This window comes from Nicotiana tomentosiformis, chromosome 11, assembly GCF_000390325.3.
Source record: "Nicotiana tomentosiformis chromosome 11, ASM39032v3, whole genome shotgun sequence".
Classification (NCBI taxonomy): Eukaryota; Viridiplantae; Streptophyta; class Magnoliopsida; order Solanales; family Solanaceae; genus Nicotiana; species Nicotiana tomentosiformis.
In genome coordinates, this window is record NC_090822.1 from 104,577,544 (window position 1) to 104,649,632 (window position 72,089).

The following is a 72,089-nucleotide window of genomic DNA, read 5'->3' on the forward strand; positions in this document are numbered from 1 at the left end:
TGCACAAGCATACACGTAAACAAATCACCCATATCGGTTTAAGAAGATAAATCCTAATATTATTGACCATTTACATGTACTCCCGTGTACTTGCCTTCGGTGTGAGAGTTATTCTGTTGGCACATGAGTTATCCGTGCAGTCATGAGTCATTGCTGTTGTTGGCACGTGAGTGGTCCATGCAGATATTAGATATTATCACTCTCTTGGCACGTGAGTCATCCATGCGATTATGAATTGTAATGTGGGCACAAGATGCTAAGTGATTAGGGTTCATGAATTGGGACCCGTGATTTGTGATTATGAGGTTTGGTACCTCGTGGAAATCCTTGAATAAATCTGGTGTGAAAGCCGTGGTTCTTATTGAGTTGTTACTTATTTTTCTTTATTTGGTCTCACTGGACTTAGACTGTGTTCAGCTTACTCTACATTGTTGTTACCTAGGTGCCTCATTGCGAATTGTTTCTTTAGTTTCCTATTACAAGCATTGTTTTATTATTGTCAACATGCCTAGCTTTATATTGATATTGTCCCTTGTTAGTTCTACATTTATACTTGTTCAGGTTGTTTAGTCTAATAGGTGTCTTGACTGTCACTCGCCACTACTCCACCGAGGTTAGTCTTGATACTTACTGGGTATCGCTGTGGTGTACTCGTGCTACGCTTTCTAAATATTTTTGTGCAGATCCAGATATTTCAGAGTTGGTTGATCAATAGCTAGTTGTTCGGGTTTTGTTGTGGAGACTCAAGGTAAACCTGTTATCGCGTTCGCAGGCCTCGGAGTCACCTTCTGATATTGTACTTGTACTATTTATTTCTATTCCGAAACAGTTGTATTTAGGGATTTTTTAGCAAACTCAGTAGAGCTTATGACTTGTACTACCGGATTTGGGATTGTAAGTTTTGTATAGATATTTCTATTTCATATTTAACAGTTGTTGGTTGAATTTTGCTATTAATTCAGTAAGTGTTAGGCTTACCTAGTCTTAGAGACTAGGTGTCGTCACGACATCTTACGAAGGGAAATGGGGGTCGTGACACTTCTATACCTAGTAAACTTAACAGACTTGGGAAGCAAGTTACTTGGGAGAAAAGTTCTCTACTTGGAGTTGGACTAGGATTCTACAACCCTAGTAGACTTGTACACATTTTTTGCTTGTGTGCTACATATAGAGCACAAGTTTCACCCAAAAACTGACTTTTCAGAGAAACAAAACTTGCTCACACGAGTATTCCCTGTGAAGTTAACTAGGATCATAGCAAAAGATCGTTGTCTTGGATCCCTACCTTGTGAACGAATTGTGCAAAAGCTTTGAGAGGTTAGTGCTTCTAATCTCGGTTATTAATTCATTGTCTAGCTTACATGTATGTGATACCTGTTTATTATGCTTGCTTCCGCTGCACATATTCTAACAGTCGCTTGTTGAGCTGGGTGGGAAGGACAACTAATTGCCTTCTAAACTTTGTTCAATTTTTTTTAAAAATGGAGCGATACACAAGCTTAGGATATCTAGGTCAATGTTCTAGGAGGATAAAATGATGGATAAAGATATTACGTATAAGACTAATTAAAGTAAGACGGTTGAAATGGAGGAATAAGAATATTATGTAATAGGAAGATACCCACCAAAATAAAAAAAACAAGTTCTATAGAATAACCATAAGACCAACAATGTTGTATGGAAGTCAATGTTAAAGTGGATGTGTTCATTCAAAATTAGATAGGATAAAAAATAAGTATCACATCTCTCAGAAGATGCAAGTAGCAAGCATCATATAGATGAAAGAATGTCGTTGTATTATGTACACCACTAAATACACTAGTTCTTAGACAGATGTGACAACATAACTTTTGAATGTGTTAAAAGAGAAAGAGGTTGGCTTAAAATCACATGGAAATAAATTTATATCGAATGATTTACAATATCTTGATATCTAAGCAGATCTAGTAAAAGATAAAAACAATAAAAATTGAAAATTCGTGTAGGTAATACTAACTAAAACACCGGTGTTTACTAGAAGAATCTTATATTAGTGATATCACCACTAGATTATATTAGAGAACCCCCTAATGTTTATTATGGACATAAACAAAGCATTTATGGTTAGTTTGAGTTACAACATCACACTATTGCAGTTATAACTAACTATTCTTGCAAAACTGTATTAGCTCTTAAATTGTTGCATCTATCTCTTCCTCACCTACGGCCTTGGACTTGTCACTGATGTCTCTTACTCTCATTCTCAAAATGTCCCCTCTTTCATTACCAATTACACTTTTAACAACTTGTGCTACTTCTTCTCTGTGAACTTTCCCTTCGTCATCTCTAACAATCTCCACCGCCACACCAAGTTCAACCATCAACCTAGCATTTATTGTCTGATCAAGGTGCATGGGCATGGCTATAATCGGAACGCCAAAATCAATACTTTCCATTACAGAATTAAATCCACAATGACTTACAAATCCGCCAATACTCGAATGGCTGAGAATTCTTTGTTGTGGTGCCCATCCATCCACACAACCCTTCCCCTTTCTCCAATTCTTTCAAGAAAACCTTGTGGTAACGCTTCTTCAAGATTATTAACTACTAATTATCCTCCCTTTGGAAACCTTACAACCCATATAAAATTAACATTGCTATACTCCAATCCAAAAGCTATCTCTTCCAACTCTTCCTCACTCAAAAAATACTCATCACTTCCAAAGGAAACAAATACAGTTGAATGCTCATTTTTCTTTCCTAGCCAATCAATAAGTTCCACATCTTCGTCGTCTTCATTTATTTCTCGGTCTTGGACTAGAGAGCCAACTGGAATAACCTTCATGTAACAATTTATAGTCCGTAGGTAATCGATGTATTTAGCCTCTATTGCTTTCGAGCATATTCATCATTTTATCGATTTTTTATGCTCAATTTCGCTCAAATAAATCGTTGGAAATGGGAGTTCTACTTCTTGTTTTATGTACGAATGGAAAAAGTATGATATAAAAGTTGCAGTAGCAGTTAGGAGCTTGACTGCCGGTATGTTATGTGAATGTGCAACATCCTCAGCCCATAGCTGAAATGCATCATAGATTAACAAATCAGGTTTCAAAGATTGACATTTTGAGGGCTTTTTTGAGGGTAGAGTTGAGATGGGGTGGGAGACCATTAGTTGTATGGTAACTAGGAGGAAGCTCAGGCAATTCTAGTAAATGGAGTTCAACCAGCTGAATTGAAAGAGAGTATTTTTCAGGGATTATTTTCTTGATTAAATTGAGATTAATAGGTGTAGAACAAAGGAAGACATAAAATCCTCTATTTGCAAGTTTTTGGCCACGTTTAAGTAACCAGAAATGTGTCCATAACCTAACCATGGAAACATTAATACCCTCAAACTACTAATTTCTGAATCCATGAAATCTAGGAAAACACTCTGTGTCTACATTTTTTTTTTCCTTTTTTATGTGAGGGAAGAATGAGTAATTATAAGAGATGAGCTACGTGTGGGGTTTTAAATTGGCTTGGATTTTATAGATAAGGAAGATTGAGGACAAAATCTCAAGAGCGTATGATTGCTTGAAAATATAGCCGAAAACTAAGTTTTCTATATGTTGATGATTAATTGAGTTTTGTTGTTCTGGCATTATCGTGATGAAATGTAAATGTTGGCAAAAGTATCCTATGACTTTATCTTAACGAAATCCATAGATGATTTAGTAAATGAACCAAAGTCGAATCCAATTACGCTTAGATAACCAACAATTACGATAAACAAGTTATAGTTGTGCAAAAGACGCTACGAGTTTTCTTAATCTCTTTGATAATTAATAAAGCAAAAAAGGAATTAACCCAAATGCGCGCCAACCTAATCTCTTAAACTAAAAATAGCCGGTGGTATATATTATACGTATAATTCATGCATAATATATGTCTAACTGTGTATAATCTATATATACCGACTAGAAAAATAGCCGGTAGTATATATTATACGTATAATTCATGCATAATATATGTATAACTGTGTAGGAAAATGACACCCGAAAAATGACAACAATACTATAATAATATTATTTGTGAGCAGAAATACACGAATTGGCTTGAGTCGTGCTGGGAACTGTCCTAAGGAACTATTTCAGCAATGTGAAATGTTTCCCTAGGATTAAACAAGCTTACCTCTACTTAAGAGGATACAGGAATCAGCAAAATATTACATTACAAACCCAGCTATTTAAAAGAGGGGAACAAAAGAAAATAGACTAATAATTTTGAGAAGGAAAGACAACGAGGGGAAGCTAGTGAAGAATGAAAAAGCAAGGAAAGTTGCTGATAATTTTTGCCTAAGTTGAATGCCTATTTATAGGCTTTAAGAGAGGTTTGAAGCATGACATTGAATTTTTCATGCAATTGCCACTTATCATAGGCTTCTAGAATAGCTAAGACATTTGTCATTTAGGCTTTGAAATATAGCCACAATCCCCCATTATTTCAAAGACTTTTTGAAATAAACTTGCTGGATTTGTATGGTCTAAATGTAATGGGTTTGGTGTCTTTTGGACTATGAACCAAATTTAGATCGATAAAGCTTGACCCACAAAATCACTGGTGAAATATAATATTTCTATGAATCAATAATTCTTATTGTAAGTCAGAGATTTTATCAATCACATTTCGACCCTCACGATTTTGCTGTTCAACGCAGTTTTGCGCCACTAGACCATGCGTGTGCCTGGTTATTCATGTGAGCTCTAAAGACTAGGCCAAAATCTCATAGGAGCGGCCTCACTCCACTCTCATATAGGTGAATTCATCAAGTGTATACTGCTTTTAAATACACCATCCATAAGAAATATGAATTCATTAAGAGTTATAGCTCAACCCCTCAATTACTAGCAGTCAAGCACTCTCTTTTAATGCTTCAATGTCAATATTGACTTGTTATTACCCATATGAACCTACTTCATGGGATCTCCAATCACATAGGTTGGGTTACCATCTCTATTGACAACATGTCGGCCTTAACCCCATATCTTTTGAGATTTGAAGAATTAATTTTCTTCCCACAGGTTTAGTTAGAGGATCGGCCAAATTTACTTCTAACTTCACATAATCAATGAAAATTATTCCATCTCTCAGCAGCTACTTTATGACATCATGTCTCAATTTCATGTGTCTACTTTTACAATTATAATATTTATTCTTTGTTATAGCTATTGCCGCTTGGCAATCACAATGTATAAACACAGGAGGCAATACGTCATTTATTAAAGGGATATTAGCCAAGAAGTTTCTTAGACACTCAGCATCAGAACCAGCTAACTCCAGAGCTATAAACTCTGATTCCATAGTCGATTTAGCTATGATCATCTGTTTAGTTGATTTTCATGATATTGCACCACCACCAAGGGTGAATACATAGCCACCAATGGATTTGGTATCATTTGAATCAGAGATCCAGTTTGCATCACTGTACCCTTATAAAATAGAAGAAAATCTACTATATAGGATATCATAATTCATGGTTCCTCTCAAATATTTCATTAGTCTAACTAATGCAGACCAATGCTCTCTATTGGGATTATGAGTATATCTACCCAGTCTACACACAACATAGGCTATATACGGCCTTGTAAAATTCATTAAATACATCATACTCCCAATAATCTGAGCATATTTAGACTGAGCAACTGGGTCACCATTATTCTTTTTCAGCTGAGAATTAGCGTCAAAAGGAGTGCTTACAGGTGTGATATTAAAATATTCAAACTTCTTTAGAAGTCTCTCAACATAATATTCTTGTGATAATATTATGCTATCTTCACTCCTTATAACTTTAATTCCTAATATTGTATTTACTTCACCCAAATCTTTCATATCAAAATTCGCAGACAGAAATAATTTAGTACTTTGCACAATATTTAAACTTGTACTAAATATAAGCATGTCATCAACATATAAACATATTATCACATAATCATTGTCTATCACTTTAGTATAAACACATTTATCAACCTCAACTGGAAAAAAAATGTCTCTCAGTAAGACTTGTTCGAATTTCTCATACCACTGCTTAGGAGCTTGTTTAAGGTCATAAAGAGATTTAATTAATTTATAAACTTTATTTTCTTATCCAGGAATGACACAACCTTCAGGTTGAACCATATAAATTTCTTCTTCTAAATCACCATTTAAAAAAGCTGTATTGACATCTATTTGATGGATAAAAAGCTTATGGATTGAAGCTAAGACAATTAGAACACGAATAGAAGAAATTCTAGTCACTGGTGCAAATGTGTCAAAATAATCTATATTTTATTTTTTAGAAAATCCTTCTACTACTAATCGAGCTTTATATTTATCTAAAGATCCATCAGGATTAAATTTTATTTTGAAAATCCATTTACAACTAATAGGTTTTGCACCATGAGGTAAGTCAATTAAAATCCATGTATTATTTTTCAAAATAGAATCGATTTCAACTTTTGTTGCCTATTTCCAATAATTAGCTTCTGAAGAAGATATAGCTTCAAAATAATTTGATGGTTCATTATCAACAAAAAAAGTCTGAAAATCATTTACATAAGAAAAATATTCTTTCCTAGACCTTTTGCTCATTCTCAGCTCCTCGTTAGATGTAATCTCATTATTTGTTTCAACAGGTGTATGGAAAATTTTATCAGATAGTGGATAAATATATTCAAAGAACTCAGCATTCTTTGTTTCAATTATAGTATTGCAATCAAGCACATCACTTTTTAAAACAAGAAATTTATATGCAGCACTATGTTCAGCATATCCAATAAGCATACAATCAGCTGTTTTAGAACTTATTTTTCTCTTTTTGGGTTCAGGCAACAGAACTTTAGCAAGGCACCCCAACACTTTTAAATATTTCAAGTTAGGTTTATAACCCTTCCACAATTCATAAGGAGTTTTTCCAGTTCTTCTATATGGTATTCTATTTTTGTAAGTGACATGCAGATAAAATAGTTTCACTCCACAAATTATCAGGAGCATTAGAACCAACTAACATAGAATTCATCATCTCTTTCAATGTTCTATTTTTTCTTTCAGCTACTCCATTTGACTCAGGTGAATAAGGCGGAGTTACTTCATGAATTATTCCTTTTTTTTCCACAAAAATCATTCAAGGACAAATATTCTCCACTTCTGTCAGATCTATTTCTCTTGATTTTTCTACCAAATTATTTTTCAACCTCAATTTTATAAGAAATAAAAGCATTAAAAGCATCATCTTTATTTCTAAGCAAATACAACTTAGTATATCTAGAAAAATCATCAATAAAAGTCGCATAATATCTTTTACCACCTCTAGTCATAGTCTGCTTTAAATCGCTTAAATCGATGTGAATCAAGGATAACAATTCAGTTTCTCTATTTAACATATTTCACACTTGTTAATATTATTTGAGTCTAAACCAGATATTAATCCTAGTGACTTCGTTTTCTTTATATACACGACATTAACATGTCCTAGTCTAGCATGCCATAAAGAAACAGACTCAACCATATAAGCAGAAGAAGATGCATTTTCATTGCTAGTATCAGAAATATTAAGCATAAATAAACCATGGTTACAACATCTATTGCCTACAAAAAAATTATTTTTGGTCAATACGACCTCATCATTCTCGAAAGAAACCTTCGCTCCAACTTTTTCTAATAATCCCACATAAACCAAATTGGTTTGTATATTAGGAACACACAATACATCACTCAATGCTAGAGTTTTACCAAATGTGAGCTTGAGAAGAATTTTTCCTTTCCCAAGAACGTGAGTTGTCCTTGAGTCACCAAGATAAATTGTTTCTTCTCTTTCCTCAATTTGGGTGTAAGACAAAAATTCATTTTTGTTTGCACAAATGTGCCTAGTAGCACCATAGTCTATCAGTCAATCTCTCATATTGGCCACATTATTTATTTGGAACATGACCGCAACAATTATATTATCCGTTTTAGTCAAATTTAATTTTGACTTAGCGAGATTATCATTTATTCCAACTCTTCTCTTGCATTGAGGTGTATTTTTCTCGAAGGTTTTAATATTAGCATTAGATATGTAACCATATCTATTCACATACCTGTGTTTTGACATTAGTGTCTACCAAAGTTGTGGATGCAATAACATATTTACAACACCATGAATATCTGGCATCCATCTGGCAGGAAAGGTGGAACAGTAGCAGCGGATTTTGCTTAATTTATAGTTACTTGAATGCTCTTATTATCATTGATTGTTTGGACGAACTTAGACTATTCTAGTAACAATATTTTCAACGACCGTGTATATTGATATGTATATATGCTGAAGAAAGAGAATGAAAATAAAACATTTCATAACTTTCCGCTCTATTTTTTCATTTCCGCTCTTTTAAAGGGGCCTTTTGGCCATAAATTTTTCTTTTTTACTTTTTTGAAATCTTTTTTCTTTTTTTGGGAATCAACGTTTGGTCATGAAAATTTTATATTTCACTTATTGAATATTAAAATTTTTAACAAAATTTAAAAACTCCAAAAAATTATTTTTCAGAAGCACAAAAATTCAAAAAAAAATTCAAATTGTGTTCACCTCCAAACACAATTGACTCAAAATAATTCACTTTTTATTTTTGAAATTTCACAATTTTTATGTCCAAACGCCCACTTAATTTTGGTGGGTCGCTCCCCAGTTGTTTTTTCCCATTTCCCTTATCTCTCATTATCTCCCCTATCGCAGTTGGCGGATCTCCAATTCTCAGTTTCCTTGATTCACTCTTCGTCTGTCCCATTCAACCAATAGTCTTTCCTCTTTGCTTCTCATACTACATCCACATGGGCACAATAATGATACCTCAAAATTTCTCCTTCTCAGTTTTTGGTGAACCTGTGGGATGGCATCAATCATTCAATTTTTTTGGCAGTTTTCTCAATTGGGTATGTAACAAAATGTAATCTTTTCAAGTACAATCAGAAAATTGTTATAGTTCTTGGGTTGGTCTTCTTTTTTTTTCTGTTACAAATTGCACATTTTAGGAAATTGTGAATTTCTTGTGTTCCAGAGGTTCCCATTTTATGCATTTTTGCTTTGGCTAGGTCTGTACATTTGGTGAATCTATGGCATTTAGTTTATTTAGTTTTATATTTGATGGTTAAATTTTAAATTTCATGCAAGTATTGGGAAAAAAATCAAATCTTTAATAATGTGGTAATGCCACATTGTGGGCTTACTAGGATAATAGTAATGGCTTGAGAGGTTGCAAATTCTTGGCCTTTTATTTGATTTGATTTTAAGTTTCTTGTGAGAAAATCCATTTTGGAGTTTAAATTCTGATATTTGATTTACTTGTTTTTAGTGATATGGATTACCTTCCTGTTGACGTCATTGGGAATATCCTCTCCCAACTAGGGGCAGCGAGGGATGTGATTGTAGCGTCTGCAACGTGTAGAAAGTGGCGGGAAGCTTGTCGTAAACACCTCCATACGCTTTCGTTCAATTCTCACGATTGGCCACTCTATCGAGACCTAAGTACTATTAGGCTAGAGATACTGATTACTCAAACATTGTTTCAAACAACAGGCTTACAATGTTTATCCATATTGATGGATGATGTGGACGAGTTCTCAGCTTCCATTGTGGTTGCTTGGCTCATGTATACAAGAGAATCGTTGCGATGGTTGTTTTACAACGTTCGTACTTCTCCAAAGATCAATATTCTTGATATATGCGGGCGACAGAAGCTGGAAATGTTGGTGCTTGCTCATAATTCTGTATCAGGGGTTGAACCGAATTATCAGAGGTTCCTTTGTCTAAAATCCCTTTCATTAAGTTATGTCAGTATTTCGGCATTGGATCTGAATTTATTACTGACAGCTTGTCCAAAGATTGAAACTTTAGCACTTGTGAATCCAGAGATTGCAATGTCAGATGCACAGGTAACTGTTGAGCTGAACAGCAGTACGCTAAAGAGTATCTACGTTGAAGCAATAAGTTTGGACAAGTTTATATTGGAAACTGATAGCCTTGAGAATCTGCACTTAAAAGACTGTGCGCTTGAGCTTTTTGAGCTCATTGGAAAAGGAACTTTGAAGTATTTCAAGATTGATGATGTTAGTATTATACATCTTGATGTTGGTGATGCTGTTGATAATCTTGAAATTGTAAATGTTAGTAATTTCACGATAAATTGGTCCAAGTTTTATCAGATGATTTCGAAATCGTCCACATTGAGAAGCCTCCGGTTATGGGATGTTGTATTTGATGAAGAGGACGAGATTGTGGATGTGGAAACAATTGCACTTTGCTTCCCACAACTAAACCATCTTGCACTTAGTTACGATTTAAGAGATGACTTAAGGGAGGGAATTCTTCACTATGGTTTACAAGGGTTATCTCTATTAGAGAATGTCAATGTGTTGGAGCTGGGATCGGCGCTAATTAATGACGTCTTTACTCATTGGGTTGCTGGTTTACTGCAAAGATGCCCTAATCTCAGTAAATTAGTTATTCATGGAGTGATTTCAGAGACTAAAACACATGAAGAATGCCAAATGTTGGCCAGCTTTACCTCATCTATTGTTCAGCTGATGAGGAGATACATGCACGTAGATGTGCAGTTTGAATTTGAGTAGATCAGAAACATACGTGAATGTGGAATATTGGCCTCAATCAACAATAGCAAAGGCAGGTAGAAAAAGGTATTCAATTGAACTTGAAGCCTTTGCTTCCTCTTGTTCTCTCTATTTATATCGATCATCTTAATGAACTGGTTCAGATTGTGGAATTGTTTCCTAGTAACATTTCTTATATGATGTTGCGACTTCACTTCAATTGATTCTTTAAAAAAAAGGAAAAGGTAGTTGATAGACTAGTATCCTTGTTGATCCTTTCCACTAGATTAACCTTTTGAGAATTGTTTCTGTTACTTGCTATTGCTATAACACTGGTGATTCAAATTTAACAATTGACATGAGAGCATCCTCTAGGAATTCATTTCATTTTACATCAAAGTGAAAGATTAGTTTTCCTACATGACAAATCCATGTATGAAACCCTTAACAATTCGATGGAATGCGTTGTCTAGGAGATTAGATTTCAGTATTCACTCAATATGAAATATCATTTATTTTGAGTCTTGATTGCTATCAGGTACTACATGACAAATCCGTGCGCGAAAAGTTAAACCTCTGTTAATGAAAAAGTAAGAAATTGAAGAGGAGAATAGAAATTTGATGGACAATAGCTAATGTATATTCTATAAGGATAAAAGCGATATATCATACATGTGTACATGTTATAGAGTCATGGTCGAGCTCCTCTTAGCAACACCTCCTCCCTTCCCCCCCAAAAGAAGCACAACAACAACAATTACTACTATAACATTAGTGTCGGACTGTCGGTTATATGAATACTCACTATCAATGCCAAACTAGTCGGTGTTGGCTATATGGATCTTCACAATCAGTGTCGTTCTTTTTAGACTCTTCTCAACTGATATTCAATAATTTAGGTTCTCTAACCCTAGAAAATCTCTACATTTTCTAATACAAATCTCTTATATGATTAAAATACTTCTAATGAAGATTGGACCTGAAGTAAGCTTACCAACTTGACTAAGCAAACAGTAAAAAAAAACTGTATGATTGTTGTCGTTGGCCCTAATGGTGGATGTTATTTGATTAGGTGTGTTTGGGTAATTTTACTATTTTATTGTATTTTCTTCAATCTTGTGGATAATGGATATGCTTAAACAAAAACAGTTCCGTTTGGTTAACTGTTTGGTAAGTTGTCTTCTCAGTTTTCTGGAGTTTGAATTCGTGGTGTACATATACATTTTATATCCTTGCGTGAATGCATGCTGATGTAAATTTATTACAATTCTTTTCTTGAGCAAGTAATCTGGATCTCAAATTGAATCTCTTATCTCTTTCACAGGAGACTTAAAACCCACCATCGATGGAGGAAATGGGCTAGTATGCTATAATGTGTCAAAATTCCAAATATCTTCTCTTTAAGTTGGATATTTTTCACATCCCAACAGGTCATGTCTAAAAACGGACAAGTAGAAGTCTACCACACCACGGTCTTGTTCTTTTCATTTAATTATGATGAAAGTTAATCACCTAATCAATTGACGACTTAGATTGTTTTTTACTCTTTTCTTCTAGAAGACTGGAGTGGCAGCAATGAGAGGACAGATATTAGTTCACCTTTTTTTAAAATTATATATGAGAAGATATCAACCACTAAAATGCATTGAAAGAAATGAGAACTACTTTCATAACTAAGATTTAGCTCATTTGTTGTTTGACTTGTTTCTACAAATAGATTTAAGCTTCATTGACAGGACTTATATCTCTTGTATGTTAGTCCACTGGCTGTGGTGGTGGAATGAAATGTCATAGTAATAATCTGCAACAAGCAGTTTTGATCAATATTGTCTTGGATAGATTTATTTCACTATTTTTATTATAGAAAATTGAAATTTTTGTTTCTTTCATCCATCTAGAATGAATTTCCTTTGTATGCTTGTTCACTGTTTATTGTTGTGATGATTTGTTAATTGAATTTGTATGAACACTTGGTCTACTCTGCATCTACAGGACTGTATCTTCGACCTGCATCATTTTAGTTGCCGCTTTTCGGATGATTCCAGTTTTCTTGCAGTTTAGTATCAGATGTGCTGAATATTTTAGACTTTCTTCTATGTATTTCATTCAAATTGTAGTTATGCTTCCTCAGAATATTGCTCAATGCAAATCTGTCTGATCTTTTAGACGTTCAGCCTTGGAATTTGATTGATGATTTATTATGATTTTTATACTTTAGAACATAATATATGCTGTGTAGTTGACCTTTCATGTTGAGACGTTCTATTAAGAATCCATTTTTATCTCCATTTCTAAGGGTGAAGAGTGTCTCCTTGTCCTTTGGTCAGAATGAGATGTAGCCAATTGCCTTACTTTCAAGATCTTTCTCTTCCTCTCTCATACGCACACCGAGAAACAGTGTCTTTTTTTGTCAATCTGAGCCTTTTGTGAAGCAGCTTGGCTATGTCAAATGTGCACTTGTTAGTTTTAATGTCTGTTAAGCAATTGTTCTGGAGTACATTGATGCATAGAAGCGTTGTGTCTTTTGTCTCAGAACTCAGAATATATGCTGGGACTCATAAAACCAAATTACTGAATACATTGTTTTATGGTTCTGTTGAATAGCATGCTCATTCAGCAAACTTAGTTTTTGAACATCATATCTTTCTCTCAAAAGCTTAAATGGGACTGTTCAGCATTTTACAAAATTTGAACAATTGACTTCCTCCAATCTGGATAGATACCTATCATCTGGTCTGACCACACATTCAAACATTTCAAGACATTATTTAGCATAGTGTATTTTTATCATGCTATGATTGAATACAAGTTTGACTTCATTTTTTTTATGATGGTGGCGTTTACACCAGCGTGCGTGCACCTTGAGCAGTGGCGGATTCAGAATTTAAACTTTATGAGTTCAATCTTTAAGGTTTTTAGCGTTGAACTCATTGTATTTTTAAGGTTATGAGTTCGGAGCTACTATTTATTGTAATTTTATTAGATTTTACATATAAACTTGTGCTCCGCGTCAAAAGTATTGGGTTCGATTGAACCCAGTACTAATATGTTACATCCGCCTTTGACCTTGAGTTCTGCCGAATACCAGCTTGGTACCTCCTACCAGTATCGGCATAAGGGTAACTCTACTCACTAAGGCTTACGCAGGTGAAGAGAGATTGTCTAGTGTTTTTTTCCTCTATTTGTATTTGAATCCTAGTCTCCCACAGTTTTGATCTACTTTATTGACCGCTAGCCCACACCTTTGGATAACTGCCAAATTAATTAAGTATTTCTCTTTTGTAGTCTTTATGAAAGTGATTATGCTTTTTATTTTTTCCTGGTTTATTAATTATTTGTACTTTTATCTGGATAATGTATCGAAAGCTGTGGAAGGGGGTTCTGAAAATACTTTAAATGGTTTGATTTTTTTTTAATACCATTTTAGGTATTTGGTTTCCTTATCTTATATGGCGTTAGACTTTCTTTCTCTAATTTTCCTTTTGGATGCCTCTATCTTGCCTTTTTTGGCAAAGCTGTTTAACCATTTTTTTATCTGTTAATGTAGTTGTGGCTGGTGTGCTCAAGAATTGTAGTTAGATTTTATATGATATTCATTATTTCCAAATTAAGTATATTCAATGACAAGTTGAAGTTTCAAATACTATAATCTGATAATATTATCTCTTGTAATTGGAAATAAAACTAAGTTCTTTGTTGTTTGTTTTGTTGTACTTAATAATTATAAATGTTTTTTTTTTTTCAAAACAACTTTGTTTATGTATATATTGTATGAATAAGGCCTAGCCACTAATTCAAATAAGGTAACTAAAATTTAAAATTTTCTTTAGCGACTTTAGTTTGCTTCCTTCTCATATAATTATAATAGTTCAAATAACTTATAATCAATCATTCAGTCTATTTATTAATTAGCGCATATTACTTTAATTATTAAGTGGTGGCAAATTCTGATAGTGACGCAAATTAAGACCTTCTTAGGGGATACTTTAGTATAAATTCCTGCTACTTTAAACTCACAGATATGATCAAATTGTGTTGCAAGTATTTTGCTTTCTTATTATTTACACACAGGGAAACATCAAATAGTGATGATTGAAGATTGAAATTTTCAACTCCAATATTATTGAGAAATTTAATTTAATCCTCCTAATTTTCTTGATGAACGAATAAACTGTAAATAATCTTTTTTTTAAATAACAACAATGCCCAAGTCATATTGAGAGGAATTTTTAACAGGGGTTGCCTCACAATTTTGATTAGTTTAGGAGATTAATTAGTTTCCTAAATAGTCAAACTCCATATGCATGAACCATGGCCTGCAAATCTTAAAATCCATAAATTAGTTTGTACTGAGATTTTCAATTGTCAGAAATTCCTGCAATTTCAACTGCTTTGAAGACTTGTTCAAAGAGTAAAGAAGAATCACTAAAAAAAATCCACTTTTCACGTACCATTTTGATGTAGAGATTTATATTTGTAATATTCTGACCATGAAACTAGTACGAGATTTGAATGAGTAACATTTTGAAAATTTTTGAACTAATTTGAGAGTCAAGAAAGCACTCATCAAAGTTATGTGGAAACTTTCTTGGAGAAGTGTTATGATTCAAAAATTTTATATGACTAGACATTCAACAGATATATGGCCATTTTCTCACTTCTTATTGCAATGATGTTCATTACGATTTTCTTCTTGACATTTAAAGTAAAAAGAAATATCCATTTTCCTATAATTGGAAAGAGCTTGTTATTTTCACTACAAAAGAGCACACTTATAATTTCTTTTTTTCTTTCCAATTAGGAGAGCAAGGATTTTTTCTTGTTTCTGGATTGAGGACTCACTATGGAATGAAGTGGACGTTTGGACATAAAAACTAGTATGATTTTTCGGAAAAAAAATATTTTTTTTTAAAGTTAAAAATGATATTTAAAAATTAGAGTTGTGTTTCGACATGAATACAATTTGGAGCTATTTTTGAATTTTTATTAGTGTTTTGAAGTGAAAATTTTAATAAATAACTTTTTGTAGTTTTTCAAATTCCGAAAAAAATTCTGAAATTCAACTTCAAGTGAAAGTTGAAATTTTCATGGCCAAATACTAATTTCGAAAAAATGCGAAAAAATTCAAAAAAAATGAATCTTTTTAATGCCAAAACGGGCCCGAAAAGTTCTACAATGATTCTCAACCTACTGCACCATGCACAACTAAAAAGATAGAAATTAGTGACAAACAAATTTTGTAGTTAAACAGTAAAATCTATTGCTAATCCTATTTAGTAACTGATTAGCGACGGATTATCAAGAATTTTTTAGCTACAAGCGATTTAGCGACGAAGTTCGTAGCAAATTTCAGTTTTTTTACAGTGATGGTTTGGGACTGAAAATGTAATCAAACTCACACAGGCAAAGTTAACAGTTCCAATTAGATTGGGATTGAGACGTAGTTATTATTGTTGTTGTTACGGTCAGGATTGAGGCTGGAGAATTGTTGGAGTAGGAGGCGTCTATGTTTGGATTATCCATTAGGTAGGATAAGTTTAGATGCAATATTGAAATTAGTGAGAAAATAATAGAGATTAAGCAAGGATGTTTTTTTGATTATACCTAACAAAAGAAGCAACTAATAAATATTTAGTAACTAAGTTCCATGCTTAAGTGACAAGCAAAGCCTTAATCTAATATTACAAGATTTGTGAAGCCATAGAATAATGTCATAAAGATATAATCCAAACCAATCAACTTCCAAAGACAGAGAAGCAAGCTAAGTATAAACAAGTAGCGTATATTTTCAAAGGGAATGTTTAGATATTATCCCAAGGGAAACTCTCATATTTCTCAAAAGGAATTTTGAGAATTTTCCACGAGGAACATTTCCCTTTGAGTTTCATGGAGTTAGAACAAAAAAGTTATTAGCACTCAATTGCATGCATACCTAATCCATTGGAAATTCTCTCCCTTTTTGGACCCAAACCTTTTTTTGTATGTCCAATGATTGGTTTTTAAGAAGGAATTATTGGTAGGGGCACAATAGCTAGCTACAAAAGGTGGTTGATGAATAAAACATTTTATATATTTGTATATTCCAACACCTATCCCCACCAAATGAACTTATTACAACAATCCCCTCTCTCTATCTTCAATATTGAGTACCTGCATAATTTAAAAATTCATAAAAAAATACAATAAGTACGCTTTAACTTCAAACAAATTGAGTTCGGTTATATGAATTCTCATTGGTCATGTCATGCCATTTATGCCAATCTATAGAATCAAGAATTTTCAAAAATATCGAACTTTTATAGTATCATAATTTTTTCTTGAATTTAAATTTAGATGACTAGCAATAATGTTATATAAATTCACAAAAAGTAATGATCAAAGTTGCACCTATTTGAAGGTCAAAACTCAAAAAAAAGAAGAGAAAAGAATAACTAGTTCTCAAAGAACTTACATAATGAAAAAGATCGTTAGACTACTTGTTGAACGTCTGATTATATCTTGCTCCGACCTGAACTATGCAACAACGAGATCTTACTTGATCCTTGCCTTATGTCGATCTTAGGCTGCAATCCCAAATGCTTATGTGTCCTTATTAATGAATATGGTAAATATTATGAGCCATTATCTAGTGTTGACACAAAATTTACCTGGAATCATGAGAAATAATATTCTCCAATAAACCAGCCTTAGATTTAATATCTAATATCTATCTCTTGTATATTCATTTTTTGGAGGGCAAACGCATTGTAGTCCACACAAGGGGCCCTAATTATCAATTATCAATAATACTAAAAATGGTAAAGTCCACTCTGCTATGGACTTTTGATCAAGGGAAGGTTGATGAAACAAATTTCTAATAAGGGAAAAGAATCTTGGTGTGGCATGGTTTTAGGTGATGACAGGGTTTAGATGTTGACCTATCAACAAAAAGGATAATACCAAACAAATCCATTTCAAACCCTTGATTAATTAATTATAGAACACAAGTTGCAGTGCCTTCTTCATTTAACAAGATTTGGTTTGATTAGCTAAAACCAAAAATTAAAATTTCCCCACCATTTTGTGAAGAAGGTAGAGGGATGCACTGAACAATTATCCACCAAGTTACGAACAATAAGTTACTGGCCTTATTCCCAACCGTTATGTTTTTGTAAAAAATAATTTTTAATCAAATGTTAAAAGAAAATCAGTTTTTTACAGGCTCAAACTTTTCACTTTTTTTTATTTATAACTTTTCACTTAAATTCACATTGGCCTTATGTTATATTGGAAGTCAATATGAACTACATTTAAAGCAAGGGAACAACTGTAAACCTTCTTCTCCAGCTTTATTATCATACTTTTATTGAAAGAAAACTTTGTCTCATTCTTATTCAAAATAATACAAACAGGTTTTGGTAGTAGAAAATATTTTATTCTTTTTTCTGTGGCTAGTACTTGCAACTCTGAAGGGTTCTAACAAAAGGGGCCAATAAGAAAACACAGGCGGTTAGAGAGAGAGAGTGGAGTTGGAGTCACTGATTCTAGTGGGTTCCTGCCAAAGTCCCCACCCCCATTTTCTTGTTTTTTTTTTCTTCATGTACAAAATATTAATTTTTTATATGAAATAAAATATTCTTATTATTTATGTTTTTTTTTCTAACCCCACAAAAGGCCTGAGAGAGAGAGGTTTGCAGCAGCAAGTACAAGAGATATTATTGTACCAATAGGTGAGTTTCAAAATTTGATACAATAATTACTTGTGTGATAACAACATCATAAAAAGGCAACACCCCTACCATCAAACAGAATAATCAGATAGTTTTCTTCTTGGAGAAGTAGAGAAAAAGAAAGCTGATTGTTTAGCTTTGCCATGTCCACAACAAGACAGATACAATAGCAACACAAACTTAGTAAAGAAAAAGACATGTTTTGAGAAATATACTTTAGACCCTCTTTTGGTGTGGCTTCATATAGCTACATATATATGCTTTGACAAGAAAGCTTTGATCTTTTTAGCTTCTTTCTTTACCCCCTTTAGCCTCTTGTTTCTGAAGAAGAGTTGCTCCTTAAAACTGAGGTGAAACAGGTAGTTTTCTTGTTGTTTTTTTTTTTCATTTTTTCTATGCTATCATCTAATCTTGAAAAATTTTGTATTATCAAATGACATATTGTAGTTTTTTTTCTTTTGATCAGGAAGCTGAAGAATGGTCTGAAAAAAAAGTTTTTTGCATGGAGAGTCAAAGAATAGGAGAGAGTGGTAGTTTATCAGCTGAATCAGGACCTTCACACCACCATCACAATATGTCTTATGCACTTTTTCGTGGCCTAAATCCTCCTAATACAAGTTTCATGTATCATTCCACTCCAAAGTAAGGATTTTTTTTTGGCTTCTTATATCTTTCTTAAGCTGAGAGTCTGTCGAAAACTGACTCAGTACCTTTTTTAGACAGGGTAAAGCACGTGTATATTTGTTATTGTTGCCTCTTTGTATATGAGGATTTTTCCTGCAATTTGTAATATGGGGTTTATTTTTATTTTTTTTTGATAATTCCTGTGTAGTAATCAAGAACCGCCAGCTTTTGATTTTGGGGAGTTGGAAGAAGCTATTGTATTGCAAGGAGTTAAGATGAGCAATGATGAAGCAGCTAAAGCATGTATGCTTTTTTTCTCTCTTTCTTTTGTTTTCTGACGTTTGCAAAGTGTAACCAACTCCTTATCCTAAAAAAGCAGAGAAAGAGCAACGAAAGAGTAGTGTTGTTTGAATATGTCCTCTGTAAGAAGCTTACTATTTCCAATACAGTAATCATTCATATGTCAAATAGTTGAATGGCGTGGGGTTACATACAAGGAAACTTGAACTCTTTGCATGATTTACTGACTCCATAACTGCTGCTACCAAAAGAAAAAGAAATAAAAAAAGGTCCCTTTTTTAGGCCTTAAATGTGTAGGAAGTCTTTTTGTTACTTTCTCTTTAATTTGTTTTATTTTTCATTGTGCTGATGTTGAGAGATTTTGCTTTTGTGATTTTGTGCAGCTTTATATGCAGCCACAAACAGACCTGCTGCAACTCTGGAGATGTTCCCTTCTTGGCCTACGAGATTCCATCACACCCCAAGAGTACATCTACCCCCCCCCCCAAAAAAACAATTAATTCCTCTTGGCCATTTTTACTACTATTATAGCTTCAACTTTTATCCATAATAGGAAACTCTTTTTTAACTTCTACAGTATTTCTCAATAAACTTGTTGAGTTTTTACTTTAGTTGATTTTGGAAGGTTGGTAATGGAGCTTCTGAGATTTTCAAAGCTAGCTTAAGTTATACAGCCTCAAACTGTAATATGTTTTTACTATATTAGTGTAGTTTGGCGAAGCTACTGGTCAATTGACTACTTTATCGAAAAATTATATTATGTATATAAATAAAAAATTTAGAGATATATACATATATTGACACCCTTTATCGAATTTTTCTTTTGCTTCTTTTAAATTTGAACACCCTTGAAAAATTCTAGTTTCACCACTCATTAGTTCTTATTAAGTTACTAATGAGCATTTATTATATTGATAAATGACATGATTGTTTGAAATTTTTTTTTAATTGCCGGTGCATAAAACTTAAACTAGTTTTTGCATACAGGGAAGCTCAAAATCAGGAGAAGAGAGTAGTGATTCAGGTTCAGCACTAAACACTTTTTCAAGCAGAGGTGAACCTCATTTGGAACCAGAATCTCCTGTCAGTGGAAAACCATCTTCAGATTACCAGTCCCTTGAACAGAATCAGCAGCAAATTCAGATACCACAACAACAACTTCAAGAAATGGCAAGTGATAGTCCAAGAACAATAGTGTCACATATTGAGCCAGCTTCAAAACCCAACTATGAAAAGGTTATCTTTTTTCCTTCACAATGAGAAATAGGAAAATAGGTGGCATTTTCACTGTTTTATATAGGTACAAAAAACAATCACAAATCCCAACTGCCAAGAAAATAAAATAAAGGCTGAGTTTTCTGGTCTCTTATTTGATTTTCTAATTTATATTCTGACAAGAGATAAGGGAAAAAGAGTATCTTTACAGTAACAATATTATTTGTTCTTTATCCTTTTTTTAAAAAAAAACAAATGGTTTTTTAATGACTAACTTTTAGAACTGTAGTTCAAGTTTTAGTTCATAATGTTCTTCTTCTATCCCCCAAAACTGTAGTTAACTCCTTGTCCTTTAATCTTTGTTGGGAGTAGAGAAACCAAATCCAGAAGAATGCCAGGTGATTTAATGGATTTGCTCATGTTAACATCATCAGATATATACTCACTATTTTATTCTTTTCCGGAAATAAAATATAATATATGCCTACAGTCTAAACAGTGTTTATATAATTACAAATTGATTTTAGTCAAATATCATAAAGTCTTCCAAAAGATACCTGTCATTTTTGACACGTTATACCTCTTATTTAATTTCTAAGAATATAAAAGAGGTGACACAAAATGAAGATTAGGAGAAAAATTCTAACTTCACGTAATTACAAATTTTTTTTGAAGATGTTTACTTTTCAGGTTAATCAACTACATTAATTTAAATATAATATTTTTAACTTATATTTTTGCAGAGAAAGGGTGCTGGTTCAACCTCAGATAGGGTGGTTGACGCTAAGGTGGTGCCCCCATTTTTAATTTATCTTGTTCCTTCAGTGGGCCCTTTATTATGTTATAATTAAAAAATTTATTTTAATATTTTAATCTAATTGTTTAATAGATTTCTTAGAATAAGTTTTGTTAATATTGTTCACTGCAGACTTTGAGACGTTTAGCTCAAAATAGAGAAGCAGCAAGGAAGAGTAGACTAAGAAAAAAGGTATAAAAAAAAAAATACTCTTTTCTTTCAGCTGTGAAATCTGAAGCTCCTCTGTGTTTTTTTTTATTGTATATTTTACATAGTTAAATTTGAGTATGTGCAGGCTTATGTACAACAGCTAGAAACAAGTAGGATAAGACTTGCTCAGCTAGAACAAGAACTTCAGAGGGCGAGATCTCAGGTTGAAAATGACTCACTCTTTTCTTTACTTTATTTGGATGTATGACAAAAATTATCAAAATATTTTATTAAATTACTTTCTCGTCTTACTAAACATATCCTAAATTCAAATGGGATTTTTATTAATAGATTTTTCGTGTTAATTGGTTGTGTCAACCAGGGGCTTTTCATGGGAGGTGGTGCTGCTGCTGGTGCCAACATCAGCTCTGGTAAAGTTCGATATTTTTTCAAGGGGTGGCCAATTATTTTTGGGCTATATTTAGGGGTGGGGAAAGTATAAAAAAAATGTAATAACATTTTAAAAAAAGAAAGGTACTAACTCTTTTTTCTATATTATAATTTTTGGTGAGTGGAGTGAGTATACGGTAGATATTGTGTTATTATTAATGCTACAAAACGACGAGATGAAATTGGTCAATCTTGATAGTGACGTCTAAGATAAAAGTTTTTACAGTTTTGACAATAGGCATTAGGCAGCACCCAAAATCTGAATTTTCAGAACTGTAAGCTTTAGTCAACAGAGCCATTTTTTCAGGTCAAAGCTTGTAATTCTTGGTTTCTGAATTGGACTGAAGAAAAAAGTACTCCGCATTTGACCATAGCAAATTATCTGTTTTAAGTTATAATAACGTGTCAAAATCTATTACTACATTTGTTTCAAAATTGTTAAAGCCTCAACGTCAGACGAAACATGTCCCAATATCAGCTAAATTTTGCAAAAATAACATAGTTTCAATCCTGAGCTTGTTGGTCTTACTTTTTCAATGCTTTTGCAATAGTTACATGCTAACAAAACGGATTTTTTTTTAAAAACATTAAAATGACCAAGACACATATGAAAAGTACCAAAATTATCATTTTAAATTGAATGTGTTGAGAGTTACACATGCCTTTTAAATTTCTCTTTCTTTATAAAAGAATGAATATTTCTATTGGATCCTAATAAATTAAGCGTAAAATGAGGATGTTAAGATTAAATAATTTTTAGAAATAGAATGTTATTTTTTAAGACAAACTATAAAGAAAAGTATTACATAAAATGAGATAAATTAGCACTATATGATAAGGGTAAATTTGACATTAGACTTGACGCTACAGAGAAAGCGTCGCTTTCGTGTAACATGTTATGGTCTCAACGCTTTCGTTTGATGAGTTTCACGCATTCTAAGCCCGGTCCGCGCGCGGTTAGGAAGATTGGCCGCAATCTGGTTTATTCAGGGGAGAGATTGAGCTTCAAAAAATAGTAAATGGTCTTATCAATACACAAATGTATAACTCCCCAAGAATTTCAATTGCGCTCATATTCATCACGGTAGGAATTGGGTTCAAGCTTTCCCCCGCCCCTTTTCATCAATGGACTCCTAACGTATACGGAGTGTGATGGCATCTTAGTATTTGCATGCTAATATACAATGCGCGGGACAATATTTTTGTTTCTTAAAATAACTATAGTGACAAAGAAGTATCTATATATAGCAGGTGCTGCAATATTTGACATGGAATATTCAAGATGGTTAGATGATGATCAAAGGCACATTTCTGAGCTTAGAACTGCATTGCAAGCACATTTAGGAGATGGTGATCTTAGAATAATTGTTGATGGATATATTGCTCATTACGATGAAATTTTCCTACTAAAAGGAGTTGCAGCTAAATCTGATGTATTTCATCTCATCACTGGAATGTGGACTACCCCAGCTGAACGCTGCTTCCTTTGGATGGGTGGTTTTAGGCCTTCTGAGTTGATCAAGGTAAGGATTTCAGTATTTAATGCTTAAGATGGAGGAAGTTTTATATATCGATTGAACATATATATACGATGGAAGTATTAAAAAAAATACGTTATTAGTGTAATTGCATAGGAGTATATCGTAGCAGAACTGGTAAAGTTACTGAGGAGTTCACGGGTTCGAGCCGTGAAAACAGTTTCTTGCAAAAATACAAGGTAATGCCACGTATAATAGACCTTTGTGATCCGACCCTTCTCCCGGACCACGCGCATAATAGGAGCTTAGAGTACCGGGCTACCCTTTTTTTTATATTGTAGCAGACAGTTTGCCTTATCTTCAAGGTTACTACTCGTCTTTTATGACAATTGTTTCGTGCAATTATATTATAAATAACTTGATAGTGTAGAAATTCTTACAAACTGTCAGTATATTAAAATTATACTCTTTGTGTATGGGGTTAATTATCATTTTCAATTACGGGAACGGTGTAACTCATATGTTCTGATAATATATAAAAAAAAATTATGACTATTACTAATTTCACTTATTATGATAATTTTTTATAATTATCTTATAAATGACTTGATTGTGTCAAAAAACATTGTATCGTAAGTATATAGAAGTTTGGAAAACCAAATTTGCTCTGCTGCGGCTAGATCTGATATTTGTTGCAAGCTAAAGAAATGATCTTTTATCAGATGTTGATAACACAATTGGACCCGTTAACGCAGCAGCAAGTTGTTGGAATTTATAGTCTGCAGCAATCATCGCAACAAGCAGAAGAAGCACTTTCACAGGGTTTGGAACAATTACAACAATCTTTAATTGAAACTGTTGCTACTGGTTCTCTCAATGATGGTATGCATCATATGGCTGTTGCCTTAGGCAAGCTTGCCAATCTCGAAGGCTTCGTTCGCCAGGTAAAATTATTTATATGATTTTATAGATCATAAATTACAAACGTCTTTTTTTTTTAAACTTTGTGCTCAATTAAACACCATTACATAAAACCAAACGTAGTAATATGGGATTATCAAAAGTATAAACTGTCTTGGCTGTGTTAGTGTGCTGTCCTAATATGAAGCCCATAATCCACTCTGTCATATGGTCTTTTAGTTTCACTGTCATTACAAAAGTTTGTATAAAACTGATAAGGTAATATTCTAATATACACTTTTTTGTAGCCTTTTAGCAATTTATAAAGCAATGTACAAAAGTGGTATGAAATAATAACCATCCACCTAATTAAACAGATGAAAGGCAATTTTCTTATAAAATCGTAAGCTTTCTCTCTTTTTATCACCTTGGTCTCCCACTAGAAAGTTTAAACTTTATAACTTAGATTTTGTTATGCCATTGTCCATTCTTATTGAGGTATTTTTGTGCCTGATTTGATGGGGAAAAGAAGATGCTTTTGTCAGCGTGGGTAAGAAAAAAAGAAATTAAGATGAAGAAAAAGACTAGGACAAGACATTGTTTTCTCTTTTAATCCTCTTTTTGGGTTATAGATATCATTACTTTAAAATCTTTTCACTTTACTTCCTTCATACAATGACTAAAGATTCCAAAAGTACTTTGTAGGCAGTCATATCAATGAACAATTTGTGGTATATATATATATATAAAACGTTGGGATAATACATAATTACTAATTGGGGTTGAATCAAAATTTTAGTTGCACCCCTTAAAATAAAAAATATGGGTGTCCTATGACCCCTAATTGCTCGTGAAAGTCCTAAAATTTTAATTTTTTTTTCCTTTTCTCTTTCTTCTTTTCTTGTATTCTGTTTCTGGTTTACTTCTCCCTTAAAACTGCATCCACAATTTTCACACCCCCTCCCCCTAGCTTTTTCCCTTTTCATTTCTTTTCTTTTTTTCTTTTTTTTACTTTTTTTTTCTATCCTTTATTTATTAATGCCTTGACTTTTATCTTTTTTTTTTCGTTTCTTTTTTATTTTTACATTTGTCTTCTTTCTCGCAGTATTTCGCCGGATAAGTTTGATGATTCCGATGAGAAGCAAATTTTATTTTACAATCATGTTTTTTTTCTTTTCATTTTACTTTTTTTTTCCTTCGATATTTTTCTTTCTTTTTCTCGTTTTTTTTCTTTACAATGTTTCTCACCGGAAAAAATGGTGATTCCGGCGACATCATCTTTCTGCCAATTTATCTCTGTCATTTATTGTCCTGTTCCTCAAAATTTTAGAAAATCATTTTTACACTATTCAAAGGGCCTCACAAATTTTATCTTGTCTATTATCTCCGACAACCTTTTAAGGTAACAGTTTCCGGTGGGTGAGGTAGGGCAGGCAAGGGGGGGGGGGAGGGGGGGACGGAAGGTGATGGATACAAAGGGGAGAAATGGTGAAGAAAGAGAGTTAAAGAAAATGCAAAAGAATAAGAATAAAATAAAATTAAAAAGACAAATAAAAAGGTAACCTGAAAAAAATTTAAAACAAAATAAATTTGACATGTGGCAGGCAAAGATTGGCGTGTAATTTGCACTTTTCTTTTGAAACTCGGGATGGCTTGAAAAGATTACACTTCTAACAAATGTAGGGGGTCATAGGACGCCCGTAATTTTAAGGGGTGCAATCGAAACTTTGGTATGTAATTATGTATTATCCCTAAAACGTCTATAATTAGGTTTTCTCACTTTTGAAAAACTTACCATTTATTTGGGATTTCATTTGAAAAAAGTAGAATCCAAATGCCCTTTTAATCTTGATTCTATAATATTTAATATATAAAGGATGATTAAAAAAATTAAACTCAATGGAAAACGACCTCTGCTTAGTATAAGATCTATTTGGTTGTCATCAAAACAATGTCTTGTAGTTCCATTAAAAGGTGCTTGATTAAATTCCTAATACATTGGTCCCCACTATAGCAATAATTGGTAATTTAATGCTTTTAGAGATACCCCTCCCTTGGATTATGGCTTTGGTGTTTTGCTATTACTTAGTTTTTTCATATATACTTCGAAGGGAATACCCTCATATTTTTAACATTGTGAGCAAATAATGGAAGAGTGCGGATTATTTTTAGATACATTAATTTTTCTCTAGGTCCACTTTAATTATAATGATAATATAGCATACTTGATTTCTCATAGTTATTATTATCCTAATTAATAATACTCCATATTACATTTTATTTGGATATGTTCCTATCTGAAAATGATGCCTGTGCAAATAAATGCCCTTGCAAGAGCTATCAGCAAAATTTTATAATCACGTTAACAAATTAGTCCAAATAATGGAAAGAAACATTTCTACTAACCAAATACAGTAATTAGAATAATTCAAAAATCTCAGACAAAGACATCTTATATGATTTCAAAAATTCAACCAATTTGAAACTTTTATTTAAAGACTAGGGCCTCCTTGTCTGATATTTAGGGTGTCCATCTCCAACTTTTAATTGATTATTTTGGTTTGATTAAGATGTTTGTACTAATAATATTTTCTTGTCTCTAGCTATATATCCTAGAGAATATAAGATTTTGACTTCTTCTTTTTTGTTCATGAATTAATTTCAGGCTGATAATTTGAGACAACAAACTCTTCATCAATTGCACAGAATATTGACAGTTAGACAAGCAGCAAGGTGTTTCTTGGTGATAGGGGAATATTATGGTCGATTACGAGCCTTAAGTTCCCTATGGGCATCACGTCCTAGAGAGTAAGTTCAAAAACATATTTTCAATTGTGTTTCTTCGACTTTTCAAAAATATTAATACACATGCAAATATATTATTGTTATTTTTAAAGAGCCCAAACAATATAGATTACTATTATTATCTAACTTTATTAGTTAACATGAAAATGAGAAAGCAAAAAACTTTTTATGGTCTCTTTTGTTAACCATGCTTACATACAATTATATACAAAAATAGTAGCTAAAAAGGAAAAGAGAGAGAAAACAAGAAAGAACCAATAATAAATGGTTACCCTTATACTATATACTAAAAGTCTTATAATTTGAAATTATGGGACAAGATTATTTTAAAACATACTCCTTCCTTCTGTTTCATATATATTATTCCTTCCGTTTCATTTTATGTGAATATATTTTCTTTTTATTCTGTGTCAAGCTTTCCCCATTTGGAAACAATTTATCTTTATGCAATGATTTATAATCACACAAAATATATGTGCCTCATTTTACACCACAAGTTCAAAATTCTTCTCTTTTTTTTTAAAACTTTGTGCCCAGTCAAATAGGTTCACATGAATTGAAACGGACAGAGTATATAATTCTATGTTTGATTGGGCACACGGTTCAAAAAAGAAAATTACATTCCGTACTTACCAAAAGTACTTTTAGAATTTAAAGTATGATTTCATGACCATTTTTTTTAACTATAGGACGATGATGGTAGATGATAACTCATGTCAAACAACAACAGAGTTACAGATGATACAAGCCTCCCAACACCATTTCTCAAATATGTGATCACATCATTCTTAGCCCGAGAGAATGTTCATTCCTCCTTTAATTTGATGATTCCCAATGATGTGGATTGAAAGAAAGTTGAGAACGGGCACAGATTTGTTGATGATAATCAAGTTGTCGCATTATGGTTCTGCGAGCTACGTATTTAGATTTTAGATGAGATAAGATAGGATTTGTTTTTCTTTTTTATTTATTTGATGTAGTTTCTTGATATCTCTATATTATTACTCTTGATCTTGTAAATGTACAAATCAATTTTATTGTGCACAAGGAAGCTTATCACTAGGGTAATGAAATAATATTGAAAATAGCAAAAAAGAATGTTAAATATATGAAGATTATTTATCTTTGAGCACTTTCTTCTTTGGGAAAGAAAGAAAGAAAGGAGACAAGGGGTGTGGGTTGTTTTTCGCGGTGGGTTGATAGAAGATTGAGGACAAAAATTGGTATGATTAATTGTTGTTTAGTTCATAATGTGTGAAGTGGTTGAGAAGATTATTTTAAAACAGAAAGGACATGGGTTTCCATTGTCTTTTTGCAAATGAAAAATACAATTGGCTTTGCTTTTGGTGTGCATGAAGAGGTTTATCATTGTCCATATTTTAATGGAGAGGCTGCCAACTTAATTGGCTCTTCAATAAATATACTACTATTATATACTTATTCTGTCTCTTTTAATTGTTATGTTTCTTTTTCCTAGAGTCAATTTAATTAACCTACAAAATTAAAAAAATATATATATATTCAAAAATTACATGAAAAATATTACAAGCTGCAATTTTTTACATTTTTTTCTGGATTCTTTCTTTTAACAATTCTTCTTATGTTAATATAAGAAAATTATATTTTAAAATAATAAATAAAAATTATATAATTTAGATTTCAAAAAACAAAAAACTACAAATAATTAGGATATAGAGGTGTACGTATAAGTGTGCGGTAGCAGCCTGGACGTGTCGGGGATGCATATACAACAACATACCCACTATATTTTCACACGTGGAGTCCGGGGATAATAGGGTCGGGGATGCACATGCATGGCTTAAAACCTAATTCATGCACTCACATGTCCATAAGTTCGTTATGGACTTTCTTTTATGGGTAAAGTTGCACAACAATTTCCATTAAGTCTAACGTTAATGAGATGGAGCAACCTGGGTGGTTTAATAGAGTCGAGAAACTCGAGATACTGTGAAATATTAAAAATAAGAAAGAAAATTTCCTATAATAAAAAATAAAAAATAAAATGGCGAGCAAACATTTACCAAAATATTATTGAAATAAGTCCCTTCGACAGAGATAACAAATACTAAAAAAAAAATAAGAGGTCATATTTTTAGAAGGGGAAATAACAAGAAATACGGCTGATCTCACTTCAATTATTATACCTCCCTGCACATCCACACCCCCTGTACAGGACCCATTCCCCTCAACACTACGAAAACCGCCAAACCCACCGGACCCTACGGTATCACCAATGAAAGTCGAAATAACTTCGAAGAAGAATTCCTTCAAAGAAATTCTAGCGGATAATCATTTGACTCTACCACCCAAATTACCACCAAGAGGAGGCAACGTTGAAGATGCCATTGCAAGAGGACACTATTGAGGAAATCTTCCTAACCCAGGATCAAAAAATGAGAATCTATCACCCTGGAGATTCTCGGTGATTATTAAGGTTTTTGGGAAGAAAATTTCGCACCACATACTCAAGCTCATAGTGAAATTCTTTGGGCTATTATAGATTTGGGCTAGGACTACTTCATAGTGAAATTCTTTGAAGAAGAGAATACGGAAAAAATACTGCACGGAGGCCCATGGTTCGTTATGGGCCATTTCCTCTCTGTCAGGAACTGAGAACCAAACTTTGTTCCAGCGAACTCTAAAATCCAAGCAACTGCCATATGGATCCGGCTGCCCCAACTACCCACCGAGTTCTATGACAAAGAAATTCTAGAACGAGTGGGGGGGAACATGGAAAAATTGTTAATAATTGATACTTGCACTTTTGCCGCCCTCAGAGGTAGATATGCAAGGATCTGCACCAAGTACCCATTGACATACTACTTAGGACATCCGTGGTAATCGGGACCATAGGTAACAAACCGAGTATGAAGGTGAAGGAATCATGTGGAAAGGGTGTGGGAGAATTGGGCTTCTAACCAAGAAATGCCTGATACAACCAACATTGAGAGCAATGGAGAAACCGAAAACATCAACGGCGACGCTCAAAGCAAATGGGGGTAATGACTGGATAACAGTAAAATTTCCAAGGCGGGCTAAGAGGAAGGCAAGGGTAACACAACCCCTAAGGCAAAATCACACGGGAGCACTGGCCAGCAGAACGAAAAGCGGAACATTTTCGCCGGAAATAGGTAAGTTTTCCATCCTAGGGAACTATAGGGAAGGGGATACTAGGGCTGAAACCCTAACGAGTGAACTGATTTGGGTTCAAATGGGCCTACTAATTTGGGTTCAAATTGGGCTGATCAACAAAGTTTAAACTGACCTAAGAACTCCTTTGGTGGGTACCTGGATAGTATCCCACATATGAGGCACGTGACTAAGCCCAATCCCGAGAACAGCCACATGAAGCACACACACCAAATAACAACACACACCACTCTGAGCAGGTACGAGTACTAAGGGGGAAAACAGCTAATATGTGTAAGTTTGATATACCCGTCTCTAACCTAAAAATGATACCAACTACTCTCTCTAATAGTCAAATCGTGGGGGCCACAACTGAGGCCAAGTCCATAGACGATAGCCTTAGGTTTAGTGAAGGGAAAAGAGAGTCAATCTCTCTGAGTGAGTTACCTCTCACTCAAAGCCCTACCCCCACCCCTTCCACCATCTTCAACCCTCATCTGATGACTTGACAGTCCTCATCGCCTCCGAAATATTTATAACAATAGAAAATTTTAGCGCACAAAATCTAACTATGGAAAGGGATGCCTTAAAACGAAATAGTGGCATGCCTTCTACAGTTCAACATCCTTCTGACTCCATTCCCTATAATGGAGAACAACCCAAACAACATGCCGCCAAATACACAAAATCAGAACCTGGAGGGGGAACCCCTACCGTTACTAGTGATAACAACCCATTACCACCAGACCACTACCCTACCTCATGGATGGAAATGGCACTGCAGGGTTCAGCCTTCCCATTGACCTTCACAATAGGGTCGTTGCCCATCACTGTGTTAATACAGAACCCACACTATCTGGCCAATGTGGTCACTGAATGCCTCAATCATGCAATATTGAACTTTGGGCACCAACTGTAACTGGCAACACTGTTGCAAGCCCAAGTAATACTCAGCCAAAAAACAATGCAAACCAACCAACTGAATGCTTTAATGGATCAGATAAGATTGTAACGACCTGGCCGGTCGTTTTGAGAGTATTAACCTCGATCCCCTATTTACTGCTTTCTTCATATCTTTTTCTGCTTATGTGACTTGCCGGGAGGTTTTGTTTTTGGTTTCGAAGTAATTTAGGACACTTAGTCTCTAAAATGGAAGCTTAAGTTTTAGGATTTTAACCGTAGTTGGAACTATATGAAGACGACTCCGGAACTAAGTTTTGTTGATTCCGTTAGCTCCGTTGGATGATTTTGGTCTTAGGAGAGTGCTCGTATATTGAATTGGAGGTCCGTAGGTCATTTTAGCGCTAATTGGTGAAAGTTGGAAAAATGATGATTTTTGAGAAGTTTGACCAGGAGTGGACTTTTTAATATTGGGGTCAGATTTTGATTCCGGAAGTTGAAATAGGTCCATAATGTCAATTATGACTTGTGTGCAAAATGTGAGGTCAATCAGACTTGATTTGATAGGTTTCGGTGTCGGATGTAGAAGTTTGAAACTTTGAAGTTCATTAGGCTTGAATCGATGTGCAATTCGTATTTTAACCATTGTTTGATGTGATTTAAAAGCTCGACTAAGTTCGTGTGATATTTTAGGACTTGTTCGTATATTTTGTTAGGTCTGAGGGGCCTCGGGTGAGTTTCGAATGCTTAACGGATCGAAATTGGACTTGTGTGAGTTGCTGGAGCTTTCAAGCTTTTGGTGTAATCGCACCTGCGGTGGGGTGACTGTAGGTGCGGACTCGCATGTGGGGAAGGAGGAGCGTAGGAACGGTTTGGAGAGGCCTGTCTTGTAGGCACAGGTGCGAGACTAGGACCGCAGAAGTGGAGCTGCACCTGCCGAGAAGGGATCGCAGAAGCGAAAGGCGAGCTGAGTGGGGAGTTCGCAGAAGCAAACAAATGTCCGCAGGTGCGCACGCGCAGGTGTGGGCCCCTCATCGCAGAATCGGACCCTACCCTCTTAAGTCATTTCCGCACCTACGATGGAATTTCCACTGGTACGACGTTGCAGGTGCGACTGGAAGCCTGCAGAAGCGAAATTGCTTGGCAGAAAAGGGCCAAGTTCGAGGGTTTTATCCCATTTTCAATTTTGGGACTTTGAGATCTCGAATTAAGGTGATAATTCAAGGGTTTTTCAGAGAGAAATTTGGGGTAATGATTCTTAACTCGTTTGTGGTTATATTCCACTAAACTATAGTTGATTTCATCATCTAATTAAGGAATTTATTTGAGAAATTTTGGGGAAATGGGAGACGTTCTTCAACTAAGTTTTTGAGTTTTGATTGGGATTTTGATATCGGCTTTGGATAATTTTGGTACGAGTGAACTCGTGAGTGAACGGGTATTCATATTTTGTGACGTTTACCCAATTTCGAGTCGTGGGCCCGGGGAGGCTTTTTAGGGTGATTTTCGAATTTCTTGTTAAAATCTTGATTTTATTAATTAGATTAGACTATTATAGTTATATTTATGATATATAATTGTGTTTGGCTAGATTTGGGGTATTCAAAGTCGGATAATCGAGGAAAGGGCATTCTTACGGATTGATTGAGCTTGGTTCGAGATAAGTGGCTTGCCTAACATTATGTGGGGGAAACCCCTTTAGGATTTTGTACTGTTGTGATATGTGAGCGCCGTGTACGTGAGGTGACGAGTTCGTACACGGGCCTTTTGCTGTAAAACCCGACTTTTACTGAGTAGCAACCTGTTTTCATCTTAATTGAGTTATACCAGCATATGTGGTTATCCTGTGTAGTCTAATATCGCATGTCTACGTGCTTTAACTGCTTATTTGAACTCTATGCAACCTGCCTAGTTGATTTCCTTTCCTTCCTTGATCTTTATCAGTTTAAATTGTAGAATTCTTATTTTTAACTGTTGTATTTATCGGTTGAGCTGTGTGTTTACTTTTGAGACTACGAGGCGGTAACTCGAAAGTTCTCCCTGCATATTTACTTTTTGGAATATGAGGAGGTACCTCGGGAGATCCCACTACACATTTACTTTTAAGACTACGAGGCGGTACCTCGGGAGATCTCCTCGCATATTTACTTTTGGGACTAGGAGACGGTATCTAGGGAGATCCCCTGTTGAGTATTTACTTTTGGGACTACGAGACAGTATCTTGGGAGCGCCCCTGTTGTTATCTCATTGGGCTGTGTTGTTATTTCTCTGTGAATTCTTTCTGTTAAATTCTCCATTTTATTTTATTTTATTATATCATCTGTCTTAATATTATATCCCAGTAGATCCCGGACCTGACTTTGTCACTACTCTACCGAGGTTAGGCTTAACACTTGCTGGGTACCGTTGTGGTGTACTCATGCTACTCTTCTGTACATATTTTGTGTGTAGATCCAGGTGCTTCTTATCAGCTCCGCTATTAGCTGAGAGTGCTTGCTGCTATACAGAGACTTCAAGGTACATCTGCCGCGTCCGCAGACCTCGGAGTCCCCCTCTATTCCCTCCAATGTCGTTTACCTTCCCGTATTTTCTTAGACTCTGGTGTATAGAGATACTAGTCTTTCTTCTGTAGCTTCTGACTTATGATTACCGGGTTTTGGGAAACATACTATGTATGCTCGAGTGTTGGGTTTTTGTACATGCCGAGTGGCATCTTATCAGCTATCTTATTATTCTGTTGCAGTTTAGTTGTTAATTTTACTTTGATTTTTGATTTTTCCGCAAATTGTTAGGCTTACCTAGTTGTAAAGACTAGGTGCCATCACGTTGTCTTACAGAGGGAAAATTTGGGTCGTGACAAGTTGGTATCAGAGCTCTAGGTTCATATGTGTTATGAGTCATAAGCAGGTTTAGTAGAGTCTCGCGGATCGGTACAGAGACGTCTGTACTTATCTTCGGGAGGTTATGGAACTGTTAGGAAAATGTTCACTTCTTTGATTTCTTATCGTGCGCATTGTTGACTTCATAGTTCTAAACTCTTGTCTTTCTATTCTCTCGCAGATGGTGAGGACACACACAACTAGATCTGATGATCAGACACCTACGCCCCATGTTGGAGCCGTAAGAGGTCGGAGCAGAGGCCGTGCCAGATCCCGGGGAAGACCACGTGGTGCAGCCAGAGCACCTGCACGAGCTGCTGCAGCAGAGCCACCAGTAGCTCCGGCTGTAGGGAAGGCACCTGAGACGCCTGTTACTACCCCTACACTTCAGGAGACTCTTGCTTAGTTTCTGAGCATGTTTGGCACTCTACCTCAGGCAGGGTTGATTCCACTTGCTCCTGCCACATCTCATATCAGGGGAGGAGCACAGACTCCCATCACGGGTACTCCAGAGCAGCGGGTTCAGGTCGACCAAGTTCCAGAGACTTTACCGATGCATCTGGTAGCTCCAGCTCAGCCCGAGGTTAGGGCAGCAATTTCTGAGGCGACGCAGCTCAGACCTGAGATGTACAAGAAGTACCACCCCTTACCTTCAATGGATTGGCGTCAGAGGATGCCCAGGATTTTTTGGAGGAGTTTCACCGTATTCTCCATACTATGGGCATAGCAGAGTCGAGTGGGGTTTCTTTTACTATATTCCAGCTTAGAGGAGCAGCTATCTGTAGTGGCGTGCTTATGAGTTCGGTAGTCCGGCTGAGGCAGCTTCACTTACATGGACTCAGTTCTCGGACATGTTCTTGAGGGAGTATGTTCCTCATAGTCTTAGAGACGTATGGCTCATGGATTTTGAGCAGTTGCGCTAGGGTGCTATGACTGTATCAGAGTAAGCAGTTCGCTTCAGTGATTTGGCCCGACATGCACCAGCCTTGGTTGCCACAGTTTGAGAGAGGGTTCGTCGATTAATTGAGGGACTCTACCCCAGTATCAGGCTTAGCATGGCCCGAGAGTTGGATATGGATATTTCTTACCAGCAGGCTGTGAGTATTGATAGGAGATTGGAGGGTATTATTGCTTGGGAGATAGAGGAGAGGGAGGCCAAGAGGTCTCGGGAGTCTGGCTCTTACAGTAGTACTCGTGCCCCAGCTGTTGGTCGTCATAGAAGGGGCTACGTGAGTCGCCCCGTTCACTCAGCTCTTCCAGCCGCCAGTGATATTCCGGCCCCTTCTAGGCCCCAGGAGCCTTATTATGCACCGCTAGTATCTAGTGCACCTCCTGTACGGGGTGCTCTTAGCTGTCAGTCCAGCAGACCTGGCCCCAGCCAGTCACAGCAGGCCCTCCGAGAGATTGTTTTGAGTGTGGCAACACTCACCATATGGTGAGGGATTGCCCCAGACTTAGGAGGGGTGCACCTCCACGGACTTCTTAGCCATCGCGTGCTCCACCGGATCCTCAGGCTATGATTATAGCACCAGCTACCGCCTCACCTGCCCAACCAGCTCGAGGTGGAGGTCGGGGAGGTAGAGGTTGCCCAAGAGGGGGAGGCCAAGCCAGATATTATGCTCTTCCTGCTCGTACATAGGTAGTGGCTTCCAACTCTATCATTACAGGTATTGTTCCGGTCTGTCATAGAGATGCGTCAGTTTTATTTGATCCAGGCTCCACTTATTCCTATGTGTCTTCTTATTTTGCCCCGTATTTAGGCGTATCTCGTGATTCTTTGAGTTCTCCTATTTATTTATCTACACCTGCGGGAGATTCTCTTGTTGTGGACCGTATGTATTGGTCGTGTTTGGTTGTTCTTAGTGGTTTTCAGACCAGAGCCAATTTATTATTGCTTAGCATGGTAGACTTTGATATTATTTTGGGCATGGACTGGTTGTCACCCCATTATGCTATTCTTGATTGTCATGCTAAGACCGTGATGTTGGCTATGCTAGAATTTCCGCGATTAGAGTGGAGAGGTACCTTAGAGTATACTCCCAGCAGAGTTATTTCATTTCTTAAAGCTCAATGAATGGTTGAGAAGGGGTGTGATACGTATATAAATTTTGTGAGAGATTTCAGTATTGATACCCCTATAGTTGAGTCAGTCCTAGTAGTGAGGGATTTTCTAGATGTATTTCCAGCTGATCTTCCAGGCATGCCGCCCGACAGAGATATTGATTTTGGCATTGATTTGTTGTTGGGCACTCAGCCCATCTCTATTCCTCCATATCATATGGCTCCTCCTGAGTTGAAGGAGAAGTTGCAGGAGTTGCTTGATAAAAGCTTCATTCAGCCCAGTGTGTCACCTTGGGGTCTTCCGGTCTTGTTTGTGAAGAAGAAGGATGGTTCTATGCGTATGTACATTGATTATCGCTAGATGAACAAAGTTACAGTGAAGAAAAGGTATCCATTGCCTTGTATCGATGACTTACTTGATCAGTTACAGGGTGCCAGAGTGTTTTTCAAGATTGACTTACATTCAGGCTATCATCAGTTGAAGATTCGGGAGCCAGATATCCTGAAGACTACTTTCAGGACTCGGTATGGTCACTACGAGTTCCTTGTGAGGTCATTTGGGCTGACCAATGCCCCAGCATCATTTATGCACTTAATGTATAGTATATTTCAACCCTATCTTGACTCATTCATTATTGTGTTTATTGACGACATTCTGGTGTACTCCTGGACTCGGGAGGAGCATGAGCAGCACCTGAGGACTGTGATTCAGACCTTGAGAGAAAAGAAGTTATATGAAAAATTTTAAAAGTGTGAGTTTTGGCTAGACTCAGTGGCATGCTTGGGTCATGTAGTATCGGGTAATGGGATCAAGGTGGATCCGAAGAAGGTGGAAGCAATGCAGAGATGGCCTAGACCATCCTCAGCTATGGAGATCCAAAGTTTTCTTGGTTTGGCGGGATATTACCGTCGATTCGTAGAGGGTTTCTCATCTATTGCAGCACCTATGACCAGGTTGACCCAGAAGGGTGCTCCATTAAGGTGGACATAGGAGTGTGAGGAGAGCTTTCAGAAGCTCAAGACAGCTTTGACTACAACCCCAGTATTGGTATTGCCTACAAGTTCGGGGTCTTATACAGTATATTGTGATGCGTCGCGGATTGGTCTCGACGCGGTGTTGATGCAGGACGGTATGGTGATTGCCTACACATCCAAACAACTGAAGGTACATGAAAAGAACTATCCCGTCTACGACCTTGAGTTAGCAGCTATTGTTCATGCCTTTAAGATTTGGCGGCTCTATTTGTACGGTGTCCTTTGTGAGATCTATACCGATCACCGAAGTTTGCAGCATCTGTTCATACAGAAGGATCTTAACCTGCGTCAGCATAGGTGGTTGGAGCTGCTTTAGGATTATGATATCACCATTTTGTACCATCTTGGGAAGGCCAATGTGGTGGCCGATGCTTTGAGTCGCCGGGCGGAGATTTTGGGGAGCTTTGCATATCTACCAGCAACAGAGAGGCCATTGGCGTTGGATGTTCAGGCCTTAGCCAACCAGTTTTTTAGATTGGATATTTTTGAGCCGAGTCGAGTGTTGACTTGTGTAGTCTCTCGGTCTTCTCGTTTTGATCGTATCAGGGAACGTCAGTATGATGACCCCCATTTGCTTGTCCTTAAGGACACGGTTCAGCACGGTGATACTAAGGAGGTCCATATTGGAGATGATGGTGCACTGAGGATGCAGGGCAGGCTATGTGTGCCCAATGTAGATGGTTTACGTGAGTTGATTCTCTAGGTGGCTCACAGTTCGCGGTATGCCATTTATCCGGGTGTCACGAAGATGTATCAGAACTTAAGGCATCATTACCGGTGGAGGAGAATGAAGAAGAACATAGTGGAGTATGTAGCTTGGTATTGCCAGCAGGTAAAATATGAGCATCAGCGGCCAGGTGGATTGTTTCAGAAGTTAGAGATTCCGGAGTGAAAATGGGAGCGGATCACTATGGATTTTGTTGTTGGGCTTCCACGGACTCATCAGAAGTTTGATGCAGTTTGGATGATCGTGGATAGGCTGACCAAGTCAGCTCATTTCATTCCTGTGATGACTACTTATTCTTCCGAGCAGCTGGCTCGAGCTTATATCCGCGAGATTATCAGGCTTTATGGCGTGCCGGTATCTATTATCTCTGACCGGGGTACACAGTATACATCATGGTTTTGAAGGGCCGTACAGCAGGAGTTGGGTACTCGAGTAGAGTTGAGCACATCATTTCACCCTCAGAAGGATGGACAGTCCGAGCGTACTATTCAGATATTAGAGAATATGCTTTGTGCGTGTGCGATGGAGTTTGGAGGTTCTTGGGATCAGTTCTTGCCACTTGCGGAGTTTTCCTACAACAACAGTTATCAGTCAAGCATTCAGATGGCACCGTATGAGGCTTTGTATGGTAGGCAGTGTCGGTCCCTAGTGGATTGGTTCGAGCCGGGAGAGGCTAGGTTATTGGGTACAGACTTGGTCCATGATGCTCTAGAGAAGGTTAAGGTAATTCAGGATCAACTTCGCACAGCCCAGTCCAGACAGAAGAGTTATGCGGATCGGAAGGTTCGCGATGTGCATTCATGGTTGAGGAGCAGGTCTTGCTCCGGGTTTCTCCCATGAAGGGTGTTATGAGGTTCATAAAGAAGGGCAAGCTGAGCCCAAGGTTTATTGGCCAATTCGAGGTATTGCAGCGTATTGGGGAGGTTGGTTATGAGCTTGCCTTGCCTCCCAACCTAATAGGAATTCACCCAATACTCCATGTTTCTATGCTCTGGAAGTATCACGGCGATCTGTCTCATGTGTTGGATTTCAGTTCAGTCCAGTTGGACAAAGATTTATCTTATGTTGAGGAGCCGGTGGCTATTTTGGATAGGCAGGTTCGAAAGATGAGGTCACAGAACATTGCTTCCGTGAAGGTTTAGTGGAGGGGTCAGCCGGTCGAGGAGGCGACTTAGGAGACCGGGCATGATATGCGCAACCGTTATCCTCATTTTTTCACCACTTTGGCTATCTCTCTATACTCGTTCGAGTACGGACGATTATTTTAAGAAGGGGAGGATATAACGCCCCGGTCGGTCATTTTGAGAGTATTAGCCCTGAACCCCTATTTACTACTTTCCCCGTATCTTTTTCTGCCTATGTGACTTGCCGGAAAGTTTTGTTTTTGGTTTCGGAGTGATTTGCGACAGTTAGTCCCTAAAATGGAAGCTTAAGTTCTAGGATTTTGACCGTAGTTGTAACTATATGAAGACGACTCCGAAAATGAGTTTCGTCGGTTCTATTAGATCCGTTGGATGATTTTGGTCTTATGAGCGTGTTCGGATGTTGAATTAGAGGTCCGTAGGTCATTTTAGCGCTAATTGGCAAAAGTTGGAAAAAGGATAATTTTTGAGAAGTTTGATCGGGAGTGGACCTTTTGATCTATAATGTCAATTATGATTTGTGTGCAAAATTTGAGGTCAATCGGACGTGATTTGATAGGTTTCGGTATCGGATGTAGAAGTTTGAAACTTTGAAGTTTATTAGGCTTGAATCGATGTGCAAATCATTTTTTTAGCGTTGTTTGATGTGATTTAAAGGCTCGACTAAGTTCATGTGATGTTTTAGTACTGGTTGGTATATTTGGTTGAGGTTTCGGTGGCCTCGGGTGAGTTTCGGATTCTTAACGGATCGAAATTAGACTTATGTGATTTGTTGAAGCTTTCAAGCTTCTGGTGCAATCGCACCTGCGGTGGGGTGATCGTAGGTGCAGACCCGCATATGCGGAAGGAGGAGCGCAGGTGCGGTTTGGAGAGGCCTGGCCTGTAGGCGCAGGTGCGAGACTAGGACCTCAGAAGCGGAGCACTACTGTGGAAAAGGGATCGCAGAAGCGGATGGCGAGCTGAGTGGGGAGTTCGCAGAAGCGGACAAATGTCCGCAGGTGCGCACGCGCAGGTGAGGCCCCCTCGTCGCAGAAGCAGACCCTGCCCTATTAAGTCATTTCCGCACCTGCAATGGAATTTCCGCAGGTGCGACTAGAAGCCCGCATAAGCGAAATCGCTGGGCAAAAAAGGGCCAAGTTCAAGGGTTTTATCCCATTTTCAATTTTGGGACTTTGAGAGGTCGTACTAAGGCGATAATACAAAGGTTTTTCAGAGAGAACTTTGGGATAATGATTCTTAACTCGTTTATGGTTATATTCCATTAATCTATAGTTGATTTCATCATCTAATTAAGGAATTTGATTGAGAAATTTGAGGGAAAATGAGAGAAGTTTTTCAACTAAGTTTTTGAGTTTTGATTGGGATTTTGATATCAGATTTGAATAATTTTGGTACGAGTGAACTCGTGAGTGAATGGGTGTTCATATTTTGTCACTTTTACCCGATTCCGAGTTGTGGGCCCGGGGAGGCTTTTTAGGGCGATTTTTGAATTTCTTATTAAAGTCTTGATTTCATTAATTACATTAGACTATTATAGTCGTATTTATGATATGTAATTGTGTTTGTCTAGATTTGGGCCATTCGGAGTCGGATAATCGAGGAAAGGGCATTTTTACGAATTGATTGAGCTTGGTTCGAGGTAAGTGGCTTGCCTAACCTTGTGGGGGGGAAACCCCTTTAGGATTTGGTATTGTTGTGACATGTGAGCGTCGTGTACGTGAGGTGATGAGTGCGTACACGGGCCTTTTATTGTAAAACCCGTCTTTTACTGAGTAGCAAACTATTTTCATCTTAATTGAGTTATACCAGCATGTGTAGTTATCCTGTGTAGTCTAATATCACATGTCTACGTGCTTTAACTGCTTATTTGAACTCTGTGCAACTTGCCTAGTTGATTTCATGTCCTTCCTTGATCTTTATTAGTCTAAATTGTAGAATTCTTGTTGTAACTATTTATTTATCGGGCTGAGCTGTGTGTTTACTTTTGAGATTACGAGGCGGTACCTCGGAAGTTCTCCCTGCATATTTACTTTTGGGACTATGAGGCGGTACCTCGAGAGATCCCACTGCACATTTACTTTTGAGACTACGAGGCAGTACCTCAGTAGATCTCCTCGCATATTTACTTTTAAGACTACGAGACAGTATCTCGGGAGATCCCCTGTTGAGTATTTATTTTTGGGACTACTAGACTGTATCTCGGGAGCGCCCCTGTTGTTATCTCATTGGGCTGTGTTGTTATTTCTCTGTGAATTCTTTCTGTTAAATTCTCCATTTTACTTCATTTTATTATATCATCTGTCTTAATATTATATCCCAGTAGGGCCCGGACCTCACCTCGTCACTACTCCACCGAGGCTTGGCACTTACTAGGTACCGTTGTGGTGTACTCATGCTACTCTTCTACATATATTTTGTGTACAGATCCAGGTGCTTCTTATCATCCCCGCTATTAGCTGAGAGTGCTTGCTGTTGTACGAAGACTTCAAGGTACATCTGCTGCGTCTGCAGACCTCAGAGTCCCCTTCTATTCCCTCCTATGTCGTTTACCTTCCCATATTTTCTTAGACTCTGGTGTATAGAGATACTAGTATTTCTTCTGTAGCTTGTGACTTATGATTACCGGGTTTTGGGAAATACTGTGTATGCTCGAGTGTTGGGTTTTTGTACATGCCGAGCTGCATCTTATCAGCTATCTTATTATTCTGTTGCAGTTTAGTTGTTAATTTTACTTTGATTTTCTATTTTTCCGCAAATTGTTAAGCTTACCTAGTCGTAGAGACTAGGTACCGTCACGACATCTTACGGAGGAAAAATTTGGGTCGTGAGAAAGCTAATCCTTACCCTTCTTTCCTCTAGTCATACCAGATGAGGAGATTGAAAGCCTACCCTTCTCCCAATGTACACCAGGATGGACCATGACTCTACCATCAAATGAAACTCAGATGGCAGAGTCAGAAAAGGTCCATGAGCACGTGAAAGCCTCCAACATAGAGTTGGAGGAACTGATAGCAAAATTGGTGATACCCAAAACAAAGGCATTACTCCTACAACATGAGGAACTAATAGAGTTCAGAGGTCCTGGGGGAGAAATGCTTATCGCATTATGCCCAAGGAGTATGAAACTGTGCGGGGTAAGTCTAAGGCTAGCCTCAAATACAGACTTAGGAGACTCAGTTGTAAGGCTAAGTCCAGTCCTGGCTCAGGAAGGCAAGCAGCACTGCCCTGTGATGGAGATCAAGGAAGCCACACCTATGAAAGGGAAGGCCAAATTCCTGAAGAGAAAGTCTCCCCCACACCGTAAAATGCTAATGAATTTCATCATCTGGAATGTTAGGGGAGCAAACAGTAGTAAGTTTAGGAGGCATTGTGCTGAGATGGTCAAACTGCACAAGCCTGCTATGCCGGTCCTCCCGGAAACTAGGATGACTGAGTATAAGTACATGATCTATGAATTTGGGTTCTCTGGCAAATTTCAGATTCTAGCAATTGGCCTGTCTGGGGGCATTGTCATTATGTGGAAGGATGACCTCCTCATGATTGATGAAATGTCTACCACATTTCAGGGCATAAATGTCATGGTCAAGGTAACTCCGTCTTCTAACTTTTGGCTTTCTACTACTGTGTATGCTAGTAACACGTATGCAATAAGGAGAAACCTCTGGCAGCAGCTCAGAACTATCCCTAAAAACTACCATGGGAGCTGGCTAGTAGGTGGGGACATTAATGAAGTCCTAAGAACAAGAGACAAGGAAAGGGGGAATTGCATCTCTGCTCCAAGAGCCAATCTATTCTTGTAGTGCATAAACGATTGTAAGCTTATTGACCTTGCTTGTAAGGGCAGCAAGTTTACTTGGACTAATATGAGATATAGGAATAGAAGTCAACTGATCCTTGAAAGACTGGATAGGTGCTTTGCTAATGATCATTGGGTCCAAGAATTTCCCTTTAGTACTATTAGCCACCTTCCTAGAACTCACTCTGATCATTCCCCAATGTTGATCAACTTATGGTTCAAGCCTAGCAGTATATCAAAGCCCTTTAGATTTGAGCCCATGTGGTGCAGTCACCCCTTCCTCACCAATGTGGTCCAACAGGCCTATAAAGGTAACTATAACCTACTGGAGGGAAACACCAGATTCCAAACTCAAGTCACAACATGGAACAAGTTGGTTTTTGGTAATATTTTCCATAAAAAGAAGCATTTACTGGCTAGGCTAGGGGGCATTCAGAGGTCTGATGCCTATCCCTTTAGTCCTTATCTCCAACACCTAGAGAGCCAACTCCTAGAAGAATATTCAACCATTCAGAGAAGTGAAGAGGAATTCTGTAAGACCAAATCCATGATAAATTGGCTAATAAAAGGGTATGCTAACACTAAATTCTTCCACACATCTACTCTCAATAGGAGAAGAAGGAATAGAATTTTGGCCCTTCAGAATGAGGCAGGGGAATGGATAGATGACCATATGGGGATTTAAGATGCCATATACTAATTCTATTTATCCCTTTTCACCACTGAACACTAGTCATCACCATTGATACACATACCCTTTCACCTAGGGAACATAGCACTCTAAAAGCGCCCCTGAGGAATAGTGAAATAAAGAATGCCTTGTTTTCTTTCGATCCTACTAAAGCACCTGGACCTGATGCCCTTCACCCAATGTTCTACCAAAAGTATTGGAATTCCCTTGAGGACAAGGTAACCAGCTTTTGTAAATAGGTTTTTCACACCCTAGAAATGAACTTTGCTGTAAACACAACCTATTTGTGCCTAATCCCTAAATGTGCAAATGCCACACTTCTCAAGAATTTCAGACCAATAGGCCTATGCAATACAATGTACAAGTTGATCAACAAAATCATTTTTAACACAATTAAGCATGTTCTTGTGCAGGAGTACATTAGCCATTTTAAGAAAATAAAAGGCAAAAATGCCAACATGATTCTAAAAATTTATTTGGAAAAGGCTTTTGATATGTTGGAATGGTCTTTCATCAAGGACACTTTGTTATCCTTTAGGTTTCCTGACAATATTACCAAGATGATTCTCTCATGCAGTACCTCTTCCATCTCTGTACTAGTCAATGGGGGAAGGACTAAGTACTTTAAGCCTAGTAGGGGCATTAGACAGGGAGACCCTATGTCTCCCTACATCTTTATCATGTGTATGGAGAGACTCTCCAGAAGCATAGAAGCACAAGTGCAGATTGATAGTTGGTTTCCTATCAAAATTAGCCAAACATGACCCAAATTCTCCCATCTTTTCTTTGCTGATGACCTCACCCTCTTTGCAAGAGCAAATTCTAGGAACTGCAACATCATAATGGACACTCTTCGTGCTTTCAGTTGTAAGTCTGGCCAGAGGATAAATAACCTCAAGTCCAAAGTTGTCTTCTCCACAAATTGCCATAAGAAGGAAATAGATAGACTGTCAGGATCTTGGCCATCAAACCTAGCCAATCCTTTGGATGTAAATGGGTTTTCCCATTTTTCACAAAAGACCCACCAATAGAGACTATCAATTTATCATTGATAGTATGCAGACTAAGCTTGCAGGCTGGAAACCCACTTCCTGAACATGGTTGGGACAACCACTCTAGCTAAGTCCTCTCTAGGATGCATTCCTAGTCATGTTATGCAATACATAAAACTCCCAGCCCAGGTGTGCAACCAAATTGACAAGATTCAGAGAAATTTTATTTGGGGTACCACTGAAGTTAAGAGAAAAATATACCTAGTAGGGTAGAAAATGGTGACCAAGACATAGGGAGGAAGGTGGTCTGGGAGTGCATACAATTGAAAGCAGAAACACTGCCATTCACACTAGCCTAGCTTGGAGAATGTTCAACAACCCTAGTGCACGTGGGTAAGGGTTCTGTTTCACAAACATTGTACTAGCACGAACCCTTCTAGGCACATAGCCTCTAAGACTTGGCAAAATGCCAAGAATGGTTGGTCTATATGTAGCAAGGCTACTATGTGGGTAATCCACAATGGGAATAGAATTAATCTCTATAGGGATAGATGGATCCCTAGCATGGAGCCCCTTAGAATCATAATCATTGGCCCACTGAACAGGGGGTTGTACAAACTAAACAATGATGGTGCTAACTACCAAAAGGAAATACTAGGAAGTATAGGAGGTGTAATTAGAAACAACAATGGGGATTGGGTAATAGGATTCATGGGGAATCTAAATTGCACAAATACACTTCATTATGAGTTAACAGCTTTCATGCATGGACTAAAGATGGCAGTATCAAACAATCTATTACCTTTGGAGGCCAACCTGGACTCAACTTAGGTAATGCAATGCATAAATAATGATCATCTGATATATGATTCGTTGGTCTGTGAATGCAGGTATCTCCTAGCAATTATAGGGCATCCACCAATAAACCATACGTTCAGGGAGGCAAATAGGGTGGCGGACAAACTGGCGAAGGAAACAGGAAAATAGTTGGAAGCAGGAATCAACTTTTGGTAGTTCCTCCGGTGTTAGTCAATGAAATACTATAGGTAGACACCCTAGGAATTATTTTTGAAAGAAACATTAAAGTATGTAAAATTGTTAATGTAGTAGTAGACTACTCTTTATTTGAAGATATGGGCATGGCAACACAACAGCCCACTACAAGAACAGTTAACTGTTGACAAAAAAAAGTAATTTATCTAGAGACGATATGAAGTTCCTTGACCTCACGCTTGTGCATTTTATGCCAAAAATCACAGCAATTCATCTTATGAGGCAAAATGTTAGCGATATTTTTCGAATACGGCAACTTGGTTTTCTTAAGCTAATTAATGCAAATGATAGTTTCTCTACTTTTTTTTCAATTGGTTGTTCATAAAAATCCTCGCCTTTATTCTTTGGAGTAATTTCAGAGATCTTCCCTCGGGTTTAATTTCGTAACACTAATTTCTATGTGATTTACAATATTATATTTATATACGGTCAAAATCGATTTTGCCCTCCATGTGATTAGTCAAGATTGGAACATGATGGACCGATGGTCATTTTTATAATATCGAGATGAGATCCGAAGCCAGGTTACCAAGCTCAAGATTCAGGGACCGATCAATACCGAGCTCGAAGTCATTATCGAGCTCGAGTCCAAATCGAACTATGATGTGAAGTGGCGTCATCGAACTCAAGACCTGAGCTCGAGTCAATACCGAGCCCGAGTCAACATCGAGCTCGAGTCAGTATCGAGCTTGAAATCTAGAGATCGACCAATATCAAGTCCAACCAAGATCTAGCTAAGAGACAAGAGCCATTGTAGCCGCACTTGGGGAGAGAATCTTGGTAGGAATTGAGGAAAAACTAAATTAACTAATTTATCATGGGATTCCCACTATGTATTTTTTATTATATCCAAAGTAGGATCCTTTCACTATAAAAGAGTGGCTATCATTTCTGTAAAAAGATCGAACATTAAGGCATCTACACACTCCCTTATTGAAAAGATTATTGATATTCACATATAGATATAGGAGAAATTATCCTTTTGTGAGCCTTGTACATTGGTTCATCTTGCTTATCTGTAAATCATTTTCTACTTAGTTTGGTTTGTATTTCATTCCTTTTTTACAGTCAATATTTGATATTTTTCTACATACTTTTTTGATTTGTACTAAGCTATACCATGTATCCTTAGAACTATGTATAAATTCAACTCTATCCGTTTTTCGGGTAAACAGTTTTGGCGCCCACCGTGGGGCTAAGGATAATAGTGATTATTTGGTACGAATCTCTGTGAAACACACTATTTTACACTTGCTCTTGGAAATATCTTTGATTTCAGGCTGAAAACGATGAATTCACAATTAATGGCCCTACCTATCGACAACGAAGCTAGCCTTCAAGATGAGAAAACAACTTAACGCCCGGGGGTGAAAGGCCAGTTGTCGACCCCGTTGGAGCTCGGGTCGAAGAAACAATAGACGTTAATTCACATGTGGCCATCGAGGCAAGCCAACGTTCCGACCTTGAAAATAGCATTCATGGTGGAACTCGATCTGTAGCTCGAAATACCCAAAATGCTGAGGAAAACAAAATCAGCTTGCGTATGATTTTCGAAATGTTGCAAGCTCAAAAAGTAACAATAGCCCAATTGCAGAGCCAAACCCAGGCACCGACCAGGCTCGAGCCCAGTCCACCCCAAGAAGTCACTCACAAAACGGGGTCAGCTATAGTAAGGTCAAACGAGCAAAAATCGTGGACTAATCCCGAAATTGTTAAGATGTTCGAGGAACTGACAAAACGAATAGAATCAGGAGAAAGGAGGATTGAGGCAAATGACAAAAAGGTGGAAACGTATAACTCCAGGGTTGATCAGATCCCGGGGGCACCACCGATATTGAAAGGCTTGGATTCCAAAAAAATTGTACATAAGCCTTTCCCCCCGAGCGCAGCTCCGAAACCAATCCCCAAGAAGTTTCGCATGCCCGAAATTCCTAAATATAATGGAATGACCGACCCCAACGAACACGTCACCTCTTACACATGTTTCATTAAAGGGAATGACCTAGAGGATGACGAGATCGAATCTGTATTATTGAAAAACTTTGGTGAAACCCTGTCAAAGGGAGCAATGATATGGTATCATAATTTACTGTCTCACTCTATCGATTCTTTTGCTATGCTTGCAGATTCTTTCGTAAAAGCACATGCTGGAGCCATAAAGGTCGAGACCAGGAAGTCGAAACATTTCAAGGTAAGACAAAAAGATAACGAGATACTAAGAGAATTCGTATCTCGTTTCCAAATGGAACGAATGGACCTACCACCTGTCACAGACGATTGGGCTGTTCAAGCTTTCACTCAAGGTCTGAACGAATGAAGCTCGATAGATTCACGACGGTTGAAGCAGAACCTGATCGAGTACCCAGCTGTTACCTAGGCCGATATACACAATCGGTATCAATTGAAGATCAGAGTTGAAGATGACCAGTTGGGTTTTGGGTCCGTTATTAAAAGGGATATCAACTGAGAACAAAGACCGATCAGGGACCGATACCGACCGTATAGTGGAGATCATAGGGGTATCGAACCAAGATGTAACACTGTAGAAGGCGATAAAAGAGGTGATCGAGGCCAAGGGTCTCGGGGGCTGATGAACAGGAACGGGTTCGACAGGCATACCGGACCTAAGGAAGCACTACGATTATCGGAATATAACTTCAACATCGATGTATCTGCCATCGTGTCGGCTATCGGACGCATCAAAGATACTAAATGGCCTCAACCTCTGCAGACCGATCCTGCCTAGAGGAATCCCAATCAAATGTGTGAATATCATGGCACTCATGGCCACAGAACAGAAGATTACAGGCAACTGAGAGAGGAGGTAGCCCGGTTATTCAATAAAGGGCACCTTCGAGAATATTTAAGTGACCGGGACAAAAATCATTTCAAAAACAGGGTTTCAGTAGACAAAACGAACAAGAAGAGCCACAACACATCATCCACATGATCATTGGTGGGATTGATACCCCCCAGGGGTCGGTGCTTAAATGCACTAAGATGTCGATCATAAGAGAGAAGCGATCCCGGACTCAGGATTACGCACCCATAGGAACCTTGTCCTTTAATGATGAAGATGCAGAAGGAGTCATGCAATCCCATAATGATGCACTGGTAATATCTGTACTTATAAATAAAACTCAAGTTAAGCGTGTGTTAATTGATCCAGGTAGTTCGGCCAACATTATTAGATCGAAGGTCGTAGAGCAGCTCGGTCTACAGGACCAGGTCGTACCCGTAACGCTAGTTCTAAACGGATTCAATATGGCATGTGAGATACTCAGGGCGAGATAATTCTGCAATAAACGTGGCCGGAACCATCCAAGAAATGAAGTTTCACGTAATCGAAGGCGACATGAGGTATAAAGCCCTTTTTGGAAGACCGTGGATCCACAATATGAGAGTTGTACCCTCGACCCTCTACCAAGTTCTGAAATTCCCAACATCGGAGGGAGTCAAAACGGTATATGGAGAGCAACCGGCCGCGAAAGAGATGTTTGCCGTCGATGAAGTAATTCTAATATCTTCACTATCATCGACAAAAGGATCAGATTCGAAGGGGGAACAGATTACCAAATAGCAATCACAAACGTCAGCTTCGACCCAACTAGAGAATCAGAAGACCGATGAAGATGATGAACATGAGATCCCTCGATCCTTCGTGGTCCCCAATGATTCCGATGCTACCCATTCAATGGTTGAAGAACTGGAGAAAATTACGCTAATCGAACATCTGCCCGAACGAAAGGTATACCTGGGCATGGGGTTAGATCCCGAGCTCAGGAAAAAGCTTATTCAATTTCATATATCTAACATGAACTATTTCGCTTGGTCCCATCTCGACATAACAGGGATCCCACCGGAGATAGACACTCATAGACTAAGCTTGGATCCAAAATTCCGTCCGATAAAGCAAAACAAAAGGCCCCAGTCCGAGGTCAAACATGCCTTCATCAAGGACACAGTAACCAAACTTCTTAAAATAGGATCCATTCGAGAAGTTAAATACCCCGAATGGCTAGCAAATTTGGTGGTGGTCCCTAAAAGGGAAACAAACTTAGAATGTGTATAGATTATTAAAACCTGAACAAAGCATGCCCTAAGGATTTGTTTCCTTTGCCTAGCGTCGATCGTATGATCGATGCCACGGCTGACCACGAGACTCTCAATTTTCTCGATGCCTATTCTGGGTACAACTAGATACAAATGAAACCGGAGGATCAAAAAAAGACCTCGTTTGTCACCAAGTACGGCACCTATTGTTATAATGTAATGCCATTCGATCTAAAAAATGCTGGTGCGACTTATCAACGCCTAGTAAATCGAATGTTCGAAAAACAAATAGGAAAATCAACGGAAGTTTATATTGATGACATGTTAGTTAAGTCCCTGCGAGCAGAGGACCATTTGCAACCTTTGCAGGAAACTTTCGACGTGCTAAAGAAGTACAATATGAAGCTCAACCCCGAAAAATGTGCATTCGAGGTTAGCTCGGGTAAGTTTCTTGGTTTCATGGTATCCAACCGAGAAATCGAAATCAACCCCGATAAAATCAAAGCTATCGAGGACATCACGGTAGTAGATAATATGAAGGCCGTGCGAAGGTTAACGGGGAGAATAGTCGCCTTAGGACGATTCATTTCGAGATGCTCAGATAGGAGCCACCGATTTTTCTCACTTCTTAAGAAGAAAAGCAACTTTGCATTGACTCCGGAATGCCAACACGATTTGGAAGAACTAAAGCGGTATTTATCGAGCCCGCCTCTGCTTCATACCTCGAAAGTGGACAAACAACTTTACTTGTACTTAGCTGTCTCGGAGATAGCGGTAAGTGGAGTCCTGGTTTGAGAAGAACGAGGTACGCAATTCCCTATTTATTATGTCAGTCGAACCTTAGGCGAGGCCGAAACTAGATAACCACACTTAGAAAAATTAGCGCTTGCTTTAATAAGCGCCTCTAGGAAATTAAAACCATATTTCCAATCTCATTCGATACATATTGTAACAACTTATCCTCTTCGAAACATTTTGTGCAAACCCGAGCTTTCAGGTCGATTGGCCAAATGGGCCATATAAATCGGTGGGTACGATATCGAGTATCGACCCCGGACCGCTATCAAGTCTCAAATCTTAGTAGACTTCGTGGCTGAATTTTCGCAAACCCTCATACCCGAGATTAAAAAAGAACTATTGATAAAAATCGGGTACCTCCTCGGGAGTATGGACCCTCTTTACGGACTGTGCCTCGAATGCAAAGGGGTCCGGACTAGGCATCGTAATAAAATCACCCACAGGTAATATAGTTAGACAGTCTATTAGAACTAAAAAATTGACTAACAATGAGGCCGGGTATGAGGCCATGATTGTAGGTCTTGAACTAGCTAAAAGCTCGGGAGCCGAGGTCATAGAGGCTAAATGTGATTCCCTCCTCCTGGTAAATCAAGCCAACGGGACTTTTGAAGTCCGAGGAGACCGAATGCATAGGTACTTGGATAAATTACAAGTAACTCTACATCAATTTAAGGAATGGACTTTGCAACATGTATCTCGAGAACAAAACAGCAAGGTCGACGCTCTTGCAAACTTAGGTTCGTCGGTCGATGATGACGAACTTAACTCGGGAACTGTCGTACAACTCATGAGATCGGTAATCGAAGAAGGCCACGCCGAGATAAACTCCACGAGTTTAACCTAGGATTGGAGAAACAAAAACATAGAGTACTTTAAGAACGGGAAGCTTCGGTCACATCCAAACGACTCGAGGGCTCTGCGCACAAAGGTAGCACTATTCACCTTGTCCGAAGACGGAACGCTATTTAGGAGGACGTTCGACGGTCCACTAGCAATATGTTTGGGACTAGGAGACACCGATTACATCTTACGTGAAATTCACGAAGGCACTTGTGAAAATCATTCTAGTGCCGATTCGTTGGTCCGCAAAATAATCAGAACATGATATTATTGGACCGATATGAACAAGGATGCAAGGGAGTTCGTTCGAAAATGCGACAAATGTAAAAGACATGCACCCATGATTCATCAACCCTGAGAGCTCCTCCACTCGGTCTTATCTCCATGGCCTTTCATGAAATGGGGGTTGGACATCGTCGGCCCCAGGTAAAGCTCAGTTTATTTTATTTATGACTGATTATTTTTCTAAATGGGTTGAAGCACAGGCAAAAAAGTCAGAGAAAAAGAAGTGATCGACTTTATTTGGGGCCACATCATATGTCGATTCGGGGTGCCAGCCGAGATTGTATGTGATAATAGAAAATAATTCATCGGCAGCAAAGTAACTAAATTTCTCCAGGATCACAAAATCAAAAGGATCCTATCAACACTGTACCATCCCAGCGAAAACGGACAAGCCGAATCGACCAACAAAACCATCATCCAAAATCTTAAGAAGAGATTGACCACATCAAAGGAAAATAGAGAGAAATACTGCCCGAGGTCCTATGGGCATATCGCACAACATCGAAATCCAGTACCGGAGCAACGCCATTCTCATTGGTTTATGGCGCCGAAGCTTTGACCCCAGTTGAGGTCAGAGAATCTAGCATCAGATTTCGATATGAAACAAAAGAGTCGAATAACGAGACCATGAACATGAGCGTTGAATTATTGGAAGAAAAACGAGAGGTCGCTATCGTCCGATTGGCCGCCCAAAAATAGCGGATCGTAAGATACTACAACCGAAGAATCAATCTTCGATATTTTAAAATCGGGGACTTGGTACTAAGGAAAGTCACCCTCAACACCCGAAATCCGAATGAAGGAAAACTGGGTCCGAACTGGGAAGGACCATATCATGTCCTCGAAATCGTCGGAAAGGGGTCCTACAAGCTCGACGTGATAAACGGCAAACAACTACCGAGCAATTGGAATATTTCGCACCTAAAACAATATTACTGCTACCCTCCCATGTTCATTTATATTTTGAAATTAACACTTGCAGGTGTTCGACCAGAAACAGGGATGGATTATTCAACTCGAATCCTTTAGGTCTGAAAGCATGCATTACACTCTTTTTTCCTTAGACCGGTTTTATCCCAAATGGGTTTTTCGGCAAGGTTTTTAATGAGGCAACCATTTATCGTGCTAACTTAGGACATCTCAACAGTATCCGAGGCCTCTTTACAATCAACCTCGAATACTGAGGGGCATTACCCTCGAATGTATTGAGTTTTATGCAAGAAAGTTACATCATGGAAATATGGTTTCGATAGGAAAAATTGTAAGGGCCAAATGGTCAAAACGAACCATGCCCATGTAGTTTGCTCGAGCCCTGGCACAAAACATGAACACATGTATAATGACTTGTAAAGAGAAATTTTTTGTTTACTGATACCTCATATCTCGGAAAGATTTTTCTATTTCATGATCTATTTTGCTAACAGGCTCAAGGGCCGACCATGACCGGAGTTTGAAAAATTACCCCAACCAAAAAATCACGAGATCAAGCTCCACATAAGCCTAAGGGCTACATTACTTCGGGTTCGAGCAAATACTCACTCGACCATCGAGCCTAAGGGCTATTCTTATTTCTTGTTTGAGCAAATCCTCACTCGACTATAAAGCCGAAGGGCTACCCTAACTCGAGTTCGAGTAACCATTCTCACTCGGGGATTATCTATCGAAGTCTAAGGGCTACCTTATTTTGAGTTCGAGTAAACATTCACTCATAAAAGCCTAAGGGCTACCCTAACTCGAGTTCGAGCAACCATTCTCACTCGGGCACTATCTATCGAACCCAAGGGCTACCTTATTTCGAGTTCGAGTAAACACACTCATAAAAGCCTAAGGACTACCCTAACTCGAGTTCGAGCAACCATTCTCACTCGGGGACTATCTATCGAACCCAAGGGGTACATTACTTTGAGTTCGAGCAAACACTCACTCGACCATAAGGCCTAAGGGCTACATTACTTCGAGTTTGAGCAACACTAACTCGACCATAAAGCCTAAAGACTACATTTCTTCGAGTTCGAGCAACACTCACTCGACCGATAAGCCTAAGGGCTACATTACTTCGAGTTCGAGAAAACACTCACTCGATCGATAAGCTTAAGGGCTACATTACTTCGAGTTCGAGCTACACTCACTCGACCATAAGGCATAAGGGCTACATTATTTCGAGTTCGAGCAAAAACTCACTCGACCATAAAGCCTACGGGCTACATTACTTCGAGTTCTAGCAAATACTCACTCGACTATTAAGCCTAAGGGCTACCATTATTTTGAGTTAGAGCAAATACTCACTCGACCATAAAGCCTAAGGGCTATTTTCACTTCGAGTTCGAGTAAACACTCACTCGACTATTAAGCCAAAGGGCTACTCTTAATTCGAGTTCGAGCAAACACTCACTCGACTACTAAGCCTAAGGGATACATTACTTCGAGTTCGAGTAAATACTCACTTGACCGTAAAGCCTATGGACTACATTACTTCGAGTTCGAGCAAACACTCACTCGACCGATAAGCCTCAGGGCTATATTACTTTGAGTTCGAGCAACACTCACTCGACCATAAGGCCTAAGGGCTACATTACTTTGAGTTCAAGCAAACACTCACTCGACCATAAAGCCTACGGGCTACATTACTTCGAGTTCGAGCAAACACTCACTCGACTATTAAGCCTAAAGGCTACCATTATTTTGAGTTCGAGCAAATACTCACTCGACCATAAAGCCTAAGGGTTGTCTTCACTTCGAGTTCGAGCAAACACGCACTTGACGATTAAGCCCAAGGGCTACTCTTAATTTCAGTTTGAGCAAACACTCACTCGACTACTAAGCCTAAGGGCTACATTACTTCGAGTTTGACCAAACACTCACTCGACCATAAAGCCTACGGGTTACATTACTTTAAGTTCGAGCAAACATTCATTTGACTATTGAGCCTAAGCGCTACTATTATTTCGAGTACGAGCAAATACTCACTCGACTATAAAACCTAAGGGTTGTTTTCACTTCAAGTTCGAGCAAACACTCACTCGACTATTAAGCCTACGAGCTACTCTTATTTTGAGTGCGATCAAGTACTCACTCAACCATAAAGCCTAAGGGCTATTTTTACTTCGAGTTCGAGCAAACACACTCGACTGTTAAGCCTACGAGCTACTCTTATTTTGAGTTCAAGCAAACATTCACTCGACCATAATGCTTAAAGGCTACATTACTTCGAGTTCGAGTAAACGCTCACTCAACTATTAAGCGCAAAGGCTACTCTTAATGAGAGTTCGGGCAAACGCTCACTCGATCATAAAGACTACAAGGTTCGACTTCAACCAAACTTACATAAGGCATGAATGAAACAAAATTTTCACAAGGCAGAAAATGAAATAAAGACAAGTCGGAAAATAAAAAGATCTTTATATATATGAGAACATTTACAAGGTCCGATCAGGACCCTACACACAAAAATAATTAAGGGGCAGCTTCTTCTCCATCAAGGTCATCCCCGCTCTAGGACCCACTCTTGCTCTCGTCGTCATCATCATCATCATCATCATCATCATCATCGGAATCCAGGGCTCCAGCTTCGGCTTCAAGCTCTTTAGCCTTTATTATCTCTTTGGTAAGATCGAAACCTCGAGCATGGATCTCCTCGAGGGTTTCCCTCCGAGATTGGAACTTGGCGAGTTTAGCAACCCAATATGCTCGAGTTTGAGTGGTCTCAGCTGCCTCTCTCATTTGAACTTGAGCGACTTCGGCATCGGCTCAGTAGATGGCCACGATCGCGTCTGCCTCGGCTTTAGCCTTTTCAACTTCAGATTTTGCCTCTTCATGTTCGAAAGTGTAATGACCCGACTTGTCGTTTTAAGAATTTATGCCACGTTCAGCGGCTTAAGCTCTCAAGTAGCCTCGCAATATGTATTATGACCCATGTGTGTGATTGAGTTTGATTTACGGATGATTCAAAGAGATTTGGAACACTTAGTCCCTGAGATGGAAGCTTAAGTCTTAGGATTTTTACCGTAGTTGGAACTGTGTAAAGACGACTCCGGAATAGAGTTCTGTCGGTTCCGTTATCTTCGTTGGGTGATTTTGGACTTAGGAGCACGTCCGGACTGTGAATCTGAGGTCTGTAGTCAATTTAGGCTTGAAATGGCGAAAGTTGAATTTTTGAAAAGTTTGATCAGGGGGTTGACTTTTTTATATCGGGGTTGGGATGCGATTCCGAGAGTTGGAACATTTCCGTTATGTTATTTAGGACTTTCCTGTAAAATGTGACGTCATTCCGGGTTGGTTTGATAGGTTTCGGCACGAGTTTTAGAAGTTGAAAGTTTTGGAAGTTCATAAGTTCGATTCGTGGTGCAATTTGTATTTTCGACGTTATTTGATGTGATTTGAAACTTCGAGCGAGTCTGTGATAGGTTATGGAACTTGTGGGTATGTTTAGACGGGGTCCCGGGGGCCTCGGGTGTATTTCGGATGGGCTACGGGCCATTTCCTTCTATTTTTGAACTGTTGTTTTCTGTCATCTGGTTTCCTTCTTCGCGAACGCGAAGGGAGTCCCGCGTTCGCGAAGAGGAATTTGAGGGGCTGTTGGTTTGGCCTTCGCGAACGTGAAGCAGGGGACGTGAACGCGAAGAAGGAGCTGGGCAAGCCTTCGCGAACGCGGCCAAGGCAACGCGAAAGCGAAGAAGAATGGAAGAGTGGGGCTTGAGGTCGTTTGGCCTTCGCGAACGCGAACCATGGGACGCAAACGCGAAGGAGCTGGTCAGCTGGTCATCGCGAACGCGATGAGGAGGTCGCGAACGCGATAAAGGATTTGAGGCAGTTGGGTTTTGGCCTTCGCGAACGCGAAGAAGGCCTATCTGGGCAGAATTAAAAGTCCCAAAAATGGGGGTTTGAGTTCATAAATCAAAATCAAATTTGAAGCTCGGTAGAAGGCGATTTTTGGAGAGATTCTTGCGTGGGTGTTATTCTTATCCAGTTTTGATTAATTTCCATGATTATGTCTTTGAATCCATCATTTAATTCGGATTTAATGGAGGAAAAATCAAGATTTTTGTAAAATCTTCCAAATAACAAAAATTTAAGATTTGGAAGTCGAGTTGTTATAGGAATTCGATAAAATTGATATGGTTGAACTCGTATCGGAATGGGTGTTCGGATTTCATAAAAATTATGTCGGGTTCCGAGAGGCGAGTCCCGCGTTGACTTTTGTTGACTTTTTGGAATAAATTTCTTAGTCGACGTTTTATTATCCGAAATTATTTTCGATGAATTTTAATGAAGTTATACAACTGATTTGAATAGATTTGAGCTTTCCGGAAGCCAATTCAAGCAAGAAGGCGATTTTTGAATATCGGCATAACTTCTAAAAAGTAAGTGTCTTGCTTAACCTCGAGTGGGAGAATTATCCCTTAGGCATTGAGTCTTATGTGCAATTTGTGTAATTGAAAACCATGTACGCAAGGTGACGAGTACGTACTTAGTTTATATGTGCAAATTTCATTGATTAAAAATCCTTAGACGCCCTTATGTATTAAATTGGAAATTATTGGCACTCATTAAATCCTCTATTTGTCATGCCTAGATCCTTGTTTGTTGAAATTATTTTTACATGATAATTTGGTATGATTGCCACCTTGAATTTTATGTGAAATATTATTTTGTTGAGTTGTTCACTTCCGGATATTTTGTTAAGATTTTGTGTGCACATTATGGTCGAGCCATGGGCTCCTTATTGTGGAAAATAAGGTATTGTTGATTTTTGTGGCAAGTTGTGATATTTGAGAACTTGATGTGCAATCTGTGATAAGTTGTAATATTTGAGCACTTGATGTGCAATCTGTGATAAGTTGTAATATTTGAGCACTTGATGTGCAATCTGTGATAAGTTGTAATAATTGAGCATTTGATGTGCAATCTATGCTATGTTGTAATATTTGCACACTTGAGGTGCAGTTTATGAGATGTGATATTGGCATATTATATTGTGGGAGTTATGTTCGGGTGTTTGCACGAGGTTTTTGCCGTGCTATTATTACTATTGATTTATGCACATGCGGCATGACAAGGCGGACTATATATATATATATATATATATATATATATATATATATATATATGGGGGGAGGGTTGCGCATGTGGCGAGACAAGGTGGGAACATTATTATGTACGTGTGGCGAGACAAGGCAGGCATTCACTTTACTATTGCACACGTGGCGAGACAAGGGGAGCTATGTCGGGGATTGATTTATGATGGCCTGGGAGCATTATTGTTGTTGCATATTTATTTTGGGACTGCGAGGCGGTACCTCGGGAGATCCCATGTTGAGCACTTACTTCGGGACTATGTTTGCACTTGCCCTTGGTTATTTTATTTTTTCGTAATTTATAAATTCTTGTATTTTCCGTGATGTATTATTTGACTTAATATTAAGTGTTTTGTATTTCTTGATATATTGTGTTGACCTTGATTTTTTCGTACGAGACTTTGAGGATTTGTATTTTTGGGTTGTACTTGTCTTTGATGATTGAGTTATTTTAAATAAAAGAAAATTTCCAGTATGTTTAATTTAATAAATTTTATATCCAAATCAGTAGTTTATCTGATACTTTATTTTAAAGGAAATGTCATTTTTCCTTTCTCAAACGATTTCTAAAATAAACTTATCCGTTTGTTGATTTCTTACTTGATTTAAATATTTTAACCTTACTTTATTAAAAATAAATTGATCTTGCCGATCTTATAGACATTGATATTTTGGTACGTGAGTTGTCTGTACAGTTATGAAAATAATATGGGCATGAGGTGCCGTGAAAAAATATGATGATTTTATTATTGATACGTGAGTTGTCCGTGTGATGGTGATAGAAATATGGGCACGAAGTGTCGTAGAAAATATGCAAGTGGGCTGAGACCCGAAATTTTTATGATTTGAAATGAGGTGTCACATGGTGACTTTTACTTGAAAATATATTTATTTGAAAGAAGTATATTCGAAAGATAATTATTCAAAAGAAGTATATTCGAAAGATATTTATCTTAAAGAATAATATGTGAAGGATTTATATTTTAAGGACTTGACTTGTTGATTGTACTTGTATTCCTTATTCGCCTGAGCAATAATTATGATGTTCTTGTTGCCTTGTTGTTATATCACTGGTTGAGTTGTTGTTATCATTGCTAGTTATTTTTTAGTATTATTGTATACTGTTATATTGTACAGGGTATTAGACTAGTGAGTGTCATGACTGTACCTCGTCTCTACTCCATTGAGGTTAGTCTTGATACTTACTGGGTACCGACCGTGGTGTACTCATACTACACTTCTGCACATTTTTGTGCAAATCCAAGTATTGGAGATATCGGACTTGAGCAGAGTTATATCGGGATAGTAAGGATTCAAGGTAGAGTTGCTTGGTCGTCGCAGTCCCTTGGGGTCTTTTCATTTCATTGTACTGTTAATTTGTAATCAAACAGTATTGCATATTCGGTCCTCGTGATTATTTCATGTATTCAGTTAGAGTTCGTGACTCAGTACTACCAGTCTTGGGAGGTTGTATATCATATTTGTTCCGCTGTTAGTTTTGATTACTTATTCAATTTTTAAAAAAAAATGGCTTCAAAAGGTAATTGAAATCGGCTTACCTAGTTTTAGAGACTAGGAGCCATCACGATGCCTGTGGTGGGATTTTTGGGTCGTGATAGAAAGCCAACCGAGCTTCGAGCTCCGCTATTTTCTTTTCCTAAGCCGCTCTCTTCTCTTTCATGCCTCGAAGCTGACTTTCGGCCGATGACAATGGGGATAAAGCAGTCTCTTTTTCTGCAGCAAAGCGGTCCATGCCTTCTTTCCAACCCAAGGTCTCCGCCTTAATCATATCGATCTCCTCACGGAGCTGCCCGATCACCTCGATATTATGTTGTAGCTGTGAGATTGAAATGTTAGCCACCGTTCCCAAATCGAGCCCGTGAGCTTTTAAGATTTTCATTACCTGCTCAATCAGGTCGGACTGATCTTGCTGAGCCTTGGCCAACTCGGCTCGGAGGTCCTTGATTTCCTCTTCTCTTTGCCCGCGGAAGAGTTTAAGAGCATTTCTCTCCTCCGTGAGCCCTCAAAGGTCGGCCTCATACCGACTCTGCTCAGCTCGAGACCAGGAAAATACTTCCCGACGAAGCGCTGAGGCCTACGCAGAAAGAAGAAAAGAAGTTAGAAAAGAAAATCAAACACGAGGGTAATACCAACAAAGGGAGTTAAGGCTTACCCGATTCAGAGCTCGCTAAACTTCATTGAAAAGTTTCGATGCCTCACCCGAGTCCTTCCTCGAGACCTCCAAGTCACTCAGGCCGGTAGCATCTTCGGCCCCAGTAAAATAATCATGGAAGGGATCTTCCCTTCCGTGGCCTCCTTCGTTGGAAAGGGTCTTCAAGGCTCGAGCCTCTCGAATCATCTCCTCGGAAAATGAGGGGAGCAGTGGGGAGCCTCCAATTTCTATTGCCCCAAGTGAATCACTTGGGGCGTTCTCTCCATCTTGAGGGGCCTCGAGATCAGCCCCTGCAGTTGTACCCACCATTGGCTCATTATGTTGGTAGGTAGCCTCAATCCTCGACGACTCGGGGACTTCGATCAATTCTCTTTCCGAGATTCCATCATCACGAGATAGAATCTCTGCTGCCTTCACTGATTCAGTAGCCTTTGGGGACTCGGTGCTCATTTTCACTCGGGCCACCAGCCCGGAGTCATCATCTTCCTCTTCTTCTTCTTCATCCCTAAGACGCCGAACAGACTCTTCGGTCAGAAGGATGATATTCTTCCTAGGCTTACTAGCCGCCTTCTTCTTAGGTTTCGGATCCTCGGAGGTCGAGATCTTTTTCTTCTTTTTGTCCTTCGCCGGTTTCAGTGCCGGGATCGAAGTCTCCTCCTCACCAGATAAATGCCTCATAACGGCATCTTTGCCAAGGCCTGTATAAAAAGAAAATAAGTAAGAAATGCTTTACGAAGTCAACAAAGATGGGGGAAAGAAGCTTACCATGTGTTTTGGCCTCTCATCGGCCCTTTCATAAATCGTGCCACGAGCGCTCGGCATATGTAGAGTACGAGGCCAGGTCCCATACCCAGCTCTTAAGGTTAGGAATTGCACCGAGCATCTAAGCAACCGCTACATCACAAAAAAGGATATCGGTGAGATAGAAACAAAATAGCAAAACAATAGGAGCTAACAGTAGGATTGTACTTACGCTTCATATTCCATTCCTCAAGAAATGGCATCTTCTCGGTCGGGATTAGGTCGGAAGTCTTCACTCGGATGAATCGGTCCATCCAGCCTCGGTTCTTGTCCTCATCTATGCTCGAGAACAGCACTTTGGTGGCCCGGCGCTGGAGTTTTATTAACCCACCTCGATAGAGGCGGGAGATGTACAACCTGATGAGGTGGTCGAGGGTGAAAGGCATCCCCTCGATTTTGCTTACAAAGAAGCGGATTAGAATAACGATTCGCCAAAAAGAATGATGGATTTGGCCTAGGGTTATGCGGTATTGGTGGCAAAAATTGATGACAACATGGTCTAGGGGGGCCAACGTGAAAGGGTAAGTATAGACACTTAAAAACTCTTTCACATAAGTAGTAATATCTTTTTTGGGAGCCGGGATTATCACTTCTTTGGTCTCCCAATTGCAATCTTTCTTTACCTGCTTGAGGTATCCCTCAGTTATCGAGCATATATACCTCGATACTCGCTCGCATCGATTGGGAACCGATGAGGCTTTATCGGTCTTAAAATCAAAATTGAGAACACACCCCCCGGGAACACACTCCTCAGGTACAGCGGTGTTTTGTCACCGGCAGGCCGCGATAAAGAGGTGTTCTCATTTTGAGGAACAATTTTTGACATTTTGGCCATCTAAATTTCTATGAACAAAGATCAGAAGTATTTTGGTGTTTTGAGAAAGAAATTTGCAGTGAAAATCACAAATTTACAGATGAAGAACTCAGAAGATGCGAAAAAGAACTTAGAAGATTTAAAGATTAAATATCTAAAAGTAAAAAATAGTAAAGAGAGGGACTATTTATAGAGTAGGCAATGATGATTCAATATCAGATGTGGCCGACTATAGTCTGACACACATTTAATGCCTTGGTAACTGGACCGACGGGACAGTTATCACATACGTCATGGTCGAGCTCAATGCAAACGTCAGTGTATATCTAGTTGTATCATTGGAAAATCATATCGTTTCTCGCCACATTCTTCTCGAGAAACGATGGGACTATCTATATACGGTCAAAACCGATTTTGCCCTTCATGTGATTAGTCAAGATTGGAACATGATAGACCGAGAGTTATTTTCATAATACCGAGATGAGATCCGAAGCCAGGTTGCCAAGCTCAAGATTCAGGGACCGATCAATACCGAGCTCGAAGTCATTATCGAGCTCGAGTCCAAATCGAACTATGATGTGAAGTGGCGTCATCGAACTCAACACCCGAGCACGAGTCAATACCGAGCCCGAGTCAACATCGAGCTCGAAATCATGAGATCGGCCAATATCAAGTCCGGCCAAGATCGAGCTAAGAGATAAGAGTCGTTGTAGCCGCACTTGGGGAGAGAATCTCGGTAGGAATTAAGGAAAAGCTAAATTAACTAATCTATCATGGGATCTCCACTATGTATTTTTTATTATATCCAAAGTAGGATCCCTTCACTATAAAAGAGTGGCTATCATTTCTGTAAAAGGATCGAATATTAAGGCATCTACACACTCCCTTATTGAAAAGATTATTGATATTCCCATATAGATACAGGAGAAATTATCTTTTTGTGAGCCTTGTACATTGATTCATCTTGCTTATTCGTAAATCGTTTTCTACTTAGTTTGGTTTGTATTTCATTCCTTTTTTACAATCAATATTCGATATTTTTCTACATACTTTTCTGATTTGTACCAAGTTATACCATGTATCCTTAGAATTACGTATAAATTCAACTCTATCCGTTTTTCGGGTAAACAATATTTACCTTGTTTTAACAGTTCTTTAATCTATTATCATTAATACAAAAAGAATTATGATTTAACTAGTTTGCCCGTTCTAATCTGCTTTGTCGTTTAATTGATTTTGACTGCTTCCTCTTTTCTTTTCCTTTTTTGCAGTTTTATATAGCAATTATAGCACCATCAATCACCATGTTGATTAACCTGCTTAAATGGATCGTACAACATTAGGACATAAAAAAGGTATAATAACCATTTTAGCGTCAAATATAAGTGGACGCAGATATTTTAATTTATACGCATATCTCAAGAGCCCCACAATTTATTTAATATTTTTACTTTTTTATGTGCTTCAGTTAACATTTTGTTATTAAAACACAACGACATCAACTAACATGCTCCTGTAGGCTGTAGCCGATTAGCCCCTTTTCGTGGATAAATTTAGCTAAAGAAAAAAATTATTATTGCAATTAATTTTAGCAAGCATTTCAAATTAACATACAATAAAATAATATAAAAGAAAAAAGATCGACATTACCTGTCATTATCGGCGTGCTTTTGCTAACCAAAACTATTGGGTATTAGTAAAAGATTGTATAACATAATATTTCCTATTAAAATGTCATGTCGTTTTACAAATTAGGTTTCGGCTCATCTAAAAAGGCCGTGATGCTTTTGATCAGTACCTTCTAATTTATTTTATAAGGTGAAAAAGAAATCAACGATAATTAATCTTTGTCTTCACGACAATGAAAGTTAATAATATATTAATTAAGGGGGAAAAGTGTGAACAGTTAAACTAACTGAAAGTTTTGTCTGTTGTCTGGCAATGTTGTCAATTATATATTGATAAATGCTTTTGGTGTGAATATTATTATTTTATGTATATCTTCTGCTAAAACAGTAAAGTGTTAGAGATTAGATTAAATACGTGAAACTTTTTCTTTATAATGTGGCGGCGAGACCCAAATTAAGTTAAATTGTATAACCATCTCTAATTTATTAGGAAATTACGAGTATTATTTATTTAATTATGTCTTCAAATACCAAAAAAATCTAATTAATGAAGGAGAACTTGTATTCGCATACAGATTAAATATAATCACTTGATTGAAAATATATATATAAGATTTCAAAATTTTAATGAAAAGAGACCTTTTTCAATGGGTATAGTTAAAATTCATTGAAAACATATAAATGAGTCAATATATAAAATTTGAGGAAGATTGGAGGTGATTTGGATTGATTTGCTATCAAAATTCGTAGTTAAAATCTAGTTCAGAAAATTTTTCTGCGCCACATGTATCACGTATATATCTCACACAAAGGTATAAATGGATATACATGTGATACACATTTGATACAAATATGATACATATGTGATACATTAATGATACACAGTGTGATACACATATAATATTTTTCCATGTTAATCTTCTACTTCAAATTTTCAATTCAAACAACCTCAAACCTCCACCAAATCATCCCAAAACTGATATTTAAACTACTTAAGATGTATCCAATCTATTACAATATCAATTACTCAAAAAAAGAAAATATTTGATATATTTTTGGTTACAAATAGCTAATTTGCTAATATTGATAATATTTTATGAATTGGTTAATTTTTGTACTAACTTACTTATGGGCTAACTTACTTAAGTTTCAATCAATTCCAACAACATCCACTAAAAAAAGGCAAATATTTGACTTTTATTTTTTAACTACAATTAGGTAATTGACTAATATTGATAATATTTTATGAATTATCTAATTTTTGTAATAACATAATTATGGGCTAACATAACTGGTAATTTCCTATCTTCTTTCTCCAACGATATCAAATGTTAGTGTCGATAACACTTAATTATCTTCATCAGGTCGTAGGTGGATCATTTAACATCAACTTGGTTGAATCCTACTAGGACTAATTGTGGCTAATTGGACTAGGAGCGTTTTAATTTTGGGAAGAGTTGACCAAACTAGCCGCATACACAACCGCTTAATCTATATAAAAATAGTCGGCGGATGTATAATATATATAATTTATGTACAATTAGTATGTGTTTAATTTTATATAATTAATGTATTATCTACAAATAACGGCTAGGAAAAGCAAACAGTGAAACGAACAGGTTATTTCTGTAAAGATCCCTTGATTCGATTTACCAAAATGCAAAAAATAATGCCCTACCTGGCAGCATGGCCCAAATGTTGTACACACTGGTATTGCTACTAACAAATTTTGTGTTTCATTACAATATTACATTAATTAGCTTGAAAAAGTAACTTACAAATGGAAACCGAAAATAACTTTTAATTCCTTCTAGTCTTCTTCATTTGTTTTTATCCATTTTTTTCACTGTCAAATATACAGAACTTACAAATTACCTACAAAATTACGTGTATAAAGTTAGTGTTTAAGTATTCCTGTTATAACGTCTTCATTCTTAGATATACAAAACTTGCAAATTACAAGAACAACTCTAGTCTTTACTTTTTACAAATATTAGCTAGTATGCAGTGTTTAGTCAATATATAATCATTGTATAATTTGATTATAATCAGTGTGTATACATTATACACCGATTAGACAATTCATGTACACTTGTTATACACTAGGGGGTCGTTTGGTAGGGTATATAAGAATAGTGCGGAATAAGGTATATTAGTAATGCATGGGTTAGTAATGCAAGCATTAGTTATGCAGATATTACTTCTTATCTACTGTTTGGTGTGGTGTATTAAAATTATAATGCATTGCATAATTTTTAAGAAAAATAATTGTTTACAAAAATGCCCTCCATATTCTCAAGATTTAAGGGACTTTAAGGATAATTTTATCTTTAACCAACCTAATGCATGCATTAGTAGCCTTAGTATTACTAATGACATAGTTTTCTATGCATTACTTATACATAGGATAATACCAAGTATGATGTATAACTAATACAAGTATTAGTTATACACATGTTGAAAAAATATACCAAACAAGGTATTAGTAATGCATAGAGCTAATGCTTACATTATTTTTTCTAATACCTCGTACCAAACCACCCCTAACTATACACTAACGACGACTACAAATTGTTACTACTATGAGGGTGAAATTCCTATTGCTGTTGGCTAAAAATGTTAAGATCCCAAATAAAAAATATAGATCACGGTAGGCAGGAGCCCCGAAAAGAGAAAAAAATCAACCAAAAAAAAAAACTAATATTTATAAAAATAATTCCTCAATATAAGAGAAATAAACTGGTCCTCTTTACTTGCCGTTGGTATAGAACCTGCAATTAAAAAAATAAAATAAAAGAAGTAATAAATCTTAAATGACACGCAGATACAGAGGTATATATTATATGCATATATAGTATATATGTTATGTGGTTATGTGCTTCAATTAAATTATGCATTACAAAGAAATTAAGGTAAGATAAAGATTAGTTATTAAAGAACATTTCTAAATAATTTCTCCAATCTTGTAATCAAAATTTGTTCAAAAAAGTGGCAAAGAAAGTTGTGTCTCAAATTAGACATAACTATGAGCAAGAGCCGTTGTTATTCTAGGATACACCTAGACATAAGAGAGGGGTGAATTGTGTTGTATCCAATTTTCGCATGCTAAAGCACCTGATTCTTTGACTGAACTATTGTGACACAAAATTGAAAGTGAAGTGGGGAAATATAAACATAGCAATTTTTACGTGAAAAATTCCGCGCTAAAGGAAGTAAAAAACCACGACCTACACTCGTAGGATTTTCCTTCAAAGCTTCACTAACTTCAAAGAGCAATTTTAGGTTACAACTCAATAACCAAGGGGACTAACTCTAGTACTCTACCCCTACAATCAACCCAATTCTAACCAAGCTTTTGGTTGCAACTTTATAACCAAGTAGACTAACTCTAGTACCCTTCCCCTACAATCAACTCAATCGTAGTTACCCCTTTCTAAACTAACTCTAGCTTAGAAAACGAAACAAAACACTTTAGAATTTGATTGCCTATGTTTACACTTCTCAAAAGCAAAATAGGTTACAATTTAAGAACAAGTGACTCAACCTAAACAACTAAAGAACTTCAACAGCTTTGTCTTCAGCATCTGGTTCTACTGTTTAGAACTTTCCCTTTATCTTCTTCTCATACTCATTAGCTGTTGAGATACCTTTACCAATGGATACTTGCAATAGTTCTACCATATTAGACATAGCCAGATTATCAATTTCATCTTCTTTGTTCACTTTTTCTTTTTTATCTACCGTTTATCGTCCTTCATGATTTCAATATAACTTAACCAAGGGACCAGGTTCCTTGTTGGACTGCTTCTCTTTGTGAACTTCAATTTCACCGGTACTTTCCTTACCAAAACTCTCCTAAATCTTATAGTACCAGGTATATCGTCTCTCACTTCTTCAACCACTCTCTCAAACTTATATTTTTCACCCTCATCAGCACCAGAAGAACCATATTCATTTTCAAAGGCTCCTGGGGCACCTTTTTCCTTACTAATAACTCCCTCATTACAATCTTTTCTCACTTCTTTCTCTTATCCACCTCTACTATTTCTCATTAATATTATGCACATCATATAATATAACTAGAATTTCTTTTAGCATATCCACTAAGCACAACATTGGAAGTATTTGGATATTCTTCTTGAACTTATGTAGCATCAACCATAACTCCTGAATCTTCCTTATAAGGACCAACTACCTTTTTTCAGAACTTTCATCTTTCGATTTCTCACTTTCATCTTCATCAGAATGATCAACAAGTACTGATTTTGATTTTAGGAACAAAGAGTTATATGATTTAGGTTTTTTGCACAACACTAGAAAATTAGGGCTCAGTGGATGAACAAATTATTGTTGTGCCTATAGAACTTGAAATAGATGAACGGGATAAAAAGAACAGGTTCCTCTACTTTGAAAGAGAAAAATAAGGTAGGGACTAGCTCAAAGGAAGAAGAAAGCTGAAAAGAAATCATGAGGTGGAGTTAGAGATCATGTTTGTAAAGAGGAAAGATGAACTTCCAAGTAAAGAGGAATTGTGATGATTCACAAAGGTAAGAAGGAAAGAATGGAGTAGGAATATTTATATATATTGTGCAGAAATAACCCTCTTCCAATCACTGAACCTGGTCCTCAATTTCTCCCTAGACAAGTCCAAACCCAGTCCATTTCGAGTTAAGTCCTGTTTTGAAATGTCATCTTTCTTACTCTTCTGGTTTAATATTCTTTTTTGTGGTATTTGGAGCAGGTTCTTGTTACTTTTGTTGGTTTGGGCCTAAGAGGCTTAATATGGTATATATATAAATTTTTGTATTCTTGGTTTGGTAAGTCTCTCAAGATGGATAATATCATGAGATTAATGTTTGAGTTCTTAATTTATGTACATGTTAGTATATTCTGAGTGACCAAGAGTTTGATATTGCTTAGTTTCACTTTTGACTCTACTAATGCTTTGTTTTTTTATGCTGCCAAAAGGGAAAAGTTAAGTATGTGCACATATGTTGATCAGTGAAACTGGTTCTTAAGCACTTGGACTAATGAAGGGTATTGTCGTTTATTATTTATATTTGCATGTTTAACTATGAATTATGCCTATTCATCTACAAAGTTGCAATAAATAGAAGGCGAGCCCCTTACAGTTGTGAAAATATGGACAAAGTGAAGAAGAGCGTTGTTAGTGAAACTGGTTTTTATGCTGAAGATTGATGAAAAATCGGGCAAGTTATTGACAGATTTGCACATGGGTTTGCCATCATAAAAAGGAGAATTTTGTTGTGTTGAGCATGAAATTATATTTTGATAATTAACAAACTATATCTAAGAACCAGGTTTCATGAACATGTTACTATTCTGCTGGACTGGTGTACATATATGTTATGTTGTTAATAAAGAAACCAGGTCCCTTGAAGCAAATTTCTATAAAATATGTGCTTAAACGTGATTTTGACGATTAACCAACAACTAACAACAAACCAGATCTCGTGAAGATATTTGTTGTGCTGATATACAGAGTTCCAGATGTGTCATATGAATATCGATAGAACCAGGTCTCTTGAAAATGCTTATCAGAAACTGGAAGCTTATTCCTAGTGCAAGTCGGTTAAGCTGAAATTTTGATGCAATTTAGATTCCTTGAAGGAATTATTTTGTTGGCTAAAAGTATGGTAATGATTGAATAAATTCATAATTAACAGGGATTCATTAATTTTGGAAATATTTATATGAAAAGGAAAAGCATGTAAATGAGTCTTTAAAGGAATGTCAAATCCTAATGCTAGTCGGATTTCTTAAAGAATTAAATTTGTGGGCTACAAGAAAAATATTTAGCTGAAGGAATTCTTGTTGGAAAAGGATTTATAATTATGGAAGTACTTGTATTAAAGGAAAATATTTGAGAAGTTGGAAATAAAAAAGGAAACCAAATCCTAAAAAAATTCTTTTTCTTAACTGATTTCTTTTAGGTATTGGAGCATAAATTGTAGAAGGATTTCGTCCAACCTCATACTTATATAAATCATCACTTTGCTGCTACTGAAGCTAATACTATTCCACAAAATTATAGAGAATCATTCAAAAGAAATAGCATTCATAGCAAGAATGTGCTTTCCAGGATTCAAGCTGCTTAACTGAAGAACCTGGTGCTGAAGACGAAACTGTTAAAGTTCTTTGGTTGTTTAGGTTGAGTCAATTATTCTTAAATTGTAACCTATTTTGCTTTTGAGAAATGTAAACATGGGTGATCAAATTCTTAAGTGTTTTGTTTCGCTTTTTAAGTTAGAGTTAGTTTAAAAAGGGGTAGCTACAAATGAGTTGATTATAGGGGAATGGTAGAGTTAGTCCCTTTGGTTATTGAGCTGTAACCTAAAATTTCTCTTTGAAGTTAGTGAAATTTTGAAGGCAAATCCTACGAGGGTAGCTCGTGATTTTTTACTCCCTTGAGCAAGGAGTTTTTTACGTAAAAAATGATGTGTTATTTATATTTTCGCAATTCATTTTTAGTTTTGTGTTAAAATAGTTCAGTCAAAGAACTAGATTCTTTGGCACACGAAAATTGGGTACGACACAATTCACCTTCGTCTTGTGTCTAGGTACATCCTAAAATAACAGTCGTGTCCCAGTATAATTATCCATTCTTCAGTTTTCTTCTTTTTTTTTAAGTTTAAATTATGTTAATGGTGTAAAAGAATTACATTATTAGATTTTTTTTCCTATTGAAATTAATAATTTACTTTATTTTTATGATTATAAATTTTATTTCTTATGGAGGGTCTATAGATATCGTAAAAATAACCTAATAGTGTTGCGACCCAAAACCAACTATAGGTTGTGATGGCGCTTAACGTCGTCGTTAGGCAAGCCAATGGTGAACTGCCAACTTAGTTGTTCATTTTATTATTTTTCAAATCACGAATCTTATTAGATAGAGAGTTCGATGCATAAAAAATCATAGATACGTATGATTTAAGTAAAATATAAAGTAAAAGTGTCTCAATGGTAAGCAAAATTATAAACAAATTCTAGAACACCCCAAAACCCGGTGACACAAGTACATGAGCATCTACTAGAAAATACAATAACAATACAACATCTTCCTGGAATACAAGATAGACAGGATAATGTAAATAATTATTATAGAGACTATGTATGCTGCGGATCGTAACATGGGATGCAGCCTACCGTAAAGTCCCCGCAATAGCTGCGCTTTTGCGCCCAAAATACCACCAGAAATATATACCTGCACAATAAGTGCAGAAGTGTAGCATGAGAACGTAAATCAACGCGTACCCAGTAAGTATCTAGCTTGACCCCAGAGAAGTAGTAACGAGGGGTCGACATCGACACTTACTAGTGGTCCAAAAAATCAAGTACAGTAGAAAGTAAACAAGTATGAAGTATGGTAATTAAATAATGAAAATAAATATAGGTAAATGATACGATCCTTATCTGAACAGTAAACACAAGTTCTCAAATATCGGTTATCTCCTTAAATGGAGTATATAATATGGTCCCCACTTGATAGGTCATCACAACTCAAGTTAAGAAAACTCACGGATATACTGTTTTTTGTCAAATATTGTGCACGATTCTGCCGAGGCGAACGACCCGATCCCATAAGAGTATTTCATAAAGTTGCCGAGGCCAACGGCCCGATCCCATAGGAGTGTGATACATGATATTGTCGAGACGAACGGCCCGGTCCATAAGAGTGTGTTACGTGATACTGTCGAGGCGAACGGTTCGATCCTATAAGAGTGTGTTTCAATAATATCCTGCCTAGGCGAACAACCCGAACCCATAAGAGTGTGATACATAATACTGCCGAGACGAACGGTCTAATCCCATTAGAATAAGAAGCTTTAACATTTCGTTGACCCCACTCACAAATTACCTACAAAATTACGTGTATAAAGTTAGTGTTTAAGTATTCCTGTTATAACGTCTTCATTCTTAGATATACAAAACTTGCTACTCTAGTCCTTACTTTTTACAAATATTATCTAGTATGCAGTGTTTAGTCAATATATAATCATTGTATAATTTGATTATAATCAGTGTGTATATATTATACACTGATTAGACAATTTCTGTACACTTATTATACACTAAGTATACACTGACGACGAGTACAAATTGTTACTACTATGAGGGTGAAATTCTTTTTGCTGTTGGCTAAAAATATTAAGATCCCAAATAAAAAATATAGATCATGGTAGGCAGGAGCCCCGAAAAGAGGGGGAAAAAACAAAAAAAAAACCTAATCTTTATAAAAAGAATTCCTCAATATAAGAGAAATAAACTGGTCCTCTTTACTTGCCGTTGGTATAGAACCTGCAATTTAAAAAAACTAAAAGAAGTAATAAATCGTAATGACACACAGATACAGAGGTATATATTATATGCATATATAGTATATATGTTATATGGTTATGTGCTTCAATTAAATTATGCATTACAAAGAAATTAAGGTACGATAAAGATTAGTTATTAAAGAACATTTCTAAATATTTTCTCCAATCCTGTAATCGAAATTTGTTCAAAAGAGTGGCAAAGAAAGTTGTGTCTCAAATTAGACTAATTTGTTCAAAAAAGTGGCAAAGAAAGTTGTGTCTCAAATTAGACATAACTATGAGCAAAAGCCGTCGTTATTTTAGGATGCACCTAGACACAAGAGGGGGTGAAGTGTGTCGTATCCAATTTATGCATGCCAAAGCACCTGATTCTTTGACTGAACTATTTTGACATAAAATTGAAAGTGAAGTGCGGAAATATAAACACATCAATTTTTACGTGGAAAACTCCTTGCTCAAGGGAGTAAAAAACCACGACCTACCCTCATAGGATTTCCCTTCAAAGCTTTACTAACTTCAAAGAGCAATTTTAGATTACAACTCAATAACCAAAGAGACTAACTCTAGTACCCTACCCCTACAATCAACCCAATTGTAGTTGAGCTTTAGGTTGCAACTCTATAACCAAGTGGACTAACTCTAGTACCCTTCCCATATAATCAGCTCAATCGTAGCTACCCCTTTCTAAACTAACTCTAGCTGAGATATCGAAACAAAACACTTCAGAATTTGATTGCCTATGTTTACACTTCTCAAAAGCAAAATAGGTTACAATTTAAAAACAATTGACTCAACCTAAACAACTAAAGAATTTCAACAGTTTCGTCATTAGTATCTG

The 72,089-nt window shown here is 37.3% G+C and overlaps 3 protein-coding genes across 7 annotated transcripts; 2 read left to right on the forward strand and 1 right to left on the reverse strand.

The window, feature by feature from the left end:
• Positions 1-2,171: 2,171 nt before the first annotated feature.
• On the reverse strand, positions 2,172-2,827 carry LOC138900776 (UDP-glucosyltransferase 29-like). The gene is made up of 2 exons (XM_070188338.1): positions 2,613-2,827; positions 2,172-2,427 (listed from the first exon to the last, which is right to left on the reverse strand). The coding sequence occupies exons 1-2, from the start codon at positions 2,825-2,827 to the stop codon at positions 2,172-2,174; spliced, it is 471 nt and encodes a 156-aa protein (XP_070044439.1).
• A 5,822-nt stretch (positions 2,828-8,649) lies between these two features.
• LOC104106791 (F-box/LRR-repeat protein At1g67190-like) lies at positions 8,650-12,878 on the forward strand. Of its 3 annotated transcripts, none has more exons than XM_009615423.4 (3): positions 8,650-8,930; positions 9,336-10,677; positions 12,583-12,878. In XM_009615423.4, exons 1-2 carry the CDS (start codon positions 8,815-8,817, stop codon positions 10,609-10,611), a joined length of 1,392 nt encoding a protein of 463 aa, XP_009613718.1. In that variant the 5' UTR covers positions 8,650-8,814; the 3' UTR covers positions 10,612-10,677; positions 12,583-12,878. The 3 variants fall into 3 exon arrangements, with proteins under 3 accessions (XP_009613718.1, XP_009613716.1, XP_009613719.1); XM_009615421.4 differs by lacking the exon at positions 12,583-12,878 and adding an exon at positions 11,915-12,479; XM_009615424.4 differs by lacking the exon at positions 12,583-12,878 and adding an exon at positions 11,915-12,479 and having other exon boundaries at positions 8,652-8,916.
• Positions 12,879-18,199: 5,321 nt separating this feature from the next.
• LOC104106790 (transcription factor TGA9-like) lies at positions 18,200-28,062 on the forward strand. Of its 3 annotated transcripts, none has more exons than XM_018774339.3 (13): positions 18,200-18,299; positions 18,766-18,941; positions 19,132-19,226; positions 19,607-19,689; positions 20,211-20,459; positions 21,182-21,226; positions 21,367-21,426; positions 21,530-21,607; positions 21,767-21,815; positions 23,083-23,357; positions 24,035-24,256; positions 26,878-27,020; positions 27,707-28,062. In XM_018774339.3, exons 2-13 carry the CDS (start codon positions 18,802-18,804, stop codon positions 27,792-27,794), a joined length of 1,527 nt encoding a protein of 508 aa, XP_018629855.1. In that variant the 5' UTR covers positions 18,200-18,299; positions 18,766-18,801; the 3' UTR covers positions 27,795-28,062. The 3 variants fall into 3 exon arrangements, with proteins under 3 accessions (XP_018629855.1, XP_009613713.1, XP_009613714.1); XM_009615418.4 differs by lacking the exon at positions 18,200-18,299 and adding an exon at positions 18,319-18,658; XM_009615419.4 differs by lacking the exon at positions 18,200-18,299 and adding an exon at positions 18,319-18,658 and having other exon boundaries at positions 23,086-23,357.
• The last annotated feature ends 44,027 nt before the right edge of the window (positions 28,063-72,089 follow it).

What these genes read in the sequence shown, in the direction of transcription:
- LOC104106790 (XM_018774339.3), top strand. Translation starts at nt 18,802, where the DNA reads ATGGAGAGTCAAAGAATAGGAGAGAGTGGTAGTTTATCAGCTGAATCA. An exon ending in ATGTATCATTCCACTCCAAA is followed by an intron (nt 18,942 to 19,131) that starts GTAAGGATTTTT and finishes ATTCCTGTGTAG; the next exon opens with TAATCAAGAACCGCCAGCTT. An exon ending in GATTCCATCACACCCCAAGA is followed by an intron (nt 19,690 to 20,210) that starts GTACATCTACCC and finishes TTTTGCATACAG; the next exon opens with GGAAGCTCAAAATCAGGAGA.
- LOC138900776 (XM_070188338.1), bottom strand. Translation starts at nt 2,827, where the DNA reads ATGAAGGTTATTCCAGTTGGCTCTCTAGTCCAAGACCGAGAAATAAAT. An exon ending in AATTTTATATGGGTTGTAAG is followed by an intron (nt 2,428 to 2,612) that starts GTTTCCAAAGGG and finishes TGTAATGGAAAG; the next exon opens with TATTGATTTTGGCGTTCCGA.
- LOC104106791 (XM_009615423.4), top strand. Translation starts at nt 8,815, where the DNA reads ATGGGCACAATAATGATACCTCAAAATTTCTCCTTCTCAGTTTTTGGT. An exon ending in AATTGGGTATGTAACAAAAT is followed by an intron (nt 8,931 to 9,335) that starts GTAATCTTTTCA and finishes ACTTGTTTTTAG; the next exon opens with TGATATGGATTACCTTCCTG.